At 53.7% G+C, this 70207-nt stretch overlaps 2 protein-coding genes and 1 long non-coding RNA gene across 5 annotated transcripts; 2 read left to right on the top strand and 1 right to left on the bottom strand.

Annotated features, from left to right (window-relative positions):
• The first annotated feature begins 20223 nt into the window (after positions 1-20223).
• CADM3 (cell adhesion molecule 3) lies at positions 20224-49494 on the top strand. Of its 3 annotated transcripts, XM_042926017.1 has the most exons (10): positions 20224-20309; positions 37903-38004; positions 40050-40190; positions 40677-40829; positions 41490-41627; positions 41939-42109; positions 44245-44335; positions 44732-44901; positions 47333-47458; positions 49255-49494. In XM_042926017.1, exons 1-10 carry the CDS (start codon positions 20228-20230, stop codon positions 49371-49373), a joined length of 1293 nt encoding a protein of 430 aa, XP_042781951.1. In that variant the 5' UTR covers positions 20224-20227; the 3' UTR covers positions 49374-49494. The 3 variants fall into 3 exon arrangements, with proteins under 3 accessions (XP_042781951.1, XP_042781950.1, XP_042781949.1); XM_042926016.1 differs by lacking the exon at positions 37903-38004; XM_042926015.1 differs by lacking the exon at positions 20224-20309 and having other exon boundaries at positions 37840-38004.
• On the bottom strand, positions 26451-36703 carry LOC122212245. Its single transcript, XR_006199070.1, has 3 exons — positions 36380-36703; positions 27268-27323; positions 26451-26857 (listed from the first exon to the last, which is right to left on the bottom strand). It is a non-coding gene; the product is annotated as an uncharacterized LOC122212245 (long non-coding RNA).
• Positions 49495-52957: 3463 nt separating the features above from the next.
• ACKR1 (atypical chemokine receptor 1 (Duffy blood group)) lies at positions 52958-54717 on the top strand. The gene is given in 3 exon segments (XM_042925146.1): positions 52958-53311; positions 53723-54674; positions 54677-54717. Coding segments are annotated over 3 exon segments (1017 nt in total). The 5' UTR covers positions 52958-53287.
• The last annotated feature ends 15490 nt before the right edge of the window (positions 54718-70207 follow it).

Genomic DNA, 70207 nt, shown 5'->3' with positions numbered 1-70207 from the left:
TTAAGTCATTCCCAATGATTGAGGACAGTACGTCTTCTTTTAACCTAGGTACACCATTTGTGTTTATGCAGACCCTTGAGAACATGAGTCCATTCCTTTTCCAAAAAATGTTTCGCACTGATTTAATTCTCCAAAGATCCATGACTCAAACATTACTCACGCCTCTAACTGAATACCACTCTTTGACCCCACAGACACACCGGTGATGCTCATACATTATTTCATTCATAAAGTGTTGCTGGGATACAATACGATAAATGCCAAAAGAAAAAAGAAAAAAATCTCCCATTGGCCCAGGAACAAATACAATTAAATCCTACACCCTACTGTGGTCTTGCTCACAGCTTCCCTAGGGTGCCTGTACCCATCAGCCTGTATTTTAAATGCTAAGGGATTCAGATGGAATGAGACAGTGAAATAGACGTTTGGACCATACAGCCCTTACCCATGATAGCCTCATCTTGCTGTGCCTGCTCTGTCCCAAACCTATTCCTTCACATCCACGGTGGGCACATCCTCTAAAAGTGGTATGTCCCTACTTCAGCAACCTCCCTATTTTAGCCCCCTTCACCCCTCTGCTAAGCACCTTCCAGGGAGGCCGCAAAGGAGCTCTGAGAAGTCAGAGCTTCCTCTAAGAGGGAAGAAGTGCAATGATCCAGGTAATTAGTGGGCCTGAGAATCAAGCCAAAAGAGGACAAATAAGGGCAAATTCTACCTGAATCATCACATCCTAGATTCCAAGTCTAGCCCAGCACAATGGGTTATTCTCAAGACTCCCCAGGGGGAGACCTGGACCCAGGCTGTCCGGACAATGGACTGTACCTCCAGGGACGAGTCAAGGTCAGAGGAGTCCACACAGAGGTCCACCCTCAAGGGAGTCTGAGGAATGGTGAAGAATCCGGAGATGGAATCCAGGAAACCGTAGAGAATTCTAGACAGTGTGTTCCAAGGATATAAATTCTCTCTTCGGTCAAGAAGCACGAGGAAGCCAGCAGCATTTAATGAACAGACAGGCAGTGGGCCATCAGTTCCCACCAGCTCTTTCTGGGAATTTGGAGGGAGACGTTCTCTCTGCTTCGCCCCAATTTCCCAAAGGTGAGTTACTTCCCGGGGCTACCTACCCCTCGTTCCTCCTCTGCTCTCTCTACGCCTGCGGTTCTGACCCTAAGCTACGATTCTCATGTGTTCAGTACCAACTCCCCGGTCCTGTCTTCTTACGGTGTCTTCTTGCTGTCGCCTCCATTTCTCGTCTTCTTCAGGGCACATCACCCTTAGTCACGTCCTGACTTACATGCCCCTCCCACTCTGTCCGTACCTCTGCACACTCCTGTCCATGCCCTTTCTCCCCACTTGCCGTGTGCACTTGGCACTCTCCAATCTTTCCCCCACTGGGTCTACTCTGTGGCGTGCCCCGTTTCTTGGCCACACCCCCACCTGTTCTCATCTGGGGTCCATCTGTTCCAAACACTACTGTCCACACTCCCCACTCCTGGCCTCCAGCACGCTCAGCCCGCTGCTGCTGTCCCTGTCACCGCGCCACCAGCCACGAGGCTGTCTGCTCCCCAGGCCTCCGAGCTCCTCCAATGTCGCACTTGCTCACTGTGCTCTCGTCGCTTGCTCTGAAGTCTTGACATGTTCCCTCCTTCACCATCAGGCCCTCTCTTCCTTTCCTCTAGATTTCGGGCTCCAGGCTTCTTCCCTTTCCCCCACTGCCCAGATCTCTGCCGCTTCCTAAATCTTCGGTCTACGGTACCTGTTCTTCTGAGTCTCCTTACAGCCCATCCATACGGTGCCAGATTCCTGTCCAGAATGACCTGCTGGTCCTTCTCTCCACCATGACCACCTCCAGAAGTCCAAGGAGCTACATGCCATCCCACACACCTGTGTCTGCTTTACCTGCCTGGGACTCCGTGCTCCATGCGCTACTGGCTTTAAAACTGGGGGCCCCGATTGGGCCTGTTGATCGCCCGGCACTGAGTGGCCACGGGGACGGGCTGGCAACCAGGTTCCTTAATCTTCAGTTACCACAGTGACGTGGTCCCTAAGAGGGCAGATATTCTAGGCCAGAGGCCAAAGAGTCGGAAGATGGCCCCTTAAAGCATCAATGACTCTGGTCACAGGTCCAGGGGCGGGAGAACATCAGTTATGCCCACTGTTAGGAGTAAAGGGGCTTTCTTGGTCTCTGGCCTCTACCACAGCTCCTCTCCCCGTCCAGCCAGGAAGCAGCCTTGAGGGGAACATCAAGTTCACCTTGTAGAGTAGAGCAACTCCACAGCAGCAAGAGAAGAAAGGTGTTCTGCTACCACACATCAGTTTATACCAAACGTGTGACCGTGAGCGTTTCAATCCCAGGGACCAAACCCGCCCTCGCACAGGGGCCTCTGAGAAATCAGGAGGGTCTGCAGCTCGTCCTTACCCAGCAGCTGGTCACTGCCCACCTGCCACGCAGGACTGGCCCTTCTCAGAGCTGTCCCCACACCGAAGACGGGGTTCAGGGGAAGCATTTTGACTTTGAGTAACCCAGTCAGTTGCCCTCAGGCTCCTCCCAAAGGAAATAGTTGGATTCTCACGGTCCTCCCTCCTGCTGTCTGTCAAGAGTCTAAGAAACAGTATTAGCAAGAGGCATAATGATGATAAAAGAATTTTTTTTAATTATTTATCTCATTTTATCATCAGCACTCTCCTAGATTGTGGAAAGAGTGACGACCGTGATCTTCCTTTTACAAAAGAAAAACCTTGATCAAGGACAGGCCGTGGCTGGCCCAAAGTCATCAGCCGGGAAGTAGCGGGGGCTGGGCTCTGCCACAGGCAGGCAGGTGTCCCCGGATGGTACCTGCTGAGAGACAGGGCACCCACGACACCGGTCTCGGACCTTCCCCGCAAGTCTCTTCCCTACCCTTACGATGGAGGGGAGGTGCCCCAGGGACAGGACAACAAGGAGGATGGGTGGGGGAAGGGCAGCACCCTAGATGGAGGGCAGCACCTAGTGAGGGTGAGCGAGCCCCCCAGCCCGTGGTCTCCCCCCAGTGGCTCATTCTCTCTTGAGTCACCAAAGGTCAAAGCAGAGGAAACCAACGTCTAGATAAATGAGATGCTTTCCCCAAGGACAGCCAGCTGGTCTTCCACAGCGCTGCACCCAGCCCCAGGCTTGCTGACCTCTACTTCAAGGCTCTCCTTTTGCTACCATGGGGTCACCCCAACGGGGGTTTCTATACAGAGTGTGGGGAAGGGGACGGTATGTTTAGCCTTCAGTCGTCCCCGGAAACGGGACAACCAAAAGGATCAAGGAGCCTCGTCCTGGAATCACTGAGTGCTAAAAATGGAAAAAGACTTTTAAATAATTAAGTTTCATTTTTGACCTTATGCCTTAGCTGAATTTTTACCACGCGATCTTATTACTTTTATAAATTAAAAAAAAAAAAACTGGTTTGGAGATTAAATTGATAATGCTAAGTGGGTGAATGTTTGCTCTTTATTTTGTGTATTTCTGTAGTCTATAATTTTTGTCAACCCTCTCCATCTGTAATTACATAGATTAGTAAACTCGTGCCCATAGAAATTAAATTACTTATCCAATATTACAAAAATAGACTAACTGCTGTGGTCCACTTGGAAAAACACAGACTTCAAAGGCAGGATTGAGCAAGGTTTGAGTCCCAGTGTGTCAGCTTACTGCGTGGTGAGGAGCACCTAGATGAACCTCTCTGAGACTCGGATTGCCTGTTTATTTCAAAATGTGCACAAGTAATGCCTGCCTTCGGAGGCCACCGCAAGGAATAGATGAGGGGAGGTGGCGAGAACCCCAGGGAGCCTCACGCCTGCAGTCTCCATTTTCACAGAGACAGGGCCGTAGGCTCAAGGTCTCCCTTCCTCGGCGACTTCAGCCTCGCTTGTGCCGAAATGTTCTTGCTCAGGTCCCTAACCGCTTCCTGGTCGTCAGGTTCAAGAGTGTCGCTTCACCTTTCTGCAGCATTTCGGGCCACACCCATCTGTGTTCTCGAGAATATTCACTTCCCTGCTTCCCAAGGGCTCTCCTCCTCTACCTTGGCTCCTCCTTCTCTGTCCCCTCACCGGGCCCTCCCCCTCCTTCTTAAATACCCGTGGCCCTAAGAGCAGAGGTTATCAGACCGCTGGCCCGACTGTCAGCAGCATTTTTATATTATTAAGTAGAAAAGAAGAGAAATGGCAGGACAGGATAGGGCAGAACAGAACAAGAAAGAGAACAGCAGAACGTATCAGCCTCTAAGAAGAGCGTGCGTCATTTCCGGAATGTTCGTTCCAGTTACTCCTACAGGTGTTTGTGTAGACTCTTGTGTTCTAAGTCACAAGAAAATAAGTGAATTGATTTCTTCTGTGGGTTGTGGTCGAAGGCACTGCCCTAAAGTATGCGTGGCCTCTCTTCTCTTCTCCTTTCTCCCCGAATGATCTGAAACAGCACTGGCTGTGATGAGCCGAACATGCCCATTTCCACACCTGCGGCCAGACTGGAATATTCTGCTGCCTAGACATAACACTCCCTACATGACTCACGGGCATTTCGACGGTAAAATGTACAAATCTGAACTTACATTTCCTCGTAAATCCTCTGCTCTTCATGACCTCCTAATTTACTTCATGGTAGCACCATCCACCTACTCGCTTATTAACTAATTTATTCTGCAAATCCACGAATGTGTGCTATAGGCCACGACACGTGCTAGGCACTGGGAACGCAAAGACGCGGAAGACGTCACATCTGTCCTCAATAAGGGCACGGTCAGAGACAGAAAACAAACAGAATCCCAAAACAAAGCTGCCCAACTGTGGAGACACGTCCAGCATGCTACGATACTGGACAACGTGGGCCCGAAGGTCTGAGGAGGTTTGCCCGAGCCACGGACGTAAGCTGCACAAAGTCAGAACAGTTGTTCACCGGAGCCAGAGGAGAGGCAGGGCCAGGGCGTGTGTTGGGGACCCCGAGGAAGAAAGGCGCACCAAGAAGAGAGGACAGCGTGATAAAGCTACACCTCACGCCTCGTTCCTGTGTGAGAAACTACAAGAAATGCGGAGTCACTGAAGCCCGGAGTCCCAGGCAGGGGGTGACAGCCCGTGGCCGGAAGACCAGATCGGAGAGACCTTCGTACGTCATGTTAAAGGACTTCAATTATAATCCCGCAGAAGCCAGAGGCCGTGAAGGGTTTTAAGGAAGCGAGAACTGTGTTTTGGTGTGCATTTCACATAGATCACTCTGGATGCATGTGGTAGGTAATTTCGAGAGGGCCCAGCCAGGAGGCTTCAAGGTAAGCTATCACAGAGGTCTGCACCCCAGCAAGAGAACTGGCTACACACAGTGAACTGAAGGGAGAAGACGAATTTGAGAGGAAACTATGAGGGAGACAGGCTGGTCATCCAGGGCGGGGTCCGCCATGACGTCTTCGCACAAGTGCACGCTCAGGATTTCAGCAGCGGCTGTGATCAGCCTGTTCCCTCTCTGCAGCCCTGAGATGCACACACCCCCACCCCCACACCCCCACTCCCACCCGCACCCCCATCTCCATTGCTGCTTCTGGCCCACTGCAGACAGCGCATCCTTCGAAGGCAGGGCTATTCGAGTATTTGATTATTTTTTTATTTCTTTAACATTTATTTAAAGACAGAGAGAGAGACAGAGTGCAAGTAGGGTAGGGAGAGAGAGGGGGACACACAGAATCCGAAGCAGGCTCCAGGCTCCGAGCTGTCAGCACAGATTCCAACGCAGGGCTCGAACTCACAGACTTTGAGATCATGACCTGAGCAGAAGCTGGATGCTTAACTGACTGGGCTGCCCAGGCATCCCTGATTTTTAGTTTAATGTTTATTTATTTTTGAGAGAAAGAGACAGAGACAGAGCGTGAGCAGGGGAGGGGCAGAGAGAGAGGGAGACACAGAATCCAAAGCAGGCTCCAGGCTCTGAGCTGTCAGCACAGAGCCCAACGTGGGGCTTGAACTCACAGACCGTGAGATCATGACCTGAGCCAAAGTCAGAAGCTCAACCGACTGAGCCACCCAGGCACCCTAATGTTTTATTTATTTTTGAGAGAGAGAGGGAGACACAGAACCCGAAGCAGGCTCCAGGCTCCGAGCTGTCAGCACAGAGCCCGACTCGGGGCTCGAACACACGAACTGCGAGATCATGACCTGAGCCAAAGTCAGTTGCTTAACCCACGGAGCCCCCCAGGCGCCCTTATGTGAGTATGTTAATAACCCCTCAGTTTTCTCTCTGCAAGTGGCCCCTTCCCCTTCCACCCATCTGACGCATGGCCGACAGAGCAATGGTGATCTTTCTGGAAGGCAAAATCCCTTGATGATCCTCTGGAGCCCCGAGAAGACCCTGACGGCCATCTACAAGTCTGATTCCTGCCCCTCTTTCCAACCTCATTTATTACCATTCCCCACCCACCTCCAGCCTCATGTTGCACAATGCCAAAATACTTACAGTTCCGTAAAATTAAAAACACAAAAACCCCCAAACTGTTCTGGTTCCACACTGATAAGCCCAGGGATGTGCTGTTTCCTCTTTCTGGAATGCCCTTCCCTTCTCCCCACTCTCGCATCTGCCTGGGGAGCCGCCCCTCCTCCTTGAAGAACCAGCCCAGTCACTTCCCTTTCTGTCTTCCCCATCTTCCCCGAGGTCCACCACTGCCCTAGCAGACGAGTGCACCCATCATCGCACCGTTCCCGCCCTTGCACACGGGGCTCTTAAAGCACAGAGCGCGAGGGGCTGTGTCCTGCCGGGGCAGGCAGGGTGGGGGGCAGGGGGCGGTGAGGAACTCCAGCCCCTTCTATCTTGTCAGTCTGAGCAGCATCTATCTGGCAGGTCCTAGCAGCTCAATATACGTTTGCTGGGGAAAATAAACAATTGCTAGAACAGGTCTCTGTCCTCCTGGCCCGGAGACTGTTCCAGAATACCACACTTCTTTCTTTTTATAGTGGAAGAATTAGAAGGGAAGTCTTAGAAGGGGACCTGAGAACTTGAGGCTTTTTCTGCTGCTCTGCCTCCGGGTGGTGTTGAAACAGTCCACTTTCTCCAGGGCTCCAGTCTCTACACGCAGGGTCCTGAATATTCCCCACGAGATGGGTCCCAGAAGCTTAACCTCAACACGGCTTCGGCAAAACTAATCTTCCCCTGTCCCCAAACACTGCACCCCATGAAGACTGTCCTTACTCCGCAACTGCTTTCCGCGGTTCAGCCTTTTCCAGGTCAGTCACTCACACCCCCAGACTGAGAGCAGGCCTTGCCCTTTCCCTCTCTCGTTCCCCACAACCAACACCAACCGCGGCACCTCCTTTCTGTCCCAGTGCCGCCAACCCAGCTCAGAGCTGCTGGATTTCGTTCCTGGATTTCTATTGACATCGTTCCACAGATTTCCTTAGAAGAAGCTTCCCAAATAAATTTTTTACAGTGCTGTTTACTTTCGTCATCTTTGCATCCTGCGTGGGGCTCGAACTCGCGACCCTGGGGTCAAGAGTTGCACACTCTTCTGAGTGAGCCAGCCGGGTGAGCCCCTAAAATCTGCTCACCACAGAAGCACACCCTCACTCTTAAAAAGTGAACTACGTCACATAAATAATCATAGCCCCCCTCCCGTATGCCTTAAACCTCACGCCCACTGCCGAAATCATAGTTTTCCAAGCTGCATATGTATCTGAATAATAAAATCACTCATCAGATAGCTACCATGTGCCAGGCTCTAGACGAAGCACTTCAAATAGATTCATTTATTTAAGCCTCACATTACACAACCCTAAGGGAAATGGACTATTTTAATCCACTCTACTCGCCACACACAGAAAATAAAGTACTGAGAGGTTAAGCACCTTGTCCAAAGTCACACAGCCAGTAGGTAGCAATTCATATCCTTAAACACACATTCACGCGTAGATGAAATGGACCAGAGGCACGTAGGTTGCTGTAGGCTTCTTTCCCGTTACACAAAAGGGGTAACAGCACGCGTATTTTCTTGGTATTTTCACCTAACAATACATCTTGGTTATCTTTCCATGTTGGTATGTATAAATTTACCTCATTCTTTTTAACTGTTATGTGTTATTACAGAGTACGGGCACAGTGTAATTTATTTAACCAATTCACTATTGATGGGTACTTAGGATGTTTGCCATTTTTCACTACTGGAAACGATGGCATGATTCACATCCAGGCACATAAATTACGGCGCTCGTGTGTGACTAGACGTACAGCACAGATTTGTGGAAACGACACCGCCGGTATTTTAATTTTTAATTTTGATACATTCTGCCAAAACATCTCCAAGACAACTGTACCAATTTACATTTTCACTGACAATAAATGAATTTGCCTATTTCCCCAAACACTTGCCAACACTGGATATGATCCATCATTTTAATTTTTAACAATCTGACGGGCCTTTGATACTTTTTTAACAATCTCAGATCTCTTTGTTACTTTAACTTGTATTTCTCCAAATCCAAATGCAGCTGACCATTGTTCAGATGTTTACTGGATGACTGTATTTCTTCGGAAAATTCCTACTCATATCCTTTGCTAATTTTCTATTGGATTGTTTGCTTTTTTATGTGTATTTATTAGATACTTTGCATGTTACCACATAATACTTTGCTGTATATATTGTAAATGAAATGTTTCCAGTCTGTCATTTACTTTTAAATTTTGTTCATGGTATCTACAATTAATCTTTTTTTTTTTTTAAGAAAAACTAAGCAGTAAAACTTGTCAGTCCTTTCTTTTATGGAGTCTGGGTTCTTCGTCTGGCTTGGGCATGTCTTTGCCACTCCGAGAGTAAACATATTTTTCTTGTGTTTAGCAATGTCCTTCGGTTTGGTTTGTTTATAAAATTCAGTACTTCCATCCAGCTGAAATTTATTTTTGTATACGGTGTGAGGGAGGGCTCGACCTACCCCATCCCAACGTGCAAACAGATAACTGATTATTCTAATACCACTCATTAAAACAGCCCAACCCTCAGTCATTGATTAGAAGCATAGTATATGATGTACTGTATGATTCTTCATACACTAAATTCCCACATTAGTTTGTGACCATGCTCCCTCTCCTATTCCATCAGACTATTTGTACATTCCTGGGAAATACTTCAATGTTTTCATTGCTGTAATTTTAAAGTCACTTAGCATAGCTGGAAAACCCTCTCCCCAACCCCCCCAACCTCCCCAACCTCCCGAACCCTATGTGTTTAAAAAAAAAATTGTGGTTATTCTTGATTTTTCTTTTCTAAAGGAATGTTAGGATCGATGGGGCAAGTCCCATAAAAATAAAATACTGGGACTTAGCATGGGACTGCGCTGAATTTACAGATGACGAGGGAGAAAAAAATCAACACCTTTGTTGTTTTGAATCTGAGGACTAATCTTTAAATACCGACTCAATCACATAACATCCTGCCACAAAATTTTTCTCACTGACATTGGGAGAAAGATAAGACTCTTCGGTATCTGGTATGCAAGTCCTACCCTCTCAAATCTAGTTTAGAGCCAGCTCACCAAATGCATTTCTCCCTTTGGTCTCACCCACAAAGTTTTTCAAACAGAACAGCGCACTTACGGTATCCTGGACCCTCCGTCCCTCTCGCCAGACAAGCTACGCGATTCGAAGGCGGTAGCCCACAGACCCTTTGTTTTCTTGTCTTCACGCCATAGTCCTGGCGCTCTGGGTCTATCCAAGGTCCCCCATTACCCTGGGCAACGCAAGAGTAGTTGTATTTTCCCTCACTGACTTAAAGAGATCCGGATTTAAGGGCAAAAAAGAGGGGAGATCTATGGTTAAACCCCCTCCGGCAACATACTGCTCTCTCAGCACCCGTGGGTCAGAGAACCTGCCGTCGTGCACGGTGACGAGGCCTTGCTGGCACACAAGCCCTCACCGCCACTCCCCCAGAGCCTCTTACAGATGGGCCGCGTACTCGAAGGGATGTGGAAAGAACCGAGATAACATCACCCGACCACAGAGGGCTGAGATTAGCCTCGGATGTGCTTGATGCGTGTGTCTGAAACACGGAGGGCAGAGGAGCCACTTGGGGCCCAGACGCCGGGAAGAGGCTGCATTACGGCAAAGCGACCACACCGAGGGAGCAGAGGACCGGGAATGGCCGGGGGTCAGGGTGGCCACACGAGGGCAGCAGAGAGCTGGCGAGACAGCCGCGCGGGGCAAGCGCCATCAAGGAATCGGAAAGGGAAAATCCCGCTCCAGGTAGCACTTTGACTGAGTCAGTGGGCACCGACCAAGAATGTACGGTCCAGCCAGGCAGGTGGACAAAGCCCCTCACACGTCTGCTCCGGGGTGAAGGGGGCACAGGGAAAGGTAACTTACGTGTACTGAGTTCTTAGGAGCTTCACACGAATGTCCTCCCCCTTCGCCACAAGCCGGCAGGACAGTCCACGCTAGGTCTAACGCTTAGCAAATGAAAACCCTGGTCTCAGAGAAAGGAGGTGCCCGGCTGGTCCACCCTCAAGCACAGGCGAGCCCGGCTTCCAAACCCGTGCTTCTGCCCTTCCTGCACGGTCTCTTCAATGAGCCAGGGACGGCTCCTAGCACTTGCTTAACTCTCCTAGAGCAGGACACGCAGTCACTCCTGGACCATCGTAGTCTGTCCCAACACTAGCCGGGGCTCCCAGGAACGGAGTGAGAATATACCCTAAGTGCATCTGCCCCCATTTCTGGCTCAGCCACAGGAGCAGCAGCAGCAGCAGCCGTGGTCAGCCTGACACATGTCCATATGTGCACCAGGGGACAGCCGCCCACAGGGCATCTGGGGGCAAATCTGGTGTCGCCTGGGGAGGCAACACTGCTCTAACCATAGCAAGCTCTGGATTTCGAGGGCTGACCAAGATATTAGGACCAAAAATGGACCACACGTGACCAGGAATGAGCCAAAGAGACAGTCTGAAACCAAGAAAAGCAGAAAAAGCTACAAAACAGCTAGGAATAGCCTCTCGTGTTGAAATCGCAGCCATCAGGCATGGCCTCATTCACCTACGGGGACCTGTTCGGAACCCAAGTATCTAAGGAAAAAGGATCAGAGAAGAGGTTCCAATGAAAAAAGAACTGGCAGGAGGTGAGGAGTGAGGCCACGTTCATAGCTGACACCCAGGAGGTTGAGGGGCGGTTGACGGACGGTCTCCGGGCCTCCAGAGGCTGGTGAAGAGGGAGAGATACCTTCTTCTGCGAACCAGAAGGAAACACTTTAAGTGGCAGAGGGAGATCTACTCTGGGCCGAAGGAAAAAGTTCTTGATTGCAAAACTCAGAGCGTAAAACCAAAGACTCTCAGCGTGATGAGTGAGACCGTTCTCTTCCGTGCATTTAGTCAAGCGTTTCTTAAGCACCTATTATGTGCCAGACATCGTCAAGTGCGATATCCTTTGGCCGCTGGCAACACAACTTTGCTCCAAGCTGACAGAGCCTCCTCCCTGCTTGGAGATTCTCTCCACAGAAGAAGCGGCACGGGGGACAGAGACAAACCAAAGATGCATTATTAAGATGGAAACCGAACACAATAGGTGGTCACGAGGCAGCGGGAAGGCCCCTCTGGGGAGGTAACACGGAGGCTAATGTGTGCAAGCAGGAGCAGTTTCGCACGGCACAGAGAGGCAAGGCTCCAGCTCGGGAGGGGGCGGCCAGCGCAGAGGTCGGGGGGTGTTAGAGATAGATACTCCGGCCGGGGGAACTGGTGCGGCCAGGAGCCTACAGGGGGTCAGAAAGACAGGACAGGGCCAGGACAGGGGCTTTGTAAACACGGTTAGCAATCACTGCAGAGGAAGAGTCAAGAAGACCACTTATTGAAAAACCCAGGTATTTTCTGCTTTTTACACACCTGCATTCTAACGAGCCACTGACACGTAGGGTTCGCTCACGAGTCAGCGAGGAGACATGGGCTGTGGCGTGTGGTTTCTCGGGGCCGTCGGGGTCTAGGCACCATCTGGGGACACTCGTTAATAGCAAGGCGGGCAATCTTCGTTGTGAAGTTGCAGACCCAGAATCTCCCGGGCCCCTGCGGTATTTTTCACAGGCGGCTATACGGGCTTGCTGGAATGAGCGGGCACTTGGGAGCCACACCTGCATGAAGATCTCAGCTCTACCTGTTAATGTGTGGCTCAAAGGAGGTTACCACATTCCCCGAGCCTCCTCGTTCTCATCTGTAAACTGGGAATCATAACGACCGACAAGTCGTGCGTGCGAACGAAATGATCTAGCACATGCCAAGTGTTGGACACATAGGAAGCACTCCGTGAACGTCGAATGAACAAGTGTGTGCATGAATATATGAACTCCATGCATGAATTAAAAGCTAAATATACATGTTCGCTCTTTGCAACGCTTGCTCTTTTGAGCCTGCAATGTTCTGTACCACCAGCAGAGAGCCCAGGATCTCAGGGAGCGGAGGTGGGGTCCTGGGCAGATACCGGCCTCCACACTCTGCCTCCTACTTAGCCTTTCTTCTCTCTTCTCTGTTCCACTGGCCTAGCTATTCTGAACCACCACTACCCCCGACTCCTTCCCACCCTCCCCTCCCCTAAAATATAAAATAACTCACTCGGCTTTTCTTCCCCTCCAGTCGGCCCTGAAGATGACCCCCTCCCCCCAAGCTGGTTGCTAGGGAGACGGTCCGAGTAACAGGTGCCACTGAGGTTGGTCTGTTGACCAACCCTTCTCAGTTGGTCCAGGACTTTCCCATCTTGACACTGCAAGTTCCGGAAGGCGCCTCAGTCCCTGGCAGGCCAGGCCAGCTGGTCACCGTACTTACCCCTCCCTCTACACAACTGCAAGCTGCTGTGCTTCAGGGCACTGTCCACACAGCGTACGGACGGCTGGGTCCTACAGTAGTGTCCTGGGTGTTATCTCCAGCCTGCCCACAGCATCAGACAAGCCCACACTCAGCGGGTCCTACTCAATGTCACGGTGCTGTATCTGTGGTGCCCACAAGGGTCAGGCTTCTGAGCCCAACGATGTGCACCCTCCAGTCCATCCATCCACCACTGCCAGAGTTATCGCTCTAAAATGCAAATCTGGCGCTGACATTTCCCCGCTGAAAACCCTCCGATGGCTCCTCGTCTGCAGAATTAGGAACACTCTCTGGCATAAATTCCTTGAACGATCCAGCGACAGAGGGCCGTGCTGCTTCTGGCTTTCCTGCTTTCGCATCCACCGCCCCCTCTTTTGCTAATGCCTCCGTCCTTTTTATACCTGGTCAACTCCTCGCCCTTCCTTAAGGTTTCCCGCAGATGTACTCTCTGCCTCTCCTGGGGTTCTGCTGGGCCACATATGGAACGGCACCATAGTATTCATCCCAGGGTGTAGCAAGTATGTGTTTACACGCCGATCTTCCCTACTGGACTCTGAGTTCCTTAAAGGTTAGCTTCATACTTGCTCATCTCAAGAGCCCAGCACCGAACACTGACATTTTGTTATAGCATTTTTTAACATTCACTCCTATCTTATGATTCTAAAAAGCAAACCATTACTGTCAGACTGGTCTTAATTATCGAGTATTTTGCATCCCTGGATACGCTCCTTTCCCTGACTTTTGCATTTTTCCCCACCCTAAAATGAGGCTCAAAAATTGGGTGGAAATTGGACATGGGGTGAGAACATCTACCGATCATTCTATCTGGTGATTGAGAAAAATAAAACCTGGGGGTTTACAGATCTTTTTTTTTATAGACTGCAGCAAAACAGCTGGGTCAAAACACCCGATTTCAACTAGCATTGCGCGTTGGACGTAAAAAACCCAAGAAACTACAAATGAATGAAGCAAGGAAGGATCAGGGAGTTCTCTCCTTGGACATATGGTTTTTTGTGTTCTTATATCCAAGCACCGCTGTCCACCAGGGGTGAGCAGAAATTGACAACACTCTTGTTTCATTTTGTTTGTATTAACAGATAGACCAGAGAGCCACTACTCAGAAATTTTCTAGAACTCCTCTTTGAGGAAGCAACATATTAGTCAACCTGGAAGTCATTTACTCTGACTTCCCAGCCAAGTCCTGTTTTCGTATTACCCGATGTGAACCTCCACTTATCCATAAGACTTGGATCCTAAGACATTCGGCTATTTTCAAAATTAAAAGCTATCCTCCAAGGATGAAAATTTTCCACAACTGAATATACCCAAAAGGATGAGGCAAGCTCTCAAGTCAATTCCAAGAATTACAAAAATGTATCTTGAAGAAGTGGATGGAAATATGTTGCATGCCTATTAGAATCCTTCACCTTCTTTTGGACACATTGTGTCTTCGTGAACACATACAGAACTGCAGGGGATATGCCGGTGAAATGTGGTTATATACATGTATACACGCCTGGAGAAAAGATGGTTTATCAAGCCTACGTGTTTATCAATACATCACTTCAGCTAAATTCAGTAGAATCAACAGAGGTTCTACTCTTTTCCTGTTTCTACACTAAGCACTGAGAATAACAAGATTCATGAACTATCATCCCTGCCCTCAAAGAGCTCCCAGTTGGCGAAGAAAAACATACTGACAAACCATGGCAACCCACAACGTAACAGTGGGGGTTGGGACGGGACGGGAGGGGGGTGGCTTATATAGCACATACTGATAGCACCTAGCAAGGAGTGATTATCTCTGGCTAGAAAACTTCACAGAGGTGGTGGCACCTAATCAAAGTTTGGATAGATAAACACCAGCACTTAATGAGATGGGCAATCCAGGTATAGGAAATAGTATGTGCAAAGGCACCGAGGCCTGAAACAGCATAGCGTGTTTGGGAAATTACAAGCCATTTAATATTGCTGGGGCACAGAAAAAAAGGACAAGGAGGCTGAGACATTCGTTGCCGAAGCTGCAGATACCCATGTAACCGAAAATATGTATTTTTGTTCGCAGATGATTCTGTGTGTCTACTGTGTCTCTGAAATATATCAATCAGCCCGTCGCTGAAGCAATAGTGGCACACACATTTACGGCGTGATTTTATTTTGGCCTGAATTTATCACAGAAACCGTCCCCGGTTTCGGCTCCTACTTGCCCAGCCCGATTATGCATACCTTGCACTCATCCCCCTCTGTGTGCCAGTTGTCCTGCCCTGTCTCCCCTTGCACTGCCTCCTCCCAGATCCATCCGAGTCCTCCTACTGTCTCTCGGGTCAGCCTCGTCTCTAATACCAAGCAATGCCTCCTCCTTCCTGCAGGGAGGGAGCTCGCATGACCTCTTCTGAAACAAGCCTCCGGGCTAAGTCCAGGAGCTAAGCACAGAGGCTCTGGAGTAAGACAAATCAGGTTCTGAAACCCAGGTCTCTCAGCCAAGTCTCTGTGCTCTTGGGCCAGTCACTTGGCTTCTCCAGGCTTTATCTCCACCTGAGGCTCAGACACGACTGCACTTGTGCGTTCAGGGTAACGCACGCTGCCCAGAACGTTCGGGAACACCAAAAGGAATACTAAATAGAAAGAAGTTCGTGTAGCACCTGGAGCATGGTTGCCCTTTTAACAGTCGCTGTTAATCATAAATTCAAATTGTCTAGTGATTCTCATGCCTAAGTCATATGCATACACAGGGCGATTTCATGGGTAGGTATTGACCTTGACTTTGTCTGTTCTTCTGATATGCTGTGGGAGGCAGGGCTGCTGGACAAATTCAATGCCAACAATGTCCCCACCGCCTGAGGTTGTGGGGTGGGGGGTGGAATTCAGCAAGTCTGGGAAGGAAAAGGAGGCTTTTCTTTTCAGTGTGTTTCTTTCTATAGTTTGATTATTTTAACTTTATAAATACACTAATGTTTTAAGTGTTGGTGGGGTTTCTGGGCAGGGAGATTTGGACTTTTTGTTGCTTTATTTGGTTTCCATTTTGTATCGCTAAATACAAAAAAACAAAACAAACAAAACAAACAAGAAAAAAACACCTCAACTAATAATCCAAGAAACGCAGTATTTTAGAAGTCATTTGAGAGGTGCCCAGTGGCTCAGTCAGTTAAGTGTCCGACTTCGGCTCAGGTCATGATCTCACAGTTTGTGGGTTTGAGCCCCGCACGGGGCTCTGTGCTGACAGCTCGGAGCCTGGAGCCTGATTTGGATTCCGTGTCCCCCTCTCTCTGCCCCTCCCCCACTGGCACTCCGTCTCTCTCAAAGATAAACATTTTTAAAAAGTCTTAAAAAGGAAGTGATTCGAGTCTGATTGTTTAGTCGGGATTTTAGGAAAGGGATGATCAGAACGTATTCGTTGGCAGAAAGGGGAATGAGCACAGGTTTTAAGGGCAAGAGGACCTTAAACAGTGGATTTGGACCCATTGTTAACAAATGACATAATCTCGTTACACCTTTGTTTCCTCATGTGTGTGAGGCAGCTAATAATTCCAACCACACGAGGGTATTTCCAGAACTTCGATCAGCTACTGGGCGTGTAAAGGACCCAGTGCAAACTGTGGCAAACGACGGGTTCTCAAACGGTCCCTGTGATCATTATTATTATGTGCGTGTTGCTGTCCTCATCGCTGGGCTCTTAACAGGTTAGAATAAAGATGCTGGTTCAAATTGACAATTAACTTGGGGTTGGTATTGGGATTAATAGTTAGAGTCTGTAATAGATTAGGGTTAGGATTGAAATTAGAACTCAATTAAGGTTAGAAAGAAAACGTACACTGAGGTTATTATTGAGGATGGGGTTAATTAAAACTGGATAATGGAAGCAGAAAACAGTATGAGGAGCACTGGTTTAGCTGGGTGGAAAATTAAGAAGAAAAGCAACGTGGAAACCCACGTGGAGTTTACGGAAAAAGGAAAAGTCATAGCGACAAGGATTCGCCGAGCAGAACCGAGCCCGGTCTTCCGAGGGGCTTCCCACAGGTGCGGTCACCCCCTCTTGGTGAGTACCTAGTATTCACCCCACTCGGCTGAGGCCCCCTCCCATCCCATAGCAGGAGCACGAGCAGCGAGCAGCGTGGGGAAAGGAATGTCTGGGGCCCACGCAGCTGCGGCCAGCCCAGCACGGGTCCAGCCTCACATTCCACACCCCCAGCTCCCCAGGCCGTTGCTGAGTGGACGGGGCATCCAGGAGCCAGAACCCGCCTTCGCTCCACCCTCCTTCCCTGCTTCTCCCCCCCCCCCCACCCCCGGTGTCCGCTGTATCGACCAGCTCTTTAATCCCACAGACAACCCACTCCACACTTTGCGCAAGTCTCTTAGAAGTGCATGTTGTGTGTCACAGCGTCTCCGAGTGGAAAGTCACCTTACGATCACAGTCCAGCATGGATACTTCGACTTTACCTATTTACGTCACGGGGATCGTCCTGGTAGGTCAGTCTTGCTCTGTGAAACTCTGCTCCTAGTGAAGGGGAGCCTGTGAGCTGCGGGGCTGTGCATTGCACAAAGGACATTAAAATGATTGCAGGCAAGGCGTGGTTCCCAACGGAGACATCCACATCTGCGGGAGAAACTACCCTTCCGCTCAGACGCACGGGACTGAACAACTCCTCAATTCGTACATGGCTCGGAAGGACTGACCATGAGTCTCCTCGTTCCTCCGGCCCCCGAGGGCCCTCTCTGCCTCCTCTGTCCAACATGGGTAGCCCCTTTTCTGCACAGCTGTGTGAATGCAGGAAGTCCCTAAACTTCTCCGGGCCTTCCCTTCCTCATCCGTTCACCAAGGGGCATGAAGTAGGTAATCTGGAAGGTCGCTTACAATTCTCACACTCTTTCATTCTACGATTCCAAAAGCCAATGACTGCTTCGTATTCCCAGGGCCTAAAGTGCTGCCACACTGATACCGATGATGCAGAAAAGGGGAAAAGAGCCAGTAGGAAAAGAAGGTTGCATTCTCATTCGCTACCTCTTCATACCGTCTCCAAAACGGCTCTCTTCCTACCCTTGGTCTTTATCCCACGTGGTTACGGTAGAGGGTGGGGCCAGACCAACAGCCGTTAGAGAATTAAGTGAGGACAGGCAGACGGGGATCGCGGTGGAGAACCAGATGGAAAAGACGATTAGTTGGAGGCGCTTGGGAACTAATCCCCTATCCTGCCGTCCCCATCCCGCACCCCTGTCACTCCTGCGACACTAACCTGTCCTCTCTTAAGCCCAGCCAGATGATCTCTAAGGCTTCTCCTAGCCGCAAAGATAATACTCTTTAGCCATCAAGACCCTTTAGCCAGGAAAGCCTGATCCTTCCCTCTGAAGCCCCATTCTCTCTGAAAACACAGCCACTCTTTCTTTCTCTCTACGACTCAACTCATGCCAACCTGGTCCCACCACCATCTGAAAGGCCAGGCTCCCTTTCGGGCCTCTCCTCCTCTTGCATTCTGGTCTGCACAGGCTTCAACCACACTACTCTCTCCGTCGTCATCTCACAGAGACTTTTAAGATGTCAGGGAGTCACTGAAATAGGAAAGCAAGCAAGTCAGACAGCCCGTGATAGCCCCAAACTTCTGCAAGTAAGTCTAACTAACTCAGGAAACACGCAAGAGGCAGGCACAGCTCTTCCCCCAGATCACAGAGAGATTCTAGAAACAGAAAAACAGTGGGGCAGCGTTCTGACCACCTTGAAGGAGCTTCCCAGAGAATATGCACTGGCCTCTCTATCATCGGCTAACATTTATATGGAGCTTTACCAGTTACAAAGCACTTCCCACATCCTTGTCCTTGAATTACTAGGTGACAGACATCTAAGTCCATCACAGAGGGCTGGGAATGCCCATCTGAGAGGAGGAAAGATTACCCAAACATTAAGGATTAGCATGGTGAGGCACAGTGACCAGTGCAGAAAAGGGACTGACATCGGAGTTAGGAGACATGTACTCATGGTCTCACGGGACCAGAAGACGCTTCAGAGATCCTATCGCCCCTTAACCTAACCACCACTGTGTTTCCTACTGATGACTGGCAGTATAGCTTTGGGAGGGTAGTTAATCCACCTTGGACCTCAGCTGCACCTGTACAAGAAGGGGTTGGACCAAATATTTTTACAGAATCCTAATATATCTAAAACTCTTTGATTCGGAGAGTCTAAAATTTAGGAATATCCCCAACGCTAAGGCTGAGCAACGCTGACTTCGAGGGGCCTCTCTCTGAGATGCACCAAGACCCTTCCAGAGACACTCAGGTCACAAAGAATACGGCCAACCCCAGAGACGTGGGACTCTCTTCACCAAGCATGAACCCCCTGCCTCTCCCACCCATTCTATATATTGGCCTCAGGGACAAGAGCCACACTAGCCACTGAGGCATTGCTCCTGAAGGGGGCATCTTCCTGAGGGTCTGCAGATCAGACCATTCACCCAGGAACCTGACTGACTAAAACTTGAGAAGGAAGGGCACGGTCCTCTGAAAGATTAAGAAAAAAGAACAAATATTGGGAGGAAGGGGAGGACAGAGAGGATGAAGCGGGGCGGGGAGGGGGGACCCTCCGGAGTTGCTTTGTAGATGGCTTGGTTGGGCAAGAGTCTGAAGTGAAATCAGGTGTCAGAGGGGGAGTCACTTCCTGGACAGGGGACTGAGGGACTGCTGATCCCCGTGGCCTGGAGGTTTGCAGGAAGAAGCCTTTCAAGGGAAATTGCCCGGGGCCGCACACTGTTGCTGGACAGAGGACTAGGGGCTCTCGGGTCAGACGAACTAGGGACGTGTGTGTGTTTGGGAGAACGGTCAGGGTAACTGGCCACCCAAAGGGAGATGTCGCTGGGCACGCTGTTGATAGGGGATCCCCGGTCGCCAAAAGAGGGAGGGCGGGGCGGGAGGATCTCGGGCCGGTGGGCACGCCCTTGCCCGGGCCTGCAGTGGCCGCTCTCGCCAGCTGGCCCAAGGCCCTGCCCGGCTCCCCTCCCTCCGCCCCAAGCCTAAGAGGGGCGCGCGCAGGGTCCCACTGCTGAGCCAGCTCCCTCCCCGGGCTCGCCACCCGCGCCGGGCTGGCGGAGCTCCCGGGGGAGAAGGTGGAAGGCACCACGAGGGCGCGGAGGGGGTGCGGGAGGCGGGGGGAGTGGGGAATGCGGCAGCTTGGCCCCCCCGCGACCGGCCCAGCCCCCCGCCGCCCCCCCTCCACCTCCAACCGAATGGTTCGCTCCGAGCGCCCTATTTAATCCCCGCGACTGCAGCAGCGCCCGGCTCCCTCCCGGTCCCCGCCTCGGCCCCGGGCTCCGAAGCGGCTCGGGGGCGCCCGGTCGGCCAGCGTCGTCGCCCACCGCCTGCCCAGCCCCCCGCCCCCGGGGACCCAGGCTCGCCAGCGCGCGCAGCGGGGAGCCGGCCGGGACGCGCCATGGGGGGCCCCTCCGCCCTGCCCCTGCTACTGCTCCTCGCCAGCTGCGGGGCGCCCGGCGGGGCCAACCTCTCCCAGGACGGTGAGTTGGGGGTGGGGGCGCCGGGGCGGGGGCTCCGATCGCGGCGGGGCGGGGGCCGCCTGTGGGCTTTGTCTGGAAGCGGGGGTTCGGGTCGCCGCCGCCGCCGCCGCCGTTGTAGCCGGGCGGGTCCGTCCGGGCATCCGTGCCGCTGTGCACCTGCCATCCGCCTCGCGTGTGCGTGTGCACCGGGCCCGGGCGGCTCGCGGCCGCCCCGGGTCTGGCCGTGCGGCTGTCCGTGTGCGTGTGTCTGGGTGTGCGCGTCTGTGTTGGTGTCTGCCTGTGCGTTTGTGTGTCAGTATCTGTGTGTATGTCTGTGTCAGTGTGTGTTGGGGGCGGAGTGAGATCTGTCGCCGTTTCGGTCCGGGCGTGTGTCGGGGTTTGTGTATGTCTGGAGGGGCTGGGGAGCCGGTGCAGCCCCCCCCCAACTGCTGTATGCAAACATCGCTGCCCCCCCCCCGCCCGCCCCCACCCAAGGCGCAGCTCCGAGTGGGCAGGGAAGGGTCCTGGGTGAGGCTGCCGAGGGGGGCGTGGGCAAGGAAGGGGGGGGGGGCTTCTCCTTGGAGCAAAACAACAACACAGGGCGGGGGGTGGGGGGGGGGTGCCAGGATGGCAGTGTCCCTAGCGGTGGCAGCAGCTGGGAAAAGAAGCCCAGACAGGAGCGGAGGAGGTGGGGGAAGGTTGGGCAAAAGGAAGCATCAAGATATTTGGGAAGGAGGATGCCCAGAAAACCCAAGGCTGTCCTGGGCTAAGCATGGATTTTCCCAGATTTGGGGTGGGGTAGCTCGCCCAGCCCACTTTGCCCCAGGTGGGAACTCCAGCCTGCTCGGGTTTGTAAGGGTAAGAGACAAGGGAGAGAGTGGGGGGGAGCAGGGAGGCGGGGCCAGGGTGAGGGGACTTGGGGAAGAGCCCCTCCCGCCCAGGACCCGGCTATGTAGGTCAGCGCTGTGGGGGCCCCCTCAGCTTTCTTAAAGGCTGCTGACGGCTCATGGGGTGGCAGGGGACAGTTTGTGGGGAGCCCAGGAAGGGAGCCACGGCTCACAGCCTCAGGTCCCCGGAGGTGGGAGGGCAGGCAGTGGAGGGACTAACGGAATGCATCCTCAGACCAGTCAGAGGAGGGCTGGGCTGCGGTAGGGGGGAGAGGGGACGGGACCTCTGCGGAGCACAGGGATGTGGGGAGAGTGAGGGGGAGGGTGGTGGCTATGCCCGGCCAGATGCCAACGAAAAACAGAAAGAACCGCAGGGGAGGAGAAAGGGGAGGCGGCTCCTGGGCTGTGGACCCAGTGGCCAGCAGGGATGGGCACAGGGCCAGGGCGGGGCGGGGGTGGAGAGGGGAGGGGTTGAAGCTGGGGAGGATGATGTAAAGAATTTCATCTGAAGAAAACAGGCGAGCAGCCTGGGTGCTGGAGGAATCACTCCGTCTCCCCTGACCTCCGCTCTCAGGCCTGTCTGGGTCATGATAAAGGAGCTTCGGCCGGCGTGAGCACCCTGGGGGTCCATTCCCTAGGGCTGGCTGACTCCTTCCACCAGGTACCCATCAACAGCCTGAAGGGAGTCACCACTGAGACAGCAGCCCCTCCTCTGGGCAGAATCCCCCTTCCCCAGAGGACCACACTGAGGACCCTACTGGCTGAGGAGGTGAGGGGGGTGGTCCCAAGGGCCAGCCGGGTGCACGGCAAGGACAGGCTTCCGGGTTTATGTGCCCCAAGAAGGATCCTCTTCTAGGCCTTGACTTCCAGCTGCAGCCCCCGCCTTTTCATCTCGCTAGCTGCGTTCACCATAGACTGTGTGACCCAAACTGCACCTGCTGGGCAGTGGGGACTGACAGCCCCAGGCTGGGACCTAAACAGAAAGGAGTCACCCCAGAAAGCTGGGAGCACTCCAGCTCTGGATGTAAACACTGGAGAACAGAGTAAATCTATATCCTAGCCAAGTCTTTCTTCACCAACCACACGATTTCGTCTTGGCCCTCAATTTGGGGGCCCAGCCCTCACCCAGATGTAAGGTTGAGAGGAAGAGAAATCCTCTGTCCTCGTATTTATAAACACTTCCTAGCAGTGCTTGAGGGGGAAGAGGGGAAGGCACTAACTTTAGAATGGAGAATTTCCAGAGGAGAGGTTGGGAAGTCAGGGATGGGTGGGGAGGGAGGTCTGTTCCCGAGGCACAGTCAAATCGAGCCTCATTTTCCTCGTAGAGCATTATCTGTCTCGATAATGGACATCTGTTTGATGTGCAATGTCTCAGGACTTACTGATGTGGAAGACACACAGCCACACACGATCTTTATCTAAATGAATTCCACCTCTTAGTTTCCAGACCTAAGAAGGGCCTAAGAAGCTCTGATGTGGGAGGTGGGAGTACAGATTTGATGCCCATGGATGGTGGTCTGGACCACCAGGGTCCATTCTGGTCACCATTCTGACCAGGGTCATGCCAAAGATGTGCCCAGTGCCCCTGATGTGGCCTGGGTCCCCTGGCAGGGAGCCAGGCAGTACATAGCTTCCCGGATAATGTTTGCCCCAAACAAGGAGATGCGGTGTGAAAGTTTAAGGACAAGATACCCTAATACACTAATGTCTGAGTAGTCAAGGGTGTGTATGGAGTGGCTCTTTCTATGCAGAAAGAAAACAGACCTCATGTGCGGCTGGGGTATATAGCTCCCTAGGGTACAGCATCAGGTTTTTAGGGTTCCTAAAGCTGAACAGGGACTGAGAGGCTACAGAAGGGCAGCAGACGATCTCTGAACCTGACCGTGCATGCTGTGGCTAGAGGCCCAGGGCCACTTTGGACATTCGGTTTCCCACCTGCTCCTTCCTTCTCACATTCCTCCACTAGCACTGGTAGAGGCTGGCAATTCCAGGTTTGCTGGATACGACACCTGTGAACTTCATGTGTCCTGTGCTGAGCTCTGGTAAGCTCAACATTCAACACTGTGCACAGCCTTCCTTGGGTTCTTCCTTGTCAACTTATTTCCAGCACCCTGTGGGTTGACCTAGCACAGAGCTGATGGGTGGACAGCCTGCTTTGCTTCAGCTCATAGCAATTCAACCTTGTCCCGCACTGCCCCATACATGAATATCTTTCCCTTTCCAATGACCTTCCGTCCACTGCCATCCATTCTTCGGCCCCCTGGCCAGGTGCCCAGCGGAGAGCTCATGCCCAATGTGCCAAGAAGTCCAGCAGGCGTTCACTCTAGAGCTGCCCACGGGTCTGCCTGGCAGGCCTGTACCATCCTGCTTCTTCCTTCTTACAGCTGTAACCGTTCTGTCCCCATGCTCTTCCTGGTTGCAACTCTAGCCCTCGGGAAGGACAGATGTGCTCTTCCCGGCACAGAGAAGTTGAGGCCTTCAGAGAGACCCCGGTACAGCAGAACTTAGCTAACTCCACGCAGAACCAGTCTGTCTGACCAGGGCCCCAAGCTGTGGCTCACTCACTGGCTACCCAGAGCCACACCCAGAACTCTGCCCTGAGCCTGAGCTCTCTCTGGGGCCAAGAAGCACTACTGTTTTACGGGGTTCCTTCCAGGACAGTGGTTTTCTCACTTTTATTTTTAAAGATGTGAAATTCCTTCATCACACAAGTAAAACAGACCAAAGGAGAATTACTCTTGCTGAAAGACAGAAGACAAACCTGTAGCCCTTTCACCCTTCTCCCTGCACCCGCCCCCCCCCCCCCCACGAACACTGCCTAAAATCCCTATGCCCTGGGGCTCTGCCACACCCAGCCTGGGGTCCTCCGCTCTAACCTGACAGCAAGGGAGCCAGCTCGCTGGCCTCAGGCTCTCTCTCTCCCTCCCTCTCTCTCTCTCTCTCCTTCCTCTCCCAACTGAGGAAGACTGGAGACCCAAGTCTAATTTCAAGAGTGCCTTGTTGGAGATATTCCCTGCTCAGTTGGAGAGTGACTCACAGTTCTGCAGCCATAAAATTCCACAGATGGCATCTTTTTGGTGTTCTGGTCACTTTGAAACAGCAGACTGGGTAGCTGTGTGATTGCTCTGTAAACCCCTAGATTTGATTTGGGGACTCCTTGCTCATACACCTTGCTTGGAGTCCACATGATATGCAGAACGGGACCAAAGGCTGCCTGTCCTTCCTTAAGTCATATGCTAGGAATAATATCTTCATAGTCATCGCCAGAGAGCCCTGAGGGGCTGTGAGTAGTCACATTCTTTGTTGTTTCCTGCTCCGGTAGACTGCACCCTGGCTCTACAATCTCTGTTTTGTCATCTGCTTCTGAGTAACAGAATATCACCCAAGGACAGTAACCTGGGTTCCAGATTCTCCAGGAAAGCAACTGGTGGCCTGGACTACCTCCTTACTGACTACTGAGTGAAAAATCCCCAGGGCGTTAGAAAGTTTGGGTAATTGTATCTTCGCCTTCCATCCCTCATGTTAAAATTTAGCATTTCCTGATTCACCATTGGCTATAGGCCCATATACTGGAACATTTTGTTTCCTGGATGAAGTCATGTCCTAAAGGTCTATCCATAAACTCTGACAATAGCAATCCCCATGGGAATGCTTATGAGCGATCAAGAGAAACAGACCATCAGAAAAAGAGCCTGGAGAGGCAAGCCATCAGAGAAAGATTCGGGTCTCTAAAAACTCCATCAAATTAACAATAAACACTCCATATGTAACTGTAAAGCAAAAAAAAGAATAAGTCTCAGAGCCAAAGGCCAGCCCCCTCCTCTAGGATCAGCAGTAGTGATGAGTCTTTACAAAGTCAGAACCAGCTGATGTTCAGGGTTCCTATAACCCGAGAAAAACCCAACCCAATCCTGTTATAACTAGCCCTGAGAAACCAAGATTTCCAGAGTCTTGAACACATGAAACCGTTGAGATTTTTGCAAAATAGAGGCTTAGTAAAGCTACATATTCTTCATTGAAGGAACAAGTACTGAAGAGAGAACCATTTGCCCCTTTACCAAAATTCCTCTAAGTGTGAAGAGACTGACCAAATGTCCCAACTAATGTCCCAAAGACAAATGCCTTCTTAAGAGGACTGATCCACCCCTCTTTTCCATGCACGATGAAGACTGGACTATTCACAGCAATTGTGGGTGCTTCAAGGCACACTGACTTTGATACACCTCATACCCCATCTGGTGATAAGCACACTTTGATTTTCTCATGCCCTAGTGTCTCTGAGGAGACACAGATTTTGTGGCACTATTTCCCTAATTAGAAGAGATACTGGTTAAGGCAAATGAAAACCCCCTCCACCACCACTAATACCTACGTAATTGTCGTAATTACTAAGGTACATGTTGACAAACTCAGTCTCGTGGCAGTCTTCACTGTTTATATAATTTTGGGTGTATATGTGACAGGTTCAAACAAAGCACTTAAGGAGGCCTTTTAGAGCAAGTGATGGGTATAGCATGATCCTAACAGTAGTCCTGATGTCTGTTCTTTCAGTTTGACTCCTGGAGAGCTAGTGCCTTAACCCATGATCCCTGTTCCCTGCTCTTTGCAGAACAAACTGGAGCTTTGAGCTCTCCATGGTGCTAACCCCCCACAAGCCACCCCAGGCCCTTCTTGCTGCTCTCCGTGGTCCTGCTCTCCCTCCACCCATCATGATCTCCACTCTCTAAGGTGCAGCTCCTTCCCTCCCCCACCAGGAGCACACACGTGAACCTGGCTATGATCCCTGACCTGCTCGACTAGAAAGAGGGGAACAAGCCTTGAGATATAGATATGAAAGGTCCTCACAACCATTTATACAGCTGTAGGAAGGGGACAGAACGAGCAAGTAATACTGAGGTTGAGAAGATGTGCTGTTTGAAATGCTCAGGAGACCAGGGCCTACAGTGACCTCAGATGGCCTCCGAAGAACTGGATGTTCCACCATAAATGGAGTCACAAATTAAAAACAGAACTACACATAGTTATGTTTGAGATTGACATGGTATTGCTCATAATCTGGTGTACCACATATACCCTATAAATGTGGAATGCAAAATGAGCCCTACTCAATTTGTTAAGTATGCCCTTCTTAGCCTGATGACCAACACAAACTGTCCTTTCATGGTGCTAATTTTCTCTTTTCCTTCAACCTTACCAGTAAATATAAAGATAATACACACTCATGGGTTATCTGAGTAGATAACAGAGGACTTTAATATATGAGACACATCGGAAACAAATATCAAAACCCTGACTCACGCCCCCCCATCTTTACAACCATCTTGTACAGAACTAAATGGCTTTAAATACAACCATCCTACCCCAGAGTCCAAGTCCTTGGCCGAATCTCAGGAAGCGCATCTTTAAACTGGACTCTGCTACTCTTTTGGGGTATCTGCCAATAAGCTGATGACGTCAAATGCGGCAAGGAGCCGAGAATGCTCAGCCCCTGCCAGTCTGAGACTAGATAGCCTGTAACATCAGAACTACACACGCTGATCTTCCCCTAAATGTTGATTTCCCTGTATCAATTTCTTAGTCATAGTTCGTATAAGAGTTAACACTTGTGAATGACCTCCAGCAGAATCCAGTTGGGGGGCAGGCTTCCAAGATGAATCTCCAGGGCCCTTCTTCCATTTCCTCCTGTGAAACAAGGAGAAACTTCATTCCTCAAGGACAGGTAATGGAAGTGATTTATCTCCATGAGCGAGCCTTCAGGAAGACAGACTTTGGGTTACAGTAACAGCTGGAGTATCTCCTATCTACTCTTCTCCCTGAGCCCCCTGTTCTCATGAACAGCAGACATGTTTCAGAAAGGATTCTAACGCAGGTCTTCCAACATTTTGTTTCAAAATGCGTATCATTCTTCTACGTGAGCTCTTACCTCTGGGATTCCTTAACCCTCTCATCTCTCTGTCTCCTGGAGATCTCCAGGAGAATGATAAGAAGCTAAATAATACAAGGAACTAAAACGTAGTCTTCTCTAAGGGTTTATTTTCCCTTACCCCAGCTAGACCTGCACTAATTGTGTATTGATTGCTAATTATAAGCACCTTTGGCTCATCTACTTCCAGTTCAGGGTCAGAAGGGTCAGAAGCATCACCTTGCCCTAGGGAAAAAAAAGAAAAAGAAATGAAGGCTGCTATCTCAGCCATTCATCTCCAAGCTAACCACTACCTAGCTCTGTACTTCCTTCATGTAATCCCGGATATTAGCAAGGCAGGCTGGAGAACGAGTACTTCCAATGCCAGATTTCCTTGTGAATATGCAGATCCTAGCTTCCTACATTTATTTGTCTTCTTCTGTTGCCCAGATTCTTTGCTTCCAATCCTGACTCTAGAATTCCAGCCAAACCCTCAGACAGGGTACAAAAGCTCCAGAGGGTGAACAGGTTTCTTGAGTCTCTAACTTAAATACCTGAGACTTCTTAGAAACCCAGCAAGACTCTAATAAATACATCGGTGACAAGTAACCTGAGACTTAGCATGGCCTAGATCAACCTCTGAAGAGCCCAGGGCCAAGTTCTCCTGTTATTATGAAACGATGGGCCAGTTTGGCCATCTGCTCCTAATCATTTGTCCTTCGGCAAATGCAAAAATGACAGGACAATTGTACTCATTCTTACTCTTACTCTAATTCCTCAAGATGATGAAATCTTTCCAAAGATGTATTATATGTTTTCTCCTCTCATCCCTATCCTATCATCTCAAACAAATATAAAAACCACCACCACTAAGCCCCTGGGCCTCACATATTCTCATTTATCCTCCACGGCTGCTTCATGCCAACTCTCTTCTGGTTTCCAAGCCCTGGAGTCCAGTGTCAGTGACAGATGGCCTGAGCCTCAGCCCTGGGGAGAAAAGGATTCTGTCCCTCTCCTGGGGAGTCTGAGCAGAAGAGGGAGCTTGAATTCTGCTTTGGGGAGAATCTCTGAGTTTAAGCCATATGGTTTTCTGGAAGTCAGGGGTTCTGACTAATAATGGGCTTGTGAAAAGGGCTCTGTATCTGGGTCATAAGAAAGGCTGTGTATTTGTGTCAGAAAAAAAAAATAAAAACAGATATGAATAGTGAAAGCTGTAGCCTGTCATGTGTGTTGAGGGGCACAGGCTGAATGAGAAAGAGGGTAACTAGGTTGGGATGTATACACATCTTGGAGAACAAAGTTGAGTACATACCCTCGTCAGAGAGAAGATACTCAGTGAAGGCTTAAGAAAAGAACAGGAGATCGGTGGGTCCCCATTCTGGGGACTGTGAGGTCTGCAGACTCAGAAGAAAGTGTCTGTTTCACAGAAGTGTTAGAATCCCCCAGGAAGGCACAAAGTAAGGCTAATCGGACAATGTGCCACCCTCTGGAAAATACATTTTTTAGGTGAGAAACGGGAAAGGGAAGAGACTAAATCTGTTAGGATGAGGGAGGGGGCTGGAGCGGTGTAGGCGTGTGGTGCAGAGCACGGTTTTCTTTATGTCACGCTCCTCACCGCTGCCCTGAACCTGCCATCCACACCTCGACTCTGATCACCCAGTGAAGGGAAACGGTAAAAACAAGTCCGTAAAACCAGATCCAGCAGAGATGAATCCTTTCTTGCCTGACTTCTAACAAATTAAACTTTTTCACAGCATTGTTTCCCCCCACACACACCAAGCCATCAGCCTGAAATATCTAAAGTAGGACATAACGAGCAAAGCAGATAAGTTGAGCCTGTTGAGAAAGGGGGTCCATCCACGCCCTTGAGCAGGCACGGAGGGTCTGCGGCCGGGACTGCGGTCTCTCCTCCCCAGGGCGCCCACTCTGTTTCTCCCCCATGCCCCTGCCCTACTTTGCCCCTTCCCAGTTTACGGGAAAGCCCCTTACCTTCCCGTAAACATATTTTCCCATGAGCTAGACAGAATTCTGCCTTCACTTACCCCACACTGCCTCTGTTACATTTCCTTTCCCAAGCATTTTCTAAGATGGGAGAATGTTTCCCAGTTCTACGCCAGCAAGGTAAATTTAGGGAAGGAGCGTGAAGTGTCTGCGCTTGGTTCAGGGGGGACGTGTAAGAGTTCAGACCAAGTCCGGCTTCCTGACTGCTGCATTAGCATGCAGACCCCGGGTCGCACCTGTCCTGATGTCTGTGTGTGTGAGCGGGAATGAGGAGGTGGGGTCAAAGGGCGCTCCGAAAACGGCTCAGAGCTACCATCCACGGGAATGATGTCATGCCCCGCCTTCCGAGCTGCACAGACCCCGGCCCCCTGCACAGACCCCGGCCACTCTCCCCCAAGCTCTTCCTGAGACATCCTCTTTGCTCTGCCCCATCCCCTCCCAGCCTCTTAGTGCAGAACACTAGACGCTTGTCCAGAGAACACAGCCTAGTCCCGGAAGGACGAGAGCTAAGGCTGGGAAGGGGCTCTTTGGGGATCAGATCCCCTTCCTCTCTGTTCCCAACTGCAGTTCTTGCTACAACACAGTATTGGCTACAGAGGGGCTTGTTTTGGTTGGGGGCCAGCCCAGGGCTCCCTCCCAGTGCTAATGCACCGAGAACACTGACTCAATAGCAAATCAAAGCAACAGCTGTCCCCACCTCCTTCTCTGCCACCCACTTCTCAGTCTCCGCTCCTCGGAATCTTAACTAAGCCTCTGAGGGGCCCCCTCAGCCTACCACAAGCCCACTTCTGCCTCCAGATTATTCTCTCTCCTCAGCTCCAGAATAGGACACGCTCCTCTGCTTTCTCCTCTCTTGGAGCCGGTTCCCTCCGCACGGTCAGCTCAGCATCCCGCAGCCGGCCCCACCAGATGCCAGCACACGCATGCGCACACAGCCTGTCCTCAGTCAGCCTTTTTAACAGCTCCGGGCATGGCAGTGCCTTCTGCCCCTTGCTGTCCTCTTTTGTGAGAGCCGGAAGCGGCCAGTCAGGCCCTGAGTCTGTGAAGACGCCCTTCTTCACAGCTGCAGGAGCCCCCACCCCACCTCACTCCGCCTCTAACCTGCCTGGCACTTAGGAGCATTTCCCTCCCTTGAGGTCTGGGGTCCTGGGGGGCCTCACTGCAATACACAGAGCCCTGGGGAGCGGGGGGTGCGGGGTATATGTCACTGAAAGTAAAATCATACTAGCTGACAACTTAACCTCTGAATTCATTGGCCCATAAGGCTGCTATCAAATGACAGGAACCACGGGAGATGGGCTTCTAACCACGGCTCCCAGACACTGCCTGTGTGACCTTGCACGAGTTCCCTAACCTCTCTGAGCCGTGGTTTTCCTTCTTTATTTCTTTTTAAGTTTATTTATTTATTTTGAGAGAGAGAGGGTGGGGGAAGAGCAGAGAGAGGAGGACAGAGAGAAAGAATCCCAAGCAGGCTCCCCGCTGTCAGGGCAGATTTCAACGTGGGGCTGGGTCTCACATACCGTGAGATCATGACCTGAGCCGAAATCAAGAGTCAGACGCTCAACCCATTGAAGTGTCCCTGATTTTTCTTCTTTAAAATGAGATTTGCGGGGCACCTGGGTGGCTCAGTCAGTTAAGTATCTGACTTCAGCTCAGATCATGATCTCACAGTTCGTGGGTTCAAGCCCCACATCGGGCTCTCTGCTGTCAGTGTCGAGCTCTCTTGGGATCTTCTGTCTCCTTCTCTTTGCCCCTCCCTTGCTTTCTCTCCCTCCCTCTCTCTCTTTCTCTCTCTGAAAAATAAATAGACATTTAAAAAATGAGATTTGCCCTGGATGCTACCTCGCATTCTTATCGGCTATAAAAGTCTATGCTTCTAAGAATGATAGAGGGGAAATATTTGGGGGAAAATTAGGCATAACAGAAGGAGGAGAGGAATAACTGAAGTGTGGCAGTAGGGAATCAGAAAGGATATCAGTTCCGTCCTCCGTCTGATGGAATCAAAAAGATCTTAGGATTACCCACCTCTGGCCATTAGGGGTCAGTAGAAAATGACCAGACATGCAAATTGATGGCTGGGTTTTCGGAAATAGACAAAATATATTTATTCATGACATATCGAAGCTCGCTACTTTTTTTCTAACATTCGGATACAGCAAAACATTTGGAATAACTACATTTGTTTGGGGTGGGGTTTTGTTTGTTTCTTTTGGGGGGCTTTTTTGGTTTTAGTGAAAAGAGGGTTAACACACAGATAAGCTTTTTGTTTTAACCCCACCCTTACGCCCACCGCAGGCCAGCTAGCCAACTAACCCAAAGATTCCCTCCTCCTCATTCAGCCTGGAAAAGCTTAGCCACACACCATTCCAAGCCCAGGAAACAAAAGCCTTTCATTTTCAACGACCTGGTTAGGAATGAACCAAAAGGCATCTATCTGCCAACATTCAGCAATAAACCTACTGGAGCCTGGATCAGCCCCTTCCAAGCCCGAATCTCTAATAGTGCAGGATTCCTGGTTCTGTATGTCTGAACCTCGTGGCCACGCTTCACCAAGCCACGGGGCAAATCAGCCCGACAGGCCCCACTTCTAGTGAAGGCTCTGTTCCCCACCTCTAGTTACCATCTATTTTCACACAGATCCCGCGTGCCTCCCGGGACAGTAAAGCAAAGCTGAGAGAATAGTGCCTTCCAGGCCTGGGAGGCTGCCAGGAGCCAGAGGGAACGGAGATAAACAAGGCTCCAGGAGGAAAAGCCAGACAGCAACAGAAAGTACGGAGGGAGGCAACAAGGAGAGAGGTCCCAGGGGCCCAGCCAGAGAGAGGGTGGAGGGAAGGCCTAGGTGAGGGAGGCCGCGGGTCGCTGCAGCGGGGCCGAGCTCTGAAGCTCTGAAGCAAGCCTGAGCTCCAGCACATGTGAGCTGAGCTGGGACACCCCTCAGGAGATCCTGCAGCCTGTGAGGGGCCAGAGGCCCCTCCCCCAAGGAGCAACAGAACGAGCAGGAAATACACCTGGAAAGACAGACAGTCCCAATTGACAGAGTAACTCCCACCGCTTGGGGCCCCAGCTTCTGCCCGACTGCGCCGTGGCACGCTCGTGGCACACTCGGGGCACACTCGGGGCAGGACAGTTAGAAAGGGATGGAAGGCAGAAGCGAGAGAGCAGAATCCCCAGCAGCCGCGAGAGCAACTCGCGAGTCGAGTAAAAGTTAAGAACGAAAAGAGTGCCTTGTCTGATCAGGGTATCGTGTTCCAAAGTGACGCTCCCCAGATCTTGGAGTGAGCACCTAAGTCAGGGCTCCGCCGGGATTGGCCCACCGTCCTCCCAGTGCAGAATCAGATGCTCACAGTTAAGGAAAACGTGGCTCTGGGCAAAGAGAAAAGCTCCAGGGGCCGAGTTCCGTGATTTGGCCACGCCCGTTCTCTTCTGCGTGTGAACCAAATGTACACAGGGATTCACCACGTAGCTCAGGTCAGGGACGAATGAGAGCAAGATCACCCGGCCCGGGGGGGAGGAGGGGGCGGTGGGGGGCAGCGAAGGGTGTAGGAAAACGATCCTAAAAGTGGGTCCCCTCAGTATTTTGGGCCACAGCCCCCAGCGTGTTTTTCCCTTGGAGATAACACTCCTCCACCCACCTGTCATGGTAGTCGTGAGGAATAACAAGTAGGCTGGGACGCAGAGTATTTTTAACTCTGGAGTTACAGAAATGCTGAGTCACCATCACCATCATCATCACCATCACCATCATCAACTCCTACTCGGGGAGCTGGCTTTCTCTCATCAGGGAAGTGGAGCTCTGGACCCAGGCACCAGCAAGGCCAGCAGCGGTCACACGAGAGAGCTCCGTCCCTGTCCCAGCACCCCGCACGTGCACCTGTGACCATGTCACAGGCCAAAGGGCAATGCACCGTAGGTTCCCACAGCAGGCGTGCAGGGGAGACATGAACCAAGCAATCAGGGGGTAGCTACACTGGCACCTTTTCAAAGACTTCCCTCCCAGCATCACTTAGAGTGGAGACACGCTACGTTTTCATTCATTCGTGTCGCTCGTCTATTTATTCAACAAATATTTCTTGAGCACTTACTATATGCGAGGCATGTGCTATGAGCACAACACGAGTCACGGGTGTTTTCAAGGGCATATCAGTAAGTCTCCAACAGCCGCCTCGGCGGCTCTTAATGGGAACAATCAATCAGAAGGACATGGAGGGGGGGATGAAAGGGCTACTTTGTCCTTTAAAATACCACGAGTCCTAAAGATACTGGAACGCTTGGGTAAATAAACCAAGAATTAAGGAACCCCCAAGGCAACTGAGGGCAAACAAGACACTCTTTTTGTCTTCAGCCCAGACATCAGACTGCTAGGAAAACGTGAGGGGATTCCGTTAGCTTTAACTAAACACATCTGCTGCTGGGTTAACTGAGAAGTCCCCCGTTGTAAGGCTCTTAGGGGTGAATGAAGGATCCCCCAGAGGTATAGATGAAGACACGTGAAGAAACCCGATTAACAATGACATTCAGTGGGCACAAATCATCCTATCACCACACAAGCGTCCGTGCCCATCTCGCTACACTTATTCTGCTCGATCGCAGGCAAGCAGTGTGAATACTGCTTAGGTGACCCGCCCCTGGCCAGCGATGGCAGAAAGGAACCTTGACCCCATAACTCCTGCACCACCAGGACCACACACGCGAAATGCACGCTTCTGCAGAGGGCGGTGGTGCAGCAAAGCTGTGCAGAGAGTCTGGGCTTTGCAGTCGGAGGGGTCTAAGGTGGACAGCCATCCCATCCCCACGCTCTCCGGCTCCATCATATGGACGAGTTACTGAACTTTTCGAGTCTTAGTCAACTCATCCTTCACATGTGCATAATAACACCTGTTAAAAGGGTTGTTCTGGATAATGAATATAGAGCCCTAACTTGGATCTTGAAACACACAAGGTGATCAGTAAATATCGATTCGCACCAGAGCACAACATTAAAGTTTTCTAGGGCTTCAGCCTCTGGATGATCCACCCTCTTCCTTGTCCTGTTTCTTCCTATCCTGTTTGGTTTTTCTGTTTCCTCTCCACTGGCAGATGCTGAGCCTAGTTCTTACAATAGAAGATGCCAATCACCTCTGATTCATTTAGTAACGATGTATTTATTAAGCACCTTCTATGTGCAGCATGCTGCATTAGGGGCAGTACTGAGCGCAGAGACGAACGGATGTCAACCCTACCTGCAGAATCTTTATCACTTAAGAGGGAAGCCAAACTTGGAGCACAACACAGAGTGATGCATAATTTAAGACGAGTACATAAAGTGTTGTAAGTCAGAGGAACCAGAAAGTGTTTCCATCTGGGACAATCAGGGAAGACTTCTCAAAGGAGATGCCACACAGAGTAGGTTTTAAGCACGGGAAGAGCTTAACGCAAGGAAGGGTGGGGAGCATTATCAGCAGGGCTATGGCAAGAAAGGAATGTAGGCAGGAAAGCCAAGGGTTTCTAGAAAGACCTCAGAATGGCATCATGTCTGGGATACGGGTGGGGTAAAGGAAAGACAAAGCTGAAGGGCATGGTCACATCAGACTGTCCAGGATCTTGAAGGCCAGGCTAACACATCTGGATGTGACCTGCAGACAACGGGAAGGCTTGTAAGCAGGAAAACAATAAGGCACATTTGGCTGGAATTCTCCTCACTGCTTTTCCCTGCGAGGAGCCTGGGCGCCCCTCACTGGTGGCTCTGTGGTCCAGGGTCTGCATTTCCTTCCAATGACCCTGCCTGAGCAGAACGTTCGCAAATTCCACGGCAAAGGCCATGCCACCCTTTCAGAGCGCTCCAGAGTTCTGCCTTCCAGTCGGGAGTCCATTGGAGGAATTTATGCTGATGTCATAAATGGCCGGCACAGTCTGAACCCAGAGGCCCAAGACTTGCGCAGCCCAGGTCGTAACTTCTGCTAGTTACCCATGTTTCTGTTAATAGCATTGCAATCGCTCGTCCACCACCGGGAGAGTGGCCATTCAGAATTTATCATTACAGGTGTACAATCTTATAAACCCAGTGAGAAAACTTTCAGGCATACCACCCGATAGGTTTCAAGAGGAGACGTGAGATCATAAGTCCCTTTCAGAATTAGAGGGAGAAATATCATCCCAGCAGGGAAAGAAAAGAAAAAAGAAAAGAAAAGAAAAAAAAAGAAAAGAAAAGAAAAGAAAAGAAAAGAAAAGAAAAGAAAAGAAAAGAAAAAAGACAAGACAAGACAAAACACCTAAAACAGCTCTCTCTTCATCAAGTTCTTAAAACATGCTACAAACCGGACTGGAGTGAATTCCACGGACATCTGGATGATAGATGCCATTTATCGGAGACTATTCCTTTTAGTGATCAGTCCCCTCACCTGAACAATGGAGTCTGCTCTGAATGCCCCACCTGACCACTTCAGGTGTTCATCCTATACAGGGGAGAAGATGCCGGCAAAATGTAGGAGGAGGGGAGAGATGAGAAAAATATATGCAGGGAGAAAAGCAACTGAGGAGAAGGCAGCCAGAGAGTACAGACGAAAGAAGGAATGCGGAGTGGGGACTGAGTCCACACTGTGGGCAGCCCCTCCTCTGCCTGAGGGGGAACAGCGGAGCACAGCCCCAGGAGTGACAGATGAGCCACCAGGCCAGAGCCCATCGAAGGCGCTGAGAGGCCTAAGGTCACTAAGAGCTGAAGACACAAAGGTGAATAAGGTCGGTGGGTCGGTGGGTCGGGCCCCAGCTGTTAACCAGCTGGAAGTTTAGACCAGGTTTAGCCTGATAGGTAAACAAGTGACGGCAACACAATGGGTGGAAATGCCACACGAAGAAAAGAGAGCTGTTGAAAAGGCTTTGAGAGCCCCAAGGGAGGCAGAGCATTCTTGAGGGGTGTGCTGATCCAGTCCCCGGATCCCTCAAGACCTCCTCTCTACGAAGCGATTCTGTCGAGTTGCCTGGGCCTCAGGGTTGTTTTGACATTAAATGAACTCGGGGCTGAAGACCCATCCTGCAGACTGAAGGTCCTGTGCCAAAGTAGGAGATGCCTATGCGCCCCCCGCCCCCCCCCTCCCCCCCCCCCCCCCCCCCCCCGCCGCCCCTGCCACCGTTCACGTGCGCAGAGGCCTGGCTAGCGCTTCCTTTGTGCCCAGAGAACCGGTCCTGGGGGGCTGAGCACTGAGCCCTCCCCGGCTTCTCCCAATCCACTCCACCATCCCAAGCTTTAGTGCAGCCAGTCTGGCTCTCCACCGTGTGTCCACGCGCCCCCAAACACGCAACCTGGAAAATAAAGAGGCAACACTCACCAGCGTCAGGGTGCCTGCAGCCTCGATGTCCACGCAAGGCGGCGGAGTCGCTGCTGCTTCTCAGGGCCCCTGAGCGGCCACCTCTCCTTCGGGCACCCTCAGCCTTCTAGCCTCTCTTCACCAGCACTTCGCGCGCCCCCTTTGCTGCCTGCTTCTCGCTAAGGGTCCCCGGTTTCCTGTCTTCTGTACTTCCCCCTCCCAATCCTGAACGCTTCCCCTGCTGGAGGAGAGTCTTTTCTCAAATCTCCTGGAGGATGTGTGTGGCGGTGGGGGAGGCCGGCGGTGACCCTCTGAAGCTCTCTCTCGGGGTCCTAGCCCAGTTTCTCCCCCTAGCCTCCCCTTCCCTCCCCTCCCCTCCCCTCCTCCTCCTCCCGCCCCAGTCCCTTCTCCCCTTTCCTTCGGACCTCGCAGTTCCCCACCTCGTCCTGTCCCCTTTCTTCAGGCCTCTTTCTCGGGCTGGGCCCCCACCCCCGCCCCGCATCCCCGGGCTGCGGTGCCCCGTCTGGTGGCCGGGCGCCCGCGCCGCCGGAGAAGTTCCCGCGACTCCCGGCCCGGGACGCGCCGCCGCTCCCGACTCTGCTCGGCAGCCGATGACGTCACCGCGCTTTGCGTCCCTGATTGGCTGCTTGTGGCTTGTGGCGGGAGACTCGGGCCGGTTCGTGTGGCGGGTTCCTTTGTCCCTCCGCCTCTTCAGGCGGCGCCGGGGACGCAGGCCCCGCGGGCTCTGTGCAGCGCTCGTGCGGCGGGTCCAAGGGCCGCCGGCCGGGAAGAGAGGCGGTGACTCGGGCCCTGGGGTTTGTGCCGGGGCGGGCAGGGAGCAGGGTCCGGGAGACCCAGCGGGCAGGGGGCGGGGCGGGAGGAACACCGCGAGGGGCGCCCCTGATACCGCAGGTGGCGGCCTCCAGCCCAGCGCGGCCCCGTCTGCACTGGGAGGGGCCTCAGCTGGAAAGTAACCGAGCTTTGGGCTTGGGATCCGGCATTTCATTTCCAGTCTGCGTCCTTCGGCTCGTGTGACCTTGGGCAAATCACTGCCCTCTGCGTCCGCGCTGCGTTACAGGAATGATAAGACCAGCGGGTGTGTTTCACAGGTTTATTAAAAGGATGAAGGGTGAAAGTATTTCCTGATTATTAAACCTGCTGTTATTTTAGTACATGACATGGTGTAGCAGAAAGAATCCTGGCTAAGGAAGGAACAGACTTTCATTTGCTGGCATGGCCCTCACCGAGTGACTTTTCACCGCTGTAGGCTCCATTGCCCTCACGTGCAGAGTGGGAGAACCGGACCAGAGGATCTTTCAGATCTCCTTGGGCTCTGACATTATATGGCTGACTGGTGACCCTTAGCACCCTCCTTGCAAGTGCCCCGCCTCCCGGAGGAAGACCTCACTGGCTTCCTCAGAAGGGATCCCGGGAGAGCCCGCTTTCCAGAGGGGCCTGTCCTCTCCCCGCCCCCAGCAACCAAAGTGTCCCGAGGGCAGCAGCCAGTATGTAGGGCTCATCCTTGATGGAGATTCTCTCCCCAGGCTACTGGCAGGAGCAGGATTTGGAGCTGGGAACTCTGGCTCCACTCGGCGAGGCAATCAGCTCCACAGTCTGGAGCAGCCCTGACCTGCTGGCCAGTCAAGGTGAGAATCCAGGCCCCTCCTCACGATGTCCCTCGGTTCCCCCCACCACATCCTCACATCATCTCCCACTCATGCTGCCTCTGCCCTCTGTCCCCACTCCCCTCATTACCGCACAGCGCCTTCTCCCCTCCATCTGACATTTTAGCTCTAGTTCCACACCACCGACCCCTCTCGCGCCTACGCCTCTTCCCTGACTCCAGTACAGAGACCTCTGCATCTCTACACCTTTTTCCAGAAATAAAATGACGCCAGGAGGCGTGTATTACTCAGGACAAACAGGTTCTGGAAGACACAACTGAGGTAGAATTCTTCAAAGGGACCCAGGGAGAACAGGATTACACGTCAACACTTGGTATATGGCTGGCAGTAAATGAAAGGTCTCCCAGCCCTTTTCGTTCAGATATTTCAGGGATAAATCACGTCCCAGTTTACTCCGCCAGCTCCGTCTCTGGCTCACTAATCTTAAAAATCGTAGTTTTAAGATTCAAGTTAGGTGGTTACCGGAGGAGCATTCCAACGGAAAGGCCACCTGCACTGAGAGAGTCAGACCGAGTTCCAGTCCCACCTGGAATCACTGATTCTAGAACGATCGTAGGCAATCACCCCACCTCCATTGCCTCATTGTCTACATCCGTAAAATGAGGGAATCGGATTCCGTGATCCCGTAAGATCCCCCTCAGTCCCGTTATGATTCCAAACACGAAAACCAGCGGCCAGACTTTGTGCTCCCGTGTGTAGACAGCCCCCCTGGAGCAGGATTCCTGTTGTCAACCCCAGCACAGGCCACCTTGACTCCTCAGGGGCCCCTTCTCTGCAAGGAGCATTCATTATGCATTTCTTGGAAATGGAGCTCCGGTAGCCAAAAAAGAAAGGAATACCAGACAGGGCAGGGGTAAGGTCAGCGCCGTAGGGAACATGGGGATTGTTTAAAATTACTCAGTCAGGGACTGGAGGAAGTAAGTCTCTTGGCCTCCTAGTCAGAGAAGAATGGTGCTGGTTCACTAGGTGAGTGCCACAGAAGAGATGCTACAGAGGCTTGGGAATCAGAGCTGGAAGGCGTTGTTTATTTTAGTTCTGTGGGGGTCACTGCCATGGGGGGACACAGAAAGTCCCGGAGACGAGGGAATCGACCCTGGGAGCAGAATCCACGCCGAGGGAAATACGGAACCACGGTGGGTGGAGGAGGAAGCGAGTGTCACGCGGGAAGGGGGCCCGGCTAAGCCAACTGGAAGGCACATTTGGGAGTCAAATGGCCCATCCATCCGATACCTTATTCGTCCTTTCTGTTGTTGTTTAATTTGACTAGAGAGGGGTGAGAAAGCGTTGCCATCGCACGGAAGGGAAAATCTTAATCCTTTACTCTTTAAAATAACACGGGGTGGGGGGTGATTCGGGTTTGTGTGTTGAGAGGCGGGTTGTCCTGATCCTGGAAGAAATGTGAGTTACCGATGCAAGGAAGCTACCGTGGGAGGAGTGGCAAAGTCTGTGCCAAAATGTTTCGGTTCTTCTGTTTTGTCGAATCTTTCTTGTTACTTCTTGCACAGTTTTCTCAGCTCCCTCTTATGTCAACGAATGGGGGACCCGAGGCTGGCTTGGCCCCTCCTCACTTTTAGTTTCGGGGTTATTCGTCCCAAGCGCCTCTCCTGTCCTCGCTCTCACCTGCAGCCGGAGGCAGGAAGGGAGAGCCTGGAAGGCAGGTGCGTGTGCGTGCTTTCAAAGTGCCGTCTCTCAGGAAAGAGACGCGCACAGTGCTATGTGTAGATTTGGGCGCCTCTATTCCTCTAAATGCCGTGGCCCTGTCCGTTCACTCAGCAAACATCCGACAGGTGACTGTTTCTCTGTGGATTGCAAGCAAGAGGAAATAAGGTCTGTCTCCCCTTCCCCGCCACCTCTGTTCCTTCCCCCACCGCCCCACAACGACGCCTTCAGAGAACGCAGACGCCTGGGCCTTGGACGGTCTGGGTTAGAGGAGGTGGTACTTTGGCCCAGAAGTGGGTGGCGGGGCAGGGCTTCCCCACGAGGCTAACCCTCTGGTGCTCCTGCAGATAGCCAGCCCTGGACGTCCGATGAGACAGTGGTGGCTGGTGGCACCGTCGTGCTCAAGTGCCAAGTAAAGGATCATGAGGACTCATCCCTGCAGTGGTCTAACCCGGCCCAGCAGACTCTCTACTTTGGGGAGAAGAGAGGTAGTGTCCCAAGTTTCCTGTCTCCGGGGAAGGCGGGGTGGGGGGGGGGGGGGGGTACTGTGGGCTGGGGCAGGTGCACCTGCGGTCCGGAGGCTGAGCACCAGGAAAGCACACTGGGCTCTCCAACTGACTCCAGAGAAATCTCGGCGTCCCAGCTCTGACCTGAGCCGTGCACGGTCCTACAGGGTCCCGGCGTGCCTACACCCCAGAGGAGCCCTAAGATTTAGCCTGTGTCAGTGTTGCCCCCACGGACTTGACGAGGAAGCCCACAAGATCCAACTCTGCTGTTCTGAGCGTCCCTGAGGCCGCTGTCCCCGGCGGCTCAGCAAAGTGGCTGGGACAAAAAGGCGGCTCCGTCTCTGGAGCCGTGTCCCCTGCCCTCGACCACACTAGACCCCTTCTCCCCGAGACGCTAGCCTGGGACTGGGAGGTGAGCATGACAGGTGCCGGTGAAAGCCCCGCCCCCCTTTCTGCCAATTTCCCCAGCCCTTCGTGACAATCGGATCCAGCTGGTCAGATCTACTCCGCACGAGCTCAGCATCAGCATCAGCAACGTGGCGCTGGCGGATGAGGGCGAGTACACCTGCTCCATCTTTACCATGCCCGTGAGGACCGCCAAGTCCCTCGTCACCGTGCTCGGTGAGGCTCCCCACCCCAGGGGCTCCGCAGCACGCTGCCTGGCAAACCCAGCTCCTAGGTGAGCCCCTGAGGCAGCCAGGGGCCAGGCCAGGTCTCCAAGCATCGGGGAGAAGTTCAGTCCGTGCTTCCTTTGCCACGGAAGGAAGTGCAAAGCGCTCTGGGTTCTATCTAACCCTTTTTCCTCTACTTACTGTTTGCTCTGGGGGAAACCCCTTACCCTCTCTGAGCCTGAATCTCCTAACCTACGACAGACAGATGCTAACATCCATTCCACGTGCCTCCCAAGACCGGAGGAGGGAAACAGGGGAAGTGCTTGCTGCGCGTGACTATAATGTCCAAGTAACCGCAGCTGCTTACGTGCTCTTCTCCGGGTCCTATATTTCCATCTCCTTCTCTCCCCCCTGGAGCTTCCCACCAATTCTTTAGCCACCCAGCCGCGCAGTGGAGTGTCAGGTCACGCATCAGACCTTCCCTACTGGTCCTTAGGGAGGAGGTCAAAGACAAAGATGATTTCTCTAGTCTTCTACACACTCTAAACCAAAGCAGGACCCAGGTATCCTGACCCTCAGAGAGGCCATCTCTGCAGGGAGAGCTGAGGTCACCTGAGGGGGCCTCTCCTTCCTATCTTGGCCATCCCCCCCCCCTCCCGCTCCATGGCAGGAATCCCGCAGAAGCCCATAATCTCTGGCTATAAGTCATCATTACGGGAAAAAGAAACAACCACCCTAAACTGTCAGTCTTCTGGAAGCAAGCCTGCAGCCCAGCTGACCTGGAGGAAAGGTGACCAAGAGCTCCATGGTAAGACCCCCCTGCTTTGGGGTTCAGGAGGAGGTGGCCGGGTGGGGGAGGAAGAGAGGCGGGCGTGTCTCCGTGTCTGTGTATGTGCACGTCCTCAGAAGGAGAAGGACAGATATTCCGTGCACACTCGTGTGTGTGTGTGTGTGTGTGTTAGGGCTACGATCTCCCTGTGTGTCCATAACCGTTTCACAACTCTCTAAGTGTGTCTAAGTTGAGACTCACCATCCGTACGTCTGCCGTGGGGCCCACACTGTATCTGTGCGTTAGGGCTCACTCTGCGTGCGCGTGTGCGTGTCTGTTCTGCACTCCAGGGGAACCAACCCGCGTCCAGGAGGATCCCAACGGTAAAACCTTCACCGTGAGCAGCTCAGTGACCTTCCAGGTTTCCCGGGACGATGACGGGGCCGACATCGTATGCTCTGTGAACCATGAATCTCTAAAGGGGGCTGACAGATCCACCTCTCAGCGCATCGAGGTTCTATGTATGTTGTGGGCTTGTGGGTGGAGCGGGGTCAGGTGTGAGCTGGGGGCGGGGAAAGGAAAGTGAGGTGGGCACAGGTAAGTGAGGAGGTGACAGCACGAGGTGACAGCACGAGGCCAAGGGCGGGCAAGCTGTCCCATAAAGGGCCCAAGAGCAAACATGTTAGGCTCTGGGGGCCGCGCGGTCTTAACTAATTCACTCTGCCGTTGCTGCAGGAAAACAGCCGTAAATGGTATGTAAACAAATTAGCGTGGGTGTGTTCCAATAAAACTTTATTTACAAAAACACGGAGCTGGCAGGATTTGGCCCAAAGGGCAAGTTTGCCAAGCCCCGATCTAGGCCAGGCGTATGCAGCCAGATTGTAAACTGTGGTGTACGTGTGACAAGTCAGGAGTCAGAAGATGCAGGTTCCAGTCTGCCCTCCCCCACTTACAGGTCATGGGGGTTGAGGAAATAGCCTTACCCCATTGAGCTTGACTCTTTATTTGTAACATGAGAAAATGAACATGGCGGTCACTGAGGCCCCTTCTGAGACCAACATACTGTGATTTCCCAGATTTTCCTGGCGGTCCTTCCCGTCTGCCCCAGCTGTGGTGTTCTTGGGATTCACAGTCACTACCCTGAGCCTTTCCAAGGGTCCCCGTCTCTCTGTGGAATCTGCCTTGAGTACGGACGGGGCACATCCACCCTCACCTCAGGAGATTTGGAACTTTTCCGAGTGGGAGGAACTAAGATGAAAGAAAGTACAAAAGCAGAAGATAGTTACTCTTGTCCTAGGCATTTCTTGTCCTAACTTATCTAGAGGCGGGCCATTTTCCTAAAATAATCCCAGTGCTTCATCTTTTTTATGGAAGATCCAGGACCGACATCGGTGCTCTTCAAACTAATTGCTAGACCCATTGCTGAAGCCCATTGCTGAACGTGAGGCAGGTTTGGGGTGACGTCACTTCCGTTGGGCAGACTCGCAAGCTGGAGGCAGCTGGCCCGGATCCCAGCTGTGGTGCCACCAGTGACTAGCTGTGTGTCTTTCACCAAAGCTCGCCACCTCTCAGTGGCTTTTCCCCTTACTTCACGGAATTAACGTGAGGATCGAGGGGAAAATATATGAAAGAACTTTGTAAACTTCTATATCGCTGTAAGGTGCCTCTCTGCTCATTAGTTCTGAGCGTGGGGACCCCTGGCCTTGGGGTCGTTTCCCCCAGGCCCTGGTCTCTGTCCAGGGCTCCGAGGGCCCTCCCCTGTCTGAACCCCAAAGACTTCTCTATTAGGTAGCAGATCATCTGGCCTCTAGGCCCAACTGCGATCAGCAGTCAGTCAACAAATGCTATACCCCAGGCACTGTGCTAGACTTTTCTGTGGTTGTGGGACCCTGGAACCCCCATTCTCTCATCTGGCCTGATTCTTTTTGTCCTGTTTGATCTGATGGAAACACGTCCATTAACTGGGTGTTAAGATTGGCTCTGTCCTCAGGGGAAGCTTGGCCTCTTTATCTGTTGTTCTAAACCAGCATCTGGTTGCATTGTTCTGTGAGGCCATCTGGACCTAGCATGCTAGCAGCCCGATGGTGCCAGTGGCAGATGCCATTATTCCGTCACAGAGCCCATCTATATCATGTCAGTGCCTTTTTGCAGCCAAAATATGACCCCTGTCTCTTGTTGTTGCAAAGCTCTTCCTTCACTTTTGGGCTGACCACTAAAAATGATGCTCTGTGTGCAAGTGTCACTCCCGGCTTAAACTCCCGTGCAGAGCAGAGAGGATTGAGCGATTGTGAGCTCAATAAATGATCAAGTTCAAGTTCACTGGTTCTGTCAGAAATGTGGATTACGTCCCATTTATGTGCTGGGCACAGGTGCACCCGTGAACCCTCCTCAGCTCCCTGTTAGGATGCCCCTTCGGGTCCCACCAAGCACAGACCTTCAGAAATCCTACCTCTACGAGTTTGCAGTGCGAATCTCACGCACGTTCAGTAGCGACAGTGGACTTGGCTTGCAAGAGGCAAAGGGCGGAGGCCCCGTCCCTGGTCCCGTAGGCGCCTGAGGGGTAAAGCCTGTAATACACGGCTTGGTGACGGTGACATGGCGGCCCTCTCCTGGACGCTGGGACAGTTTTGCCCTGACATCACTTCCTTCTCCACAGACACACCAACGGCGAAGATTAGGCCAGACCCTCCGCATCCCCGCGAGGGCCAGAAGCTGTTGCTTCACTGTGAGGGTCGCGGAAATCCCGTGTAAGAAGATCCACTTTCTTCCTGCCCCTGCCACCCCTCTGTACCTCAGACTGTGATCTGCCCTTAGAGTGTCCCCGTCTCCCTCCTACCGTTGCTCCCCTGTCCAGCACCATCCATCCTCTGACTGTTTCTCTTACAAAGCAGCAGAAAAGGTCACCCCCTGGCTGTCCCCGAGGTCCCCAGGGGCACCAAGCCACAGTCAGACACAAGTTAGAAAATCTCCTTCATCCTCAAATCGAACCCTCCCTCCGAGCAGCTCGTGTCTGTGGCTCCTGTAACTCCTTGAGCCTTCGTCAAACTGTCCTTGACTTCCTTTGCCCAGTTATTGTTTTTGTTCCCCTTCTGTCCCCCCGGCCTGCTCTCCCCCTAACACGTGTGATTTCTCTGCCTCCACAGCCCCCAGCAGTACCTGTGGGAGAAGGAAGGCAGTGTGCCCCCGCTAAAGATGACCCAGGAGAGTGCCCTGATCTTCCCCTTCCTCAACAAGAGCGACAGCGGGACCTACGGCTGCACGGCCACCAGCAACATGGGCAGCTACAAGGCCTACTACACGCTCAACGTGAACGGTGAGCCCCCCTCCGTCCACCCCGCACTCTGCCTCTCCATCTCCTGAGAGCGCCCCTCGCCATGCACGGGGCCAAGTGAGTGGACAGGAGCCCGCCATGGGAGGGCCTGGACCTCGGCCTCTGGGTCCACTCTGGAATGTGTAATACGGGACGATCAACACAATAGCGGGCTCTGGTCTGCCTCTGGTTAGCACTGGCGGCCCACATGATGCCGTCATTGCACCCCTGCACTCCCCCTCCCCGCACCCCTACACCCACTCTGGCAGAGGCCCCAGAGTCTCTCCGGGGCAGCTGTGGGGGTTTCCCTGTCCAGTGGGCTGCCTCTCCCGTGACCAGGATGGGAGGCATGCCGCTGCACTCCTTCCTGCCTTCCTTGGCCACAGCAGAGTGGGTCGAGGCAGAACACAGAGATCTGCTTGTACTCGGCTGAGGCACAGGGCATTTCCTCTGACGCCCTGTCTTCCCGAGACGCTAGTGACGCTTCTTCTCTGAAGTTCTCCCCGAAGGTGTGACCACAAAACCCAGCTTCAGGAGGAGTGACAGGCTAGCATGGAGGTCCCTTTACTGGAGAGTTGGCAGAAGTCTGGAAGAACCCGATGGCAGTGGGGTCCCGCCAGAAAACCTCACAAGCCTTCCCTGAGAATAGGGGAGATCCGCTGTCGGGGGAACAGCAGGGACTCCCTTATTGGAAATGCCCGTTAAATCAGCGAGGTGATGGCAGTTGAGGTTCCCATAGATAAGAGACCTGAGACCTTGGGACGAGGATGTTTGTGTAGATGGGGTGATTCTGGCTCCACGGGCAGACCTCAGCATGTGGGAGCTGCCTCCGCACGACAGAGCTCTTGTAGGATGCCAGCAGCAAGGCTGAGGTCCAGTGTTGGCCCCCAGAGCTCCCGCGGCCAACTCTGATGGCACTGGCAGTGAGAGAAAGTTCTGGCGCCCCTGTGGTTGGTCTCCTGCCGGTCCCACCCCCACCAGCGGTCGGTCTGACATGACTGCTTCGGTGCTGACACCTGGTGGTAGGAGGGGGTCCTGCATTTTCCTCCAGGAGGATCCTAAGCAGTCCTGACGCCACCAGCCTGGAAGGAAGAAATGGAGTTCTACCTAGAGACAGGGATCCGTAACTGATGGCCGTGGGAAGCTGTGTTTTTCTAAGAGATTTCCACTTCCATAGCCCCTGGAACAATGATCCAGGATTATTTTTTTTTTAATGTGGACCGTATCACCTACTGCTTGGGAGAAAGACGGGGGTAACCTCCCTCCTTTTCTTCCGCTTTAACACCCTCACACCCACCCCATCATGTCATGAATTCCCAAGGCCCATCCTCTCCCTCCCTCCCAAGCAGAGCAGAAAAAAAACACCAAAAAACCAGAGCGTAAATGTGTTCTTTTCGAATTAGGCGTAGACAGGCAAGGAACCAAAAAGCTGCCCAGTCAAGCCTGAGGAGACAGGGTAGGAAAGACAAAATATATAAGGAGTCAGTGAGGCCTCAAGACTCCAGCAGAGTCTGTGGGAAAACAGTGGCTCTCCCATGGGTGGAGGAGTTATATCTACGGCTAATGCAATTTTGGACACATCCAGCCTATGCCCTGGGCCTGGGCGCCGTCTCCTCAGATATTTGGGACTTGGACTAAGCTGGTGCTGTCCTTGGCATGCCTGTGGCCCAGGCTGTGCTCTGAGGATCTGTCCCCTGTAAATGCTGCAGTGGAGGGCGGTTTCTCTAATCTGATGGCGGAGACATGGGCCACCGTGGGAGGAAAGCACCGGGGCCATCCATGAAGGAAGTCTCTTTGCCTTTCCCATAAGCCTCTGGATGCTGGGATGTCCCAGATCTCCCAGATGAGACACGCTGCAGGACTGGGATGTAGCTGGAACCCTGAACTTCTCCCTCTGCAAAGAGGGAGCACTGGTTATTACACAGCATCGCCTTCTGTAAGGTGCTGCCAGAGTTCCCAATTCTTGGCTTTGTCCACCAGACAGACCTCCTCGATCTGGTCTCAGGGCAATAGGTGAACAGACTGGGAAGCCCCCCGACAGAAGCCAGTTCTGGACATCAAGCAGGCAGGAGGGAAAGAGGGCATGATGACAGGGAAGGAATACTCTGATACCCGCTGAAAGTCGAAGCAAGAGAGAGAACAAGAAATTATGGAAATCTTAAAGCTACTTGGACCAAAGCTTCGGTGCCACGGACACAATTTAAAGGGTTGAGTGTGAGCAGATTCATCAGCTTATTCGTGAAGACATAATTTGTTTTATAATTACTGCGTTCCAGACAAGGGTACAAAATAAGGCTTATCCCCTCTGCCGTGTGACGCGCTCCATTCTCCTGATGTCGGCCCGCGTCCTGTGCTGTGTACGATACCCATGGCCGGAGATGCTCTAAGACAAGGGCTCTTCCCAGGTCTGACTGTGTGCGTCCCCTCCCTGCAGACCCCAGCCCAGTGCCCTCGTCGTCCAGCACCTACCACGCCATCATTGGTGGGATCGTGGCTTTCATCGTCTTCCTGCTTCTCATCCTGCTTATCTTCCTGGGCCACTACTTGATCCGGCACAAAGGTCAGAGGCAGCAGGGGGCTGGGGGGCAGGTGGGGAGGCAGCCGGGGGCTGGGGGCAGGCCTTTGGAGACTCAGTGGCCCCTTGGAGTGTGAGAGGAAGAAAGGAGGCAGCCAGCCCTGCGATGACTGAGCGCCACGAACCCCGCAGTAGAGCCCGATCCCTCGGTGATCTTCCCACTCAGCCAGCTGCTGCTCCCACGCCGCTCTGCCTCCAGGGTCTCCTGCTTGAAGGCAGAGACCAGCCCGAACTGCCTCTCTGTCCCATCCTGTCCTGCACTTTCTTGCCTTCTCATCTACCTGTCCTCTGATTCCCTGGCCCCTTGTCCCCACACCATCTCTTCCCGCCTCCCCTTATCCGTGCCCGCAGACCCTCCTCTCAGGCGCTCCCCTCTGCAACTGCTTTAGCCAGCAGCCCAGTGCTTGGGCGGACCCGGATCTCGGCTGCCTGCTGAGGGGTTGAGCTGCAGTTTCCCTGTCCCCATCTAGGGTGTGTGTGTGCACACGCGTGTCCTCACAGGTACACACATACACATGCACATATACACATACAGGTACACATTCCACATGCAGGTGCACACACACGTATACACACAGGTACACACATACACATGCACACGGGATGTGCACACATACATGCTTATGCACACGTGCACACACACATGCGCACACACACATGCGCAATACACATACAGGTACACGTTCCACATGAAGGTGCACACACACATATACACAGGTACACACATACACATGCACACAGGATGTGCACACATACATGATTGTGCACACATGCAGACACACACATACAGGTACATGTTCCACATGCAGATGCACACACACACATACACACATGCACACACACACATGCACACAGGATGTGCACATATACATGATTATGCACACATGTGCAGACACATGCACACATACACATACAGGTATGCATTCCACATGCAGGTACACACACGCATATACACACAGGTACACACATACACATGCACACAGGATGTGCACACATACAAGATTGTGCACACATGCAGACACACACATACAGGTACACGTTCCACATGCTGGTGCACACACACACATATACACATGGGTACACACACATGCACACAGGATGTGCACACATACATGATTATGCACACATGCAGACACACACATACAGGTACACGTTCCACATGCAGGTGCACACACACATGCACACAGGATGTGCACACATACATGCTTATGCACACATGTGCATACACACACATGCACACATACACATACAGGTACATATTCCACACGCAGGTGCACAGACATGCACACATACACACAGGTACACAATACACATGCGGGTGCACACACACACACATGTACACATACACATACACAGGCACGCACGTGTACATACATGCATACTCATATACACAGGTGCATGCACGCTTGAGCACACATGTGCAGACAGGCATGCACATGCATACACGCATACACACGTGCACACATATACTCGCGTGCACACACATGCATGCAGGCACACATACACACGCACCTATACACACACGTACTCACATGCGCGCACACGCATGTGTACATACGTACACGTACATGCACTAACACGCACGCTTTTTTGCCTGTATTATAAATGAGATTCTAATTAAGGTTAGCATTCGTTAATTCGTGGGGGCGTGGTCAGGTGATGGATGTTGACAGCAAGATGCAAACTGGGTCGGGCGGGGAAGAAGGCTCTAGGAGCAGGTGCGGTGGGTGGGCGAGGCCGGGGCAGGGGGCTTCAGAGGTGTGGAAACTGCCTCTTCCCAGGAACCTACCTGACACACGAGGCCAAAGGCTCGGATGACGCCCCAGATGCAGACACAGCCATCATCAACGCAGAAGGCGGGCAGTCGGGCGGGGATGACAAGAAGGAGTATTTCATCTAGAGGCGCCCAGCCACCTCCTACGCCCCCAGGGGCCCCGCGGGGACTGCCGGGGCCACCGCCAACCTGGACTTGTACAGAGCGACCCCAGGGCCGCCCCTCCCGCTTGCTCCCCGGCCCCCCCACCCCCCTGTACAGAATGTCTGCTTTGGGTGCGGTTTTGTACTCGGTTTGGAATGGGGAGGGAGGAGGGCGGGGGGGAGGGAGGGTTGCCCTCAGCCCTTTCCGTGGCTTCTCTGCGTTTGGGTTATTATTATTTTTATAACAATCCCAAATCAAATCCGTCTCCAGGCTGGAGGGGCAGGGGCCCCGGGGTGAGGAAAGCTAAAGCCCCTGGAGTGTTAGGAGGAGGGCGAAGGCGCAGGGGTCAGGACAGGGCTCTGAGCCGGGCTGGTGCGGGGGCGGGTGCCCTCTCCAGCCCCGCGTCCTCCACCTGGCTTTCTCCGGGGAGGGGATGGGGAGGTGGTGGGCGGAAGCCGCAGGGGCCCTCCCTCTGCTGGCCGGCCGCACACCTCGAGCTGGGGACAGGGAAGCAGGCGCCGCCCCCCGTCGTCACCCCCCTCCCCCACCACCGTCACCCCCCTCCCCCACCACCGCGGGAGAGGGGCGAGCGGGGGGGGGGGGGGGGGGGGGGGGGTCCCGAGGAGGCGTGACCTGCAGGTGGCAGGCAGCCAGGCAGGGACCCGGGGCCTCGACACGGGGAGGATGCAGGCCCCCGCGAGGAGGCGTGGGTCCTGGCAGAGGACCTCGCAGAGGCAGAGGAAGGATCGCAGAGATGGCGGTGGACCCCTGGGCCCCCTCCACGGCCAGGGAAGCCGGGCCCCTCGGGGGCGGCGCAGAGGAAGGCTGTCCCCTCCCGGCTCCGGCAGCTGTGGGAGCGGCGCCGCTCCGGGCCCCTCGCTCTGACCCGAGCCCCGAGCCCCGACTGTCGCTCGGCAACCACTCCTCCATGGCATCGCTCGGCAACCACTCCTCCCCGTCTTGTGCCGCCTGCACCCCTTCCCGTTCCCTCAGCAGCCAGGCAGACATAACAACAAAAATACTAAAAGGAGCTTCACTGCACTGAGCTGTTTCCTGCCCAGACGAGGGGAGTAATGTGAACTCTGCGGGTGTGTGGTTGTCGTGTCTGTGCTTGTGTCTGTGTGTGCACGTGTGTGTGTGTGTGTGTGTGTGTGTGTGTGCGCGCGCGCATGTGAAAGAAAGAGAGAGGGCCCCGGGGCAGGTGGGCAGGTGGGAGGCGGCAGGACGCACGAAGGAAGGGCTTCGGGGGCAGGGGAGCCCTGGTCGGGCTGTGTCCCTCGCCTGGGCTGCCGCTGCACCCCCGCACGTCCCAGGCCACCCTCGGCGCCCGCCCGTCGCGGAGAGAACAGTCCCAGAATGTGTTTTGCTCAGCTGTCCGTCTCGTCTCTCCCTCAGACACAGAGCATCCAAACCCTGCCTCGATTTCCCTTCTCAGAGCCATGGAGTCAGTGCCACAGCCTCTGCTATGCAGCCCGCAGGCCTGTCCCCGGCACTGACCCTGGAATGACCACGGTCACTTCTCTCCCCGCCCCGTGCGTAGTCGCTACCCTGCTCAGCGGGCGCTGGGGCTGAAGCCCGTCTCCTTCCCATCTCCACCCCTGCCTTCGATTTTCTGTCTTCCTCTGTGGCCGTGGAGATGAGGTTGCTCGCCCTCCCTGTCCTGCTGGGGGCGCCCTGCCTCAGAGCCAGAGCCCCTTGGCCCCGCTCCCCGCTCCAGCACGTCCTCCCTGAGGCCTGCCCACACCCCCCTCAGTTCAGGTAACGCCCTCGCGAATCTTCCAGCCGCTGGTCAGGGCCCTCGGGCACCACAGCCACCCCCGCCTGAGCCAGGGCGCCCCCGACCTCACAGCAGCAAGGCGGCCCGGGGCCCCAGGCCCGTGGGCTCCCCGTCTCCCAGCACCCGCTTTTGGGAAAATGACCTTTCCTCTTTGAGCTGAACCACTCTGTCCATATTACACAGAAGCCATATTTGTACGGGGGGGCGGGGGGAGGGGCCGTCGTGCTGTGTGTGTCTGTCTGTGGGGTGGGGGGACGGGAGCAGGGAGGGGATCGTGTATCTTTATAATCTTTCTAACTCTCCTGTGCTGATCTCAGAGGGGCCACCCTCAATATATCTGGATTATCCGTGTCGTCCGGCTGCCTCCTTCTTCCTGCCCTTGCCCCCGTGGGGATATGTGCGTGTAAGGGCTTCTGCCGGTGTCCCCTGCACCTGCCGGGCCGCTCGCCCGAGGGCGTCTCTGATGGAAACAACAGAACTCTCCAAGGGAGAGAAGGGTGTTCACCCCCCTTGGGCTGGGTCCGTGCCTTCCAGAGTGTGCGGGGTGGGGCCCTGGACTGCTCCCCGCTGCCCTCTGCCCGGCGGTGCTGGAGGAGATGGAATCGGAGGCACCGTCAACCCCACTGCAGGAGAGACCCCCCTCGGAGGCACCGTCAACCCCACTGCAGGAGAGACCCCCCTCGGAGGCACCGTCAACCCCACTGCAGGGGAGACCCCCCCCCAGCCCCCGCCAGAGCCACTGTCCAACCCGCTCACGTCGAACCTGAACTGAGCTGGCACCCTGGGGGGAACGGGGACCATCTGTGTGAGGGACCCCCCCCCCGTGTGTCTTTGCTTCCCCCCTCTGGCCGCACGCACCCCAATATAGATGAGAAAGAGCTACCCGGTGAAACCGAGTAAAAACATCCCATGCTTTCTTGGAATGAAACGGTGTCACCTAACGGGCCCCTATCTCATCCTTCTGACTCCGATGCTCCGTGACTCCCCCCTCCCAACGTCCGGGCCCTCTCCCCACCCAAGAGAGAGTAAAATGCAGGGGTGGGGAACGAAAGAGCAGAGACCGTGAGAAGCGGCGGAGGGGAAGGGGCCGCGGAAGAACAGAGGCGTTGGCTCAGGGGGACGCGTCCGCGGGGCGAATGCTTTCCCTCTGCCGGCCCGAGAGCCGTCGAAGCCCCCAGCCCTGTGAGGAACTTCACATTTGGTAGGACGCCAGCCCCGTGTAGCAGCTCCAGAGGCGTTCCGGCCCCCGACAGAAGTATGGACAGAGATTACCCCACAGGCAGCATTTTAAAATCTGCTGTCCCATCCTCCGCCAGGGGCTGCTCTGACTCGTCACACTGTGTGTGGTGCTTGCATGGCGAATGCATTCACCACGCCCACCGGTGGCCAGACAGACACCCCGTCACTCCCCGAAGCAGCTTCATTGTGCAGCCTGGGCGACTGCCCCCCGGCCCTTCCCCTACTCACACCGGACCGGCCAGACGCCTGCCTGACGCCCAGCCCTCAGATCCGCGCGCATGGCACACAGCACGCAGCCACCCACACAGACAGGTGCACGGGCCCCTCAGGCCGCGAACGCCCCCAGGATCCAACCCCAGGCCCCACTGACACGCCCCCCCCCCACAAACATGTCGCCTGGATCCAGCTCAAGGGGATGGAGAAGCAGCGAGAGTCATCGACTGTCCTTTCCCTCCGCTTTCCCAGCACGCCTCTTATCGCTGTCTTGCGCGTAACCCCTGGCCCTCTCTTCCTTCCTTGTGCCTGAAGGATCCGTCCTGGCTGGAAAGCCCCCTGGCTTCTCAGCCTCCCTTTCCACCTGTGGGAAAATACCCGCTATCTGGTCGCCACCTTTTTCCTTTCCCGAGTGCAGGTCCCACTGGCGGAATCCAGCCTCAAAACAGGAAGTCCTGGGCTGGTGCCCCCCGCGGGCCTGAGGCCGAGACAGGCAATGGGCGTGGGGCAAAGGCTTCCTGACTTTCCCGCTCCCCCCCGCCGCCTGGCCCATGGCCCTGCCCAGAACTGATGGCCTTCATTAGTCCCTGGCACTTATCTTGGAGCCACAGTCACCGACAGGACGTCCCCGGCCCTTGCCTCTGCCTGCTCTGAGCTCAGCGGCACCATGGGGAACTGTCTGCAGCACTGGGTGAGTGTGGGGCCGGGCCCGCGGCCCCCCACCTCTTGGCCCGTGGTCTTTCTGTCTGCCCCTCGGTGGTCTTCATACGCCTTTCCTTCTCTCCTCGTCTCTCGCCCTCCCTCTTCTTCCTTTTTCTCCCTCCCACTCTGGTCTCCTGCCCCCCCCCCCCCCCCCACCATCATCGTCCTCACTTCCAGCCGGGTCCCGGGCGCCCCGGCCCTGACGTCGTCCGACTCTTACGGTGCTCTCCGGTCCCTCCCCTGCCCCTCCCTCCCAGGCTCCGGGGCTCCCTGTGCCGGCCTCTCCCACTGTCCCCCCTGCTTCCACTCCACCTGTCCCCCTCTCCCTGCCCTCATTCCCCCGGACTCTTCAGTGGGGTAAGCCGATGATCTGATTGTCCCCTTTGGGGATGCCCTCCAGGTGGCGGATGAGGACGCTACAAAGTTCACCTTGGGAGAAGATATTTGGGATGAGTTTAATGACTCCTATGACATGAACTACAACTACAGCATTGTGGAAGCCGCCGCCCCCTGCCGCTCCTGCCCCCTGCTCGACGACTCCTCTCTGCCCTTCTTCGTCCTCGCCAGCGTCCTGGGCATCCTTGCGGGGGGAGCCGTGCTCTTTGCGCTTCTCAGGCCTCTCTTCCACTGGCGGGTCTGCCCTGAGCGGCCGGTCCTCGTACAGCTGGCCGTGGGCAGCACCCTCTTCAGTATCGTGGTGCCCATCCTGGCCCCGGGCCTCAACGGGATCCAGAGCACGGCCCTGTGCCGCCTGGCACTCTTGTTCTGGTACGGCTCAGCCTTTGCCCAGGCTCTGCTGATTGGGTGCCACGCCTGCCTGGGCCCCAAACTGGATGTGGGCCACGTCGCGGGCATCACCCTGTGGCTCACTGTAGGACTCTGGGGAGCGGCTCTTCTCCTGGGGCTGCCCGTCACGCTGGCCAGTGACACTTCCCGTGGACTCTGCTCCCTGAGCTTCAACAAGAGCCCCAGGTTTCTGCCGCTTTTGCACGTGGTGGCCAGCTTTACCGCCTTCACCTTGTTGCCACTGGGCTTGTTAGGTACCAAGGCGCTGACGAAAGCGTGGGGCAGGTGGCCAGGTCCCTGCGTTAGTGTCCTGTGGGTCTGGTTTGTTTTCTGGTGGCCTCACGGGCTGGCTCTGGGGTTGGACTTCCTTGTGAGGTCCAAGTCCTTGGTACTGTCGACGTGTCTGGCCCAGCAGGCTCTGGACCTGCTCCTGCACCTGGCAGAGGCCCTGGCGATACTCCACGGTGTGGCCACGCCCCTGCTCCTGGCCCTGTTCTACCACCAGACCACCCGCACGCCCCTGCCCTCCCTGCCTCTCTCGGCAAGACGGCCTTCTCATCTGGACCCCCGGGAGGCAAGTCCCAGCTCCCTTCGCACCTGTCAACCTGAATTAAAGTCTACGCTACTGTTACCGAGCTGCTGGTTTCTCGTTTTATCCGGGGACGCAGAGGAGAGGAAGGAGAATGGAGAGGGAGAGGGAGAGAGGGAGGGATTTCACACCAGACTTCCCGGCCAGCGTCTGTTTCTCTAGCTGGCCTGGGGAGAAAGTGTACAAACACCCTCAGGGCGCACAGATGTTCTCTCTAGAGGCTACCGCTATCTCAAAGGCAAGGAGAAGAGGCACCAGAGAATGAGGGGAGCCGCTGCCCCTGAAAAACTCGAAGAGATGGCTTAGCAGATGAGGAAGGAAGAGAAACTGTTGCGGAAAAGCAGGGATAGAGACCATGGGCCCCAGAGAGAGAAAAACAGAGAAGAGTGAAAACGAGCCAAGAACGGGACTCCCCACCCTGGCTGGCTCGTCCCGCCTTCCTCTCCGCCTTCTATCCGACACCTGTTGGCTTTGCTTAGAGATCAGGGTGGTGGGCAAGGAGGAGAGAAGCATCCTGGGGGACCTCACTTAGTCCGGGAACATTCATTCGAGAGAATTCCCAAAGCCACTTCCCAGGAATCATCTCTCTGAAGTTTATTTCTCGGCAGGACCCTAATCCCCGTGCGTGCGCGCGCGTGCATGTGTGTGTGTGTGTGTGTGCTCACGTGGGTGTGCATCTGTCTCTATCTGTAGGGACCCATCCATGCTGGGTGCAGGCATGAGATACCACTCGTCCGCGTGCGGCTCGCCTGCCCGTCAGTGTCCGCACCACACACACCTGTGTGCCAGCTCTGACCTCTCTCAGACCCTTCCTTCCACTTTGTCCCCCTCTCCGTCCTGGTTTTCAGGACGTGGAATCAGGATTTATGACTCAGTCCTTGCCCAAATGAGTTTTCTTTCCCCCGGCTTCTGCGCTGAGTCTTTTCTGTGTGGGATGCGTAGTGGGAACGAAACATCAAGAAGTCCAGAAGGTTGAGACACTTCAAAGGGAGGGGCCTGATCTGACTCATCTTCTGCTTAGAATCCCCCAAATTTCCCTTTCAAACCCCGGCTCCTGAAATGAACCTTTCTCGCCCCACAAATCTTTCCCTCCACCTTCTACACCACACCCCGCTGCCCTGGGAGCCTCTCCCCCAGATACCAGCCCCCCCCCCCCCCCCCCCGCCACTCCCTGGCTGCATGATCCTGACCCTGGGGGCTTTTTCCTCCAAGTTTGGGCCATGGTCGGAAGGCCACTGGATAAGCAGAAGAACAACTTCTGCCACCAACAAATTCACCCTCTACCCGAGATGCCACACACAAAAACGAGTTTCTCCCTCCAAGCCAATTCAAAGCTGGGGAAACTTGAGAGGGTGCCTTCCCCACCTGTCTGAATCCGGGTACCGCCTCTCCGCTTCCTAAAGATGCAGGCTAACCCGGTTTTCCCCTACACCGTTTCTGCTGGACTCTCCGGGCTCGGAGATAAATAGGAGAGTGCAGGAGAGGAGCAGGCGGGAGCTAGAACAGCCCAGGCAGGCGGCAGACAGGCTCCGGAATTTTCCTGGGTGGGTGCGTGACAAAGCCTCGAAATCCGCCCGCCCCCCACCCCACAACCTCCTGTCTCCTAGCAACCCCCAGGATAGCTGCGGATTGGTACATCCTAAATGGAAAGGCGGGACTTAGGGCCGGTGGAGCCGCGGGAGGCCCGGTCTGAGACAGAAAGGAGAGAGGAGAAAAATGCAGGAAAACCAGAGAATTTACAAACCTAAATTATAACAAGGCCTCCAACCACCGGTCGTGAAGACGTCACAGGCTTTTCTCTCTTACCCCCTTTGCAGCGGCTCCTGGGGACCCGCCAGCCCTGCCCTCTCCCCATCTTCCTGGACATCACCCAGCCCCTCGCGGGGCCCTGGATGCCAGGCTGACCTAGTTGAGAGGCAGGGGAGGGTGTTTGCCTTCGCTGAGCCTTCCAGGGTAATCTGATGCACGTGGAGGCTGTCTTTAAGCCCCCGGGGCTGTGCCCTCCAGCCCCGGCCGGGCCTCTAGACAGAAACCGCTCCCGCTGGGTCTGGCTGGAGAGAAACCCAGACAGGCCCCCCCTATCACATCTCTCACCAAGCAAAGGCGGAGGCAGAAGCCGGTGGCTGATAAGAGGTCTGGGAGGTTGGAGCGGCCTCCCCACACTTATCTCCGACCCATCCCACCCCAGTCCCTCTGGGCGGCCCTTCCGGTACCGTGTACTGCCCTGGGATACGCCTTCCGTGAGCCTGATCCTGACCGTGGCCATTTCTTCAAGGCTCTCCTGGAGTCCTGCCACCCCAGGCCATTGGACCCACCTCATGCTGCCAACCGCCCCCAAACTGGTCTGAATGTGGCATCTTTTCAGCGACCCCTCAAGCATCCAGATCCTGTTTCCTTAGAACCCTTCAGAATTTAATCTTAGGGTTGGCAGGGACATGAGCTGTGTATGAGTTACTGGGCCCCTGGGCTAAAGGAACAATCCTCTCAGAAATACGAGAGCAGGAGGCAAGCTCTGGGAGCAGGCCAGGCCCTGGGGAGGATCCCTCCGCACTGCCTCAGGAAAGAACACTGAGGAACACTGAGGCCCACGGTTCATACATTCCGGGCTGGGGCCCCTCCCAGAAGATGCAGGAAACAGATACCTGACCTCACACCCTTTTTCCCAACCCCGAACCCACAGCCCATCATCATCATCGCCTTCCCCCAGGGGCGGCCCTCGGAGGAATTCTGATGGAAGACTTCCCTGGGATCTCAAACCCAATTCCTCGCCAGCTCTAATTGCCAGGAATTTGCATGAAAACCATCGCATGCTATCTAATTATTCTGACAACAGCAGCCGCCGTCTGGGCACAAGGAGAATCTCAGCTTTAATTAACAACAATGCACCTTGCAGACCAATGTGACTGTTCAGGTTAATTAACAAGTCCAAGTCCTTCCAAATGGAACACGCGCATCTTTGGGGTGATTTGGGGGGGAGGGCTGTGGGGCACGCAGGGGGCGGGGCCGGCTGAGAAAGGAGCTCCCCACAAAAGTGGGCGTCGCCTCTGGGGCCCGGGGCCTACGTGGACAGAGGGGATCCCCAGGACACAGAGCCCCTTGCAAAACTGGTTTAGGGGAAGTGGGGGCACAGTTGTAGGGGATTTCAGCCGTCTGTGTGGAACACTTAGATTCCGGAGACCTCAGACACGTTTGTATAAACGAGAGGAAGAAGTCCTCACAATTCTTAAGCATGTCTCACTGGCCGCCCAGGTGTTTGGGAACTGGGTTTTGTAGCATGAGAGCCCCGACTGTCCCAACGCCGACGTGTCTCTCCACGTTTCTTTGTTTTTGTTTGTACCGTATTTGGGGGGCACTTAATGTTGCCTACTACTCCCGAAGATTCCCAGAGAACGTTCTGAGCCCTGCAAACTGCGTCTTTCTGAAGGGCCCGAGGCTTGTCTTCTCCCTCGAAGTCGGGTGTTACTAGTGTTTGGGGAAGAGGGAATCATAGGTCTCTTGGGAAATCTGATGAAAGTTACCAAATCTCTCTTTGGGACAACAGAATATTACATCCACAGTTTGTCATGGAGTCCTCCCCCACTGCCCTTGGAGTTTAACTCTGGCCTTTCACACGAGCACGACTTCTGTGATGGATTGTGGCTTCACCTCGCCCTTGCTCCCCAAGCTTGAGGCCCAGTGACCTAAAGAATGTGCTGTTCCTTGGATGGGCAAATCCCATTTCTATTCTGGGCTTTGCACAGGACATCCCTTCTGCCTGGACTGTTCCCTGTGCACTTTATGGGACTGGTCCCTTCTCATCCCTGGGGTCTCGATGCAAATATCTCCTCTTCCCAGGCTGACTTTTCCTGACATGCAGTGTGATGTAGCCCCACCGCCACCCCCACGCACCCAATTATTCTCCACCGATTCGCCAGGAGGTTTCCAATGTGTATGCATCGTACACTGCCATGTCCCTTTTCTTCATTTGTTTGCTACCACTTTACTGCTGATCTGCACCCCCCCCCACCCTCACCACCACAGAAAAGCAAGTATCAAGAGTACAGGAGCTTTTTCTCTGTTGTGACTGGAACATAGAGCTCAGCAAATGTGTGCTAAATATGTGAATGAATTAATTTCATATGAATCAAGTGTGGACTCCCACCCTGGAGGGTTTCCAAGCTCCTAGGAAAGAGGAGCAAGTAAACAGCCCCAGAGCCCCCAGCTCCTCTCCAGAAGCCCCCCAGGGTACCTCTCTGGGCCTCCAAGGGCTACACACGGCCAGGGTTGTGGGCTGAAGAGACTGGGGGACTGTCGCACAAGATTTCTGGCCTGGGAACCTGTTTTCTCTGTCAACTTTGGGCCAGGGGCAGCCAGGGGACTCACCACAGTCCCTGAACCTCAGGTTGGAGTGATGCTTGTTTTCCTTCGGGACAGTGCAGCTTTGGACAGCAGGGGCGAGCCAGGAGGACTGTCATCCTTCATATTTACCTAAGGAAAAGGGAGTCCCCAGAGAGGCCCCCAAGTTCAAGGAGACTGTCTTCCACCGGCTCAAAATCAAATTTGGAGCCTGGCCACCTCTTCAGATTGATCACACTCAGGGAGGGAACCCACACTTTTTGTGGGCCTCAGAGACATTTTGGCCTTCCTGCCATTTGTTCCTTATCATTCCTTCTCCTCAGCTTCAGTTCCAGCCCAGCTCCCCCCACCCCCATTCCCTTCCTGACCTCTGAACTCTGGTTCCTTCTCTCACCTCCGATAGCCCCACCCCCACCCACTGTGGCAATTCATTTTCTTGAAACTCTGGGCATTTAGTCAGGTTAACCCTTTAAGGCACTTAGGGGTGTGTAACTCATTTCATTTCAAAGATGTATTTTTTTTTTCAACGTTTTATTTATTTTTGAGAGAAAGAGAGAGAGAGAGAGACAGAGTGTGGGCAGAGGAGGGGCAGAGAATGAGGGAGACACAGAATCCAAAGCAGGCTCCAGGCTCCAAGCTGTCAGCACAGAGCCTGACACGGGGCTTGAACCCACTAACCATGAGGTCATGACCTGAGCCGAAGCTGGACGCTTAACCGACTGAGCCACCCAGGCGCCCCTAAAGGATGTATCATTGAGTGCCTACTAAGTTCAGGACCCTGGGACAGGTACCAGCAGACATAGAAATGACTCACACAACTCTAGACATCCACATCTCCCTGGACCCATCTGGTCCCTTCCTGTCCCCTTCCTTCCTTGGTTCTCAGGATTTCCCAGCCCTCTCCTTAATAATCTTAATGGACACACAGAAACCCCATGAGACCTTGGTCACCTTGATTGCTCAGTCCAGGCTTCTATTTCACAACTAAAGACCCTTAACAAATCCCAAAGCCCCTCATCAGCGCGTGGTCCTGCCTCACTGTCACGGCCAGGAATGCTCTTTATGTACAGATGCAGAGAAGATACAAGAATGAAGGGCATTTTCCCCTTATATGCCCGGGGGGTTGGGGGGGGGGGGCGGTGGATTGTGGAAGGGCAATTACCCAGAGGGGAGGGAACGGGTATGGAGCGGCGGGGGAAGAGAGTGTTTTACAAATCAGTTGCCCTTTCCTGTCAGTGACCGGACGAAGGGGTGAGGAAGAGTGGAAGGTCTGTGCTTGCAGCCCGGAGGCTCCAAAGGCCTTCTCGTGTGCCTCCTCCCTGCATCCACTCCTTCGCTCTCCGGGATGGAGCCACACACCCCACGTTCCTGACTGACTGACAGAGGGAGATCCCTGGCAGTGTCGGGAGCGCAAGTGGGTCGGAGGGGAGGCCACCGGGATAGCAAAAACTGCAGAGATTAAACACAAGGTAATAGAAATTAAGGCAAAACTGCGTTTTAAAAAAATTACTTGCACAAAAACAGGATGTAAGAGACCTGACTCAACAGAAGTTCTTATATATTTAAAAAAAAAAAAACCAAAAAACAAAAAAACCTTGCAGGTTCCCTTGGCCACAGGCTTGAGATGATTCAATAGTGTGTGTGGCGGCCAAAAAGCGAATGAGACTCAAGCTGCACTGAGAACCGCAACGTACAGGACAAGGCAGGGCACCCCAACGTGCCTTCCCGCCCTGCCCAGGCCAGCTTTGCCATGGAGGGCTCAGCTCTGGGGGCCACGCTAACAAATCAGAGCTCTTTAAAGGGGCGTGGGGACGCCTGGGTGGCTCAGTGCATCAAGCGTCCGACTCTTGGTTTCAGCCCGGGTCGTGATCTCGCACTTGGTGGGTTCAAGTGCCGCGTCGGGCTCTGTGCTGGAGGGCTCACTGGTGGTGAGCCTGCTTGGGATCCTCTCTCTCTTCCTCTCTCTCGAAATAAATAAATAAATAAATAAACTTAAAAAAATAAAGGGGAGTGGATAAAATGACAGCAATGTGGAGACAAGGCTACTTCTCCACGGAGGGGCTGAAGGAGCAGGGGAGGTGGGTGGGACCCCCAACTCTGGGAAAATGTCGAAAACACACAGCTACCTTCACGTAACCGGATGGCTGTCCTGCGAAAGGAGCTTGAGGTCAGAGTGCAACTGCAGATGTAGAACTGGGAACACCGGACGGGGAGAAGTAACCCAGACTGCTTTTGACTGAATGTTAAGAAAGGTTTTCCACAAGCGATGACAGCTTACAGGGGTCGGCTGTGGCATTCCTGTTATTGTAAATAATGCACGCGTACACACACACACACACACACACACACACACACAGAACTCTGCACCGCTCTGTGCTCTTGTGTTACAGGGGTGAACATATCCGAGCTCCGCTTTGCCCTTGTGGGGTCTGGAGACAAATGGGAGAGGTAGAGATTATGCACCTACACACACACAGATACATCGTGCATGCTGTTCAGTGCTGTTACAGGAAGACAGAGCCGCTACCCTGTGAGAATAAGAGGACAGATCTGATTTGAGTTATGAGCTCACAGTTCCAGAAAGGATTCGGGCTGAGGCCGAACAGGAACGAATCCTCAGACATAGCGGAGGGGTGTCCCATGCACTGGGACAGAGCCAGAACCAGTGCAGCAGCTTTCCTCCAAATGGACAGGGCAACAGGGCTGTCTGGGGAGAGGCGTTCAGTAGTCCTTGACTCGATTCGAGATATTCTGAACCAGAATATTTGGTAGCAGAAGACTCTGTGAGAATCCGTGATGATAGGTTAAATGAGAGAGCTAGACCAGAATCCCTCTTCTTTGATGCCGGTGGCTGTGTTCCCCCCTGGTGATGATTTTAATCTCTATGCTTGGATCCTTGAATTAAAGTCCCCTGGCTCAGAGCTGGGATACTTTGGTCTCTTGCAAACCTGGTCTGTAGAACAATGAAGGGATTCTTAACCAGATATGCGCCTGACCTGAATCTTTCCAAGCGGTGGGTACCATTCCAAGCACTGATTGCTGCAAAAAAAAAAAAACAAAAACAAAAACAAAAAAAAAAAACCAAAAAACAAACCCCAAAAGCAAAAAAAAACCTGTAGCTGGTGCCTGGGGTCCCTCTAGTGGTCAGAAGTTGTCACTTCGGCTCCCCTTTCTGTCTAGATCCTGATTTGGCCCTGAATTCTTAGATGGTATCTGCTCTATAAGGTCGAAGGGGCACTTTGAAAGGAAAGCAGAGAAGTTGAAATACAGATTTTAGAAAGCTCTTCCCTAGAATTGGCACTAAGAAATAGAGCTAAGAACAAAGTAGAACTTAGAACTAAGGAAATGCTTACCAATTACTTGCCCCCTGCCCCTTGTTGCCATGTTTGGATGGTCTTTTTTTTTTTTTTTTTAAGTTTATTCAGAGGTGCCTGGGTGGCTCAGTCGGTTAAGCCTCCAACTTCGGCTCAGGTCATGATCTCACAGTTCATGAGTTCCAGCCCCGCGTCAGCTCTGTGCTGACAGCTCAGAGCCTGGAGCCTGCTTTGGATTGTGTCTCCCTCTCTCTCTGCCCCTCTCCTGCTCGCATGCTCTCTCTCTCAATCTCTCTCTCTCTCTCAAAAATAAACATTTAAAAAAATTAAGAAAATAAAATAAAGTCTTATTTATTTATTTTGAGAGAGAGAGAGCACAGGCAGAAGAGGGACAAAGATGGAGAGAGAGAATCCCAAGCAGGCTCCACACTGTCAGCGCAGAGCCCGATGCCCAGTTTGAACTCCACGAACCGTGAGATCATGACCTGAGCTGAAGTCAAGAGCCAGACGCTTAATAGACTGAGCCACCCAGATGCTCCTGGATGATCTTAATTTAGGTACCTCCTGCTAACCAGAGTAGACAGCTCCACAGGACGCCCAGCCATCGGCCAGGGATTCCAAGGTCGTCTCTCTTCCCTGAGGAAGTACACGGGGTATGTGTATGACTGGGCGTTTGGACAGAGCACTGGGTGGAGCTGGGACAGCTGGGTCGTGGCGTTCTGAGCTCAGCCGCTCGGCTTTCTGAGCCTCCGTGTTCCCACTTGAGAAGAAGCAGGTAAGGGCGCCAGTCCTGCCTGGCTCACAGATCTGACTTCAAGATTCAACGAACTGACAGATGCGGAAGCTGTAAAATGAGCCACGGCGAGGAGAAGAGCGCCACGATTAGCATTAAAGGAGAGTCCGTCCCCGCAGGCAGCTGGCAAAGTGTCCACGCCTTCTGGGCCGTCCACTCCCCCCACGTGTAAATTCCGGCAAAGGCAGTGATGCGCCAGCTCCCCGGACGGGCGTCCTCCCTCCTGCTCCGTTCCTGTGTCTCCACTCAGCCCTGGGACCCAAAGGCTAACGGAATGTGCCAGAGACAGAGTAATAGGGAGCTCCAAGGAAGCGCTCCTTTAAAAGAGGCTGGCCCGGGGAGGGTGATAACGGGGGCTGGTGCAGGCATTTTGCTGGCATTTGAACTGGCTTTGGCTGCAGTACAGGATTATTTAGGGCAGAGCCTAAAATGTTCTTGGACTGCCAAAGAGCACCGATGCCTCCGCCATGCTGTTTGTTGTGCTGAACCTCGCCCCAGGGACCCTAAAACGACCATATTCCAGCTCTTTTCACAGGGCCACCTAGGGTGTCGGTCCCTCGGAAGACAGCGTCCCTCGGAGGCCCCTTGTGGTGGGAGGCGGAGTGGTGGGGAGAACTTGTCTGCTCGGCAGGCAGGCACTGAGCTTCCCCCAGCCGTTTGGGGACAAATTAACGTCACATAGTCTACACCCTTGCCACTCAAAATATGGGCTACGGATCACAGTACTGGGATGCCCTGGGAGCTCACAGGAAATACAGACTCTCAGGCCCCACCCCAGACCTGCTGCTCCATCAGAAACAGCACTTTAGGGGAGCCTGGGTGGCTCAGTCAGTTGAGCATCCGACTTCGGCTCAGGTCATGATCTCACAATCTGTGGGTTCGAGCCCCGCGTTGGGCTCTGTGCTGACAGCTCAGAGCCTGGAGCCTGTTTCAGATTCTGTGTCTCCCTCTCTCTCTGCCCCTCCCCTGTTCATACTCTCTCTTTGTCTCAAAAATAAATAAATGTTAAAAAAAAAATTAAAAAAAAAAGAAACAGCACTTTGTTTTAATATATTTTTTCAATGTTTATTTATTTTTGAGAGAGAGAGAGAGACAGAGCACGAGCAGGGGTGGGGCAGAGAGAGAGGGAGACACAGAATCAGAAGAAGATTCCAGGCTCTGAGCTGTCAGCACAGAGCCCGACGCGGGGCTCAAACCCACGGACCATGAGATCGTGACCTGAGCTGGAGTCAGACGCTTAACTGACTGAGCCACCCAGGAGCCCCATGCACTTTATTTTTTTAAAGCTTATTTATTTATTTTAAGAGTGAGAAGAGGAGGGGCAGAGAGGGGGGGAGAGAGAATCCCAAGCAGGTTCCACGCTGTCAGCGCAGAGCCCGATGTGGGGCTTGGACTCACAAACAGCGAGATCATGACCTGAGCCGCAATCAAGAGTTGGACGCTTACCCGACTGAGCCCCCCAGGTGCCCCCAGGAACTGCACTTTAACAGGATCCCAGGAATTCACTTGAGCACTGAAGTCTGAGAGGCACTGCACAGTCTGGTGGACACCCACCCCGGCGGTCACCCAGGGCCTCCAGCAGCACCCCGCCCCCAGCAGATGAAGCCTGGCTTCCTGAACCTTTCCCTTCTCCAGTCTCCTTGCCTTCCAGACTCTACTTCAACATTCAGGGCTCACCATGCATTGGGGCGGGGTGGGGGGGGTTCCCATGCTTTAGAAAAACTGAGAAAACCAAGAACACCACATTCCCGTTCCTTCCCTGGTCCCCTCAGCCCCAGGGGCATAGACCTTCCTCCAGTCTTCTCCCCCGGGGCACAAGCCTGAGGGCAGGGTGATGGGGAACACAACCTTTCTCCCTTTCTGTCCTTCTCTTGCTCGGGCGGAGCGGGGTCCCTAGGAAGGCGGCCGTGGGAAACGGTCAGGAGGTCAGGTGAGAGGCGAACGCAGGACCAGGCACGACTGAGTGTCCAGGGCTTGCCCCGAGCCACAGGAAGGAAACGCATCTCTCCCTCTAGGTAGCAAAGAGATCTCGGAGCAGCACAGGGTACAAGGGTCTCACGCTGTGCACGACACACACGAGGCAGGCGGGCACACTCACGTGCGTGCGTGTGTGTGCACAGCCACACGCAGCGTCCAGCTTCTAGACCCTGTGTCTGGGCCCCGGGTCCTTTACGCAGAGGCCATGGCGCCTTCTTCCCAAGGGCCAGGCCTTGGCTGCGTTTGGTGGCCCAGACCCAACCCCGGCAGCCTGTCTCAGGGCCGCAGGAGGCGACCCCGCCCTGTGGTCCGAGTGCGGGTGGGGGCTGCGGGAAGGCCTCGTAGCCCACTCTCTGCTACCCATCCCCCCCTCCACAGATTCCTGAAATGCCTGCCATTAGACATCTGCCTCTCGTTGGCAAACATTGCCCTCACCCTGTGTTCCTCTTTTAATACAGAATTCCTCTAAGAGGGGCCATGAATTAAATAACAGACCGTAAGTGCAAGTTCATTTATCAGAGATATTGCTGCAAGGACATCAAGGGTCATAGAAGACAATCAGGCAGCTGAGGAGGAACAAGGAATCAAGTGGGAAAAGGAGCAGAGACGGGAGGGCGGGGGCGGGGGGGCGGGGGGAGGGCAAGCCAGCCTTTCCCTGCCTCTCTGTGCCGAGGAGTAGTTCTGGCTCACAGCACAGGCTGTTGGCTGGGATGGCACAGATTCACTTCTCTGGGGCGAGAGGGGGAGCCAGCATTTCCAGCCTCCCGACGGGCCCCTCAGGCTCCAGCCTGGCTCACCCCGAGACAACGCCACCTGCAGCCAGAAAGATTCCGAAAATGTGCCGGTCTGTCCACACCCATCCTCTGAGAGTCACTGGCTTCCCATCATCCCAGAGTAGCATGGCGCATAGGCGCTCCCTACCTTCCCCTGAACCTGCCTCTCCGGCCGTGCCGATCCCGCTCAGTTCCAGACACGATGCGCGACAAGATGTTCCCCAAAGCAAGCCGCCTTCTGTCAGGCCTCCGTCCCTTTGCCTGGGGCGGCTCCGCTGGGCTAGGATGTTCTCGGCACCTGCCCTTCGTCTGGCCGAGGCTTACTTGTTCTCCCAGACTTGGCTCGGGTGTCCCCTCAGCTGCAGGCGTCCCCTGTGTCTCTACCGGGCCGGGTTGCTGAGTTAGAAACACCTGCTCTGTGCCCTCAAAGCATCTTGGGCACAATAGTCGTCGCCCTTGTTATTCTACCTCTGTCCTTGCGTGTCTGGGCTAGATGTCTTCAGGAGCCCAGGGCTTCCTTATCTTTCGGTTGCTAGAACCTAGCCCAGAGCTGGGCACAGAGTTTGCATTTGAAACGTCTGTTGGGTCTATTAACGCACGTATGCAGGACAGAGGTCAAGTACCAAAAGGGAAAAGACGGGGCCCTGTAATCAGAAACGAGGCACTTTGTCCAAGTATGAATTGCTAGGATCCAGCAAAATCTAAGACTTGAACCCAGGCTTGTGTTCCAGAATGACTTCGAAGTGTGCTCTCCCCTCCCTGGCATCCAGCTGGCGGTGAGTCATAGCCGCTCAGCCTTGTGGCTATATTTTCCATCAGAGATTCCAGACATTCAGATCTGAGCTTCTGGGCGGGACCTAGAAGCGAATCGGGCTCGGCCCTCTTGTTTCCCAGCTGGTGGCTGAGCCTCAGGGATGTGGGGGCTTCCCCGGTCCTTGGGTCCTTGTGACCCTCCAGGAATGTGACGGGACCATCGTGTTACCGCCTCACAGACTGGGCTGGGGATGAGGAAGGGGACAGGGAACACAGAGCCCACCTGGTCCAGGTCAGATCCAGCTGACTCAAAGCAACAGATATTTGTTGCACATGAGGCTGCCCCCCAAACTGCAGCTACGGGTTGGGGGGGGAAGGTGGCCGGCAGCACGAAGATGTTTCTCCAGCCACCCCCTCAGCCCGCAGGGAGAACTGGACAGAATCCAACTCTTGGAGCCCACTGCCTTCTGGCCTCGCCGCAGGGGCCACATCCAGATGGAGAAAGTAGTTAGGAGGGTCGCACATTTACATACATTTGCATGTGTTTGCATAGCCACACAAGAACATGCGGTTCATTCGCAGGCAATTTTCAAGTAGATGTGATTACTGTCACCTTCAGGTTGTCACGGAGACACTTTGCTCTTCTCTCCTGCCTTCTCACCCGCAGCCCACAGGCCCCGAGCCCCGACTCTGCACGCGTGTGTGCGAGTGTCCTGTGGTGTGCAGGGCAGTGTGGCAGCAGCCAGGGGTGGGTGGCGAGAGAGGGGAGGTGAGGGCAGCTCCTGAGCCTCTGGGCCGGCCCCCGCGGGCTGCGTCGTCACGTCTGCGGGGCTCACACCAAGTGACAACCTCGCCGCGGGGACGCTCGGCCCCTGTTGCTGTAGCAGCGCAATACTTCAGCCCCCTGGGCACGCAGGACAGTGGCCAGGGATGTGCACTGTGTGCGCAGAAGCTGGGAAGTCAAGCCCAGGGGGTCAGTCCCCCAGAATCTTGCCCTCTCACTTTCTCAGAACTGGTTTTTCCTGTTGTTTGGCTCACGTTACACTACTCCCCTCCCCCCCCACCACCACTTTTAATGGTGCCAAGGCTCCAAGAGACGGGGGGGGGGGGGGGGGGGGGGAGCCCGGGGGAGCCCGTTTGGTCTTTCAGGCTGTAAAACCGTTGGCAGGCCTGGCTGGGTGGATGGAGAACACAGGAAAGAAAGGGCAGGCTGGGTCCTCGCTGTGCTCCCTGGCACCGAGAGGAGTCTGAGAAGCAATAAAACATCAGGACTTCTCTTCTTTGGGTTGTTAAGTCAGAGAAAAGACCGAGTTTGCTGCTGAATCTAAAGACTCGGCATGTAAATTAAACGCAAGTACTGTTCTACCAATCCCATAGATGCATCACTCTCCCGTGCAAATTTGCTGATCAACCGATCGACAAATATCTTCCGGGTGTCTTCTGTTAAGTCCCGAGCTCACTGGCTGACCCAGAGCGGGGGTTCAATGAATACTTGCTGATTCTGTTGATCGCCATGGACGCACCACACTAATGGCTTCCATGGGACTCAGAAATCAACGACGTGCAGACCCTGCCGTCCAGGAACTTGGGGTCTACGGAAACACTTGGGGTATCGTGTGAGTATTTAATAATGGAAGGGGTCCAGTACAGTCGCTGACAGTACAGTTCCTGAAGGCAGAGACCAAAGCTGGATTCCCAGTGGCGTGACCTGGGACAAGCCCCAGAGCGTCTCCAAGTCTCCATTTCCCCTGAAAGCCGACTAGCGAGTACCTGTCACAGAGGGTTATTTGGAGGAGTAGACTGGTTGGCACGTAAAGGACTTAACGTATCGCTTGGCACCGAGTGCACTTTCTAGACGTTTGATGAAACAGAAGAAAGGCGTAATTAGGTGCCGACAAAAGCAATTTGCAGTTGGGCCATTTTTAGAATTAGAAAGAACCTTAAAAACCCCCGAAGCCAGTGTTTCCCAAATAACGGTCTATGGATTCTTGCCAGTTGGTGACACAATTTTTACCAGTCTGTGGTAAAGCGTAAAAGCAAAAGGCAACGTCGTAGCGGACGGTCTTCCGTTGGCGTTGTTTTCTTCTATCCGTGGGCTGATGCCGGGCAGAGGGTAGGGTTGTTCCTCCCACATCAGCCCTCCATGTACTATCATTGTTGCTGTTAGCGTTCTCTTCAGGGCGTGTAAATCCGAAAGCCGTTGCCTATCAGACCAGCCTGGAAGCAGGAGGGTGACGGCACACGACGGTGCCTCTGCTGCACCTGAACATTCCCAGCGTCAGGCGCTGCGTCTGCTGGGACGTCCCGGCCCTGAGCAGAGCCACCAGGACACGTCCGCCTCCTCGTCCGCACCACCGCCCTTCCGATGGTTGAAACAGCAGAGCCCACGGTTCAACTCCGTTCCGGGTCTGGAAGCATGCTGGGTTCTTCCTCCAAACTTCTGTTGGAGAAGCTAGGAGCATCAACTGAGGAACGATGTCATGGGGACCGAGGAAGGTGACCCGTGTGGGGGCGTGAAGTGCCACGTGAGTGGCAGTAGCTACGGGGGGGCCTGGCGGCCATCGGGAGACCTTCACAAGGCGTCCACTGAAGACTGGGTCATCCATCAGCTTTTACCCTTCTGGACGTGGGTGGAATAATGGTGGTGAACGCTTCCTGCAAAATTTCATACCCAGAACGGAGCCTGAGGTAACCAACCACGTGGAGTAAAGCGAGACAACAGCAGCACAGGGCAGTCTTCCGGATCTTGCCTTCTGTGTTCTGTGACCGTCCATCTTTGCGCCTCCCGAGGGGGGCACTTTTAGGCTGTAACCACAGCACGAGTGGGTCTGGTTTCCTTTCTGGTCAACTAACATCCCCAGAATCCTAGGACAGCTATTCTTTTGGAGGAACTGGAAGCTTTTCTTTTTCCCCCTTTTTACTCTGGCTTCAGTGTTATGGCACGGTTTCATCTACCTTCTCCAACTTAAAAATCTTTCGTTTTGGAGAAAATGGCAACAAAATAAGCATGTAACAGGACTGCCTTTCTTCTGATGTCTGTTCCCACTGTATCACCTCCATTAAGACCATTTTTTTTCTTTTTTACCCCATTACGTGGAATATCCCCTTTCAAAGCCATACGAAATTACTCCTTTGCCAAAGACCTACGCATCTGGTCCGTTTGCCTGCCCACAGCGTCCTGAGAAATGCTGTGAAGCAGAAGCGGCAAGAGTGAACCCTTGCTCGGGTTGTCATCCCAACTCTGCTCCGTCTTGGTGTTTGACCTTGGGCCAGGGACTTAACCGCTTTGTTCCTTAGATTCCTCATCTGTGAAAACAAGATAAAAGTGACACCTACTTCATCCATCAGGTGCTTCTGAGGAATCGGTGACTTAATACACGTAAAGTGCTGAGAACAGCACACAGGAAATCCTCAACAAATATTGGGCATTAATGTTCTTCCTGCCCTTACAGACCATGTGAACTTGTGGACTTGTTAGGCGTCAGGCTTTCCTTCTTACATCTTTTGTGCAGGTCTGTGTTCAATCTGAGCTCATCAAAGAGCTCTTTATGAGGCCCCGTGGGTT

Source organism: Panthera leo, chromosome F3 (assembly GCF_018350215.1).
Source record: "Panthera leo isolate Ple1 chromosome F3, P.leo_Ple1_pat1.1, whole genome shotgun sequence".
NCBI lineage: Eukaryota > Metazoa > Chordata > Mammalia > Carnivora > Felidae > Panthera > Panthera leo.
This window is presented reverse-complemented; position numbering and strand designations above follow the sequence as displayed.

Bases quoted from the DNA above. Each gene is read 5' to 3' on its own strand.
- CADM3 (XM_042926017.1), top strand. From the start codon at position 20,228: ATGGGGGGCCCCTCCGCCCTGCCCCTGCTACTGCTCCTCGCCAGCTGC. The intron at 44,336-44,731 runs GTAAGAAGATCC...CTGCCTCCACAG, and splicing joins GAGGGTCGCGGAAATCCCGT to CCCCCAGCAGTACCTGTGGG. The intron at 47,459-49,254 runs GTCAGAGGCAGC...GCCTCTTCCCAG, and splicing joins CTACTTGATCCGGCACAAAG to GAACCTACCTGACACACGAG.